The sequence below is a fragment of the Cydia pomonella genome, chromosome 3 (genome assembly GCF_033807575.1).
Source record: "Cydia pomonella isolate Wapato2018A chromosome 3, ilCydPomo1, whole genome shotgun sequence".
Lineage (NCBI taxonomy): Eukaryota > Metazoa > Arthropoda > Insecta > Lepidoptera > Tortricidae > Cydia > Cydia pomonella.
Window position 1 is genome coordinate 31322122 of NC_084705.1, and position 72089 is coordinate 31394210.

The following is a 72089-nucleotide window of genomic DNA, read 5'->3' on the forward strand; positions in this document are numbered from 1 at the left end:
AAATCTTTCTAAGATCGAAGTTTGCTGTTTCCACCTGTCCAATAAGCTGGCACATAAGACTCTGAGAGTTAGATTCCGTGGTACAGCCTTACAACATAACAATTCCCCAAAGTATCTCGGTGTTACACCCGACAGAATCCTGACATACCGATTGCACACAGAGAAGCTGAAAAGAAAATAAGGACCAGGAACAGCATAGTCCAAAAACTTACTGGAACCTCTTGGTGAGCCACTGCGTCCTGTCTGCGTACCACGGCACTGGCCCTGGTTTATTCTACGGCTGAGTACTGTGCTCCAGTATGGATGAACAGCGCACATGCTGGTTCCGTGGATGTCCAGCTGAACGAAACCGTGCGGCTCATTACTGGTCGCCTCAAACCCACCCCAACATTCTGGCTCCCAGCTCTAAGCGCCATAGAGCCACCACACCTGCGGCGAAAAAAGTGTCATCTCCGAGAGGCAATAAAAACCAAATATAAAACAAAGACTTGGCTTAAAGGACTCGCATCCAGGCCATATAAAAAAAAAAAAAAAAAAAAAAAAAAACAACACGCTACCTATTCATAAAGACGATTTGTATTAGTCATAAAGTGATTTCGGAGAGAAACGACTCATGGGATATACGCGACTCATGGATAGCTGAGTGGAATGCCCAACAATAGGGTTGTTTCCATCTACAAATCTTAGGGCAGAATTGTATCTCAATAAATTCTTTCAGATTATAAGAACATGTTAAACTACTTTTAGGGGACCTGTAATGACCATATTTTTGTAAACATTGAATTTAAAATATCTTTTGGCACACGTCACGTGACCAAACTCGAAACGTCTTTGAAGATTCTGATGACGTCACAACTCTCGGATTGACACTGTTGACAGTTAGGCGATAAACTACAAATGACAAATGTCAGTTGACAGCTCATATCTTCTACGTGTGTATGTAGTTATGTGTCAAACCGTAAACTGTGACGTCACACAATTTTCAAAGAGCGTTTTGGGCGCGAAAGCATCCGTCAAAATCTATTTTGTTAATTTAACATATTTAAAGCCGTTTTTAGTATAAAAGTTGAATTTTAGGGTAACTTTTAGTTAATATAGAACGTAATACAAGCGTTTCAAAAAATTGGAAACAACCCTATTGAAGGAAAAACAACTTTTCACACTCGACCCAAATAAACGTCCACCTGGCTTCGACAAACCGCGCCGGGTATGGGGTCAACTGAACCGTATACGAACAGGTGTTGGAAACTGTGCCCACCATTGGCATAAATGGGGCTGGTGTGACTCCCCGCTGGTGTGTGGTGACCCCGAGCAGAGGGTCGAACACATTGTTCTGGAATGCCCTCTCACCAAATTCAAGGGACGGATTGAAGACCTCGCAAACCATAGTGAAAGAACCATCGAGTATCTGAAGAGTGCAAACATTGATCTCTAGATTACTATTTAACTTAAATCCAGTAACTAAAAAATGCCATACGATAAATAACTGTACAGTAAAATTTCATGTCGTCTCCAACACTCCATGAATAAAGACAAAACAGCCGAAAACAGTAAAAAATATTGACATTTTTAATGTCGTTTCTCTACCATATAATAATGACTATACTCGTATATTTTCAGGCATCCAGATTTGCCCACGACAGATCCACTGAAACACATAGGAATACCAGAGATCAGGCACTTTATGTATAAGTGCAAATCTACAGCGCAGCTGTTCACTTCGGACCCTATATCTATAGACAGATTGCAGGTATAACTAACATAACAATAATAACTTTACCGGATAATAATTTTTAAGAAAAAAAAACCGACTTCACCCACCTTGAGACATTTCAGATTTGCCCTATGGTTGACTGGTACATACCTACCGGCAATAGGTAAATTAATTATAAACGGAAGTATGTTTATTTCGGCTGAACTATCAACCACACAAATCGTCTCAAAATACAAAAATAAGTTTTATATCTTATGTATACCACGATGACCTACCGTTCGCGTGATGTAGGATTATTGATAGACGTAATAGTGACATCTACCGGGAAATTGAGTAAACATATCTACTTAGGCGTTTTATACAGTATTCGACTGTATTTAAGATTAATTGTTTCAAACCATGCATGAAATAAAGCACCAGATAATTATTAAAAAAAACTAAATAGGATAGAAATATAAAAATGTGCCTTGAAAACCTAACTGCTTGGCAAAGAGAACAAATTGCCAAACGTGAACTATGCATCATTGAAGAGTTCCGTTCTGTTCATCATCAGCAGTTCCACTTCATCAAATGTCACTTCTACAAATGTAAATACTTGATTTGTTGATGAAAATACTAATCACTATATATATGCCTTTAACATTTGAGGAGTTCCCTCGATTCCTCATGGATCCCATCATCAGAACTGAGTTTTGACGAAAATGGGACCAATCTGTATATATATAAATTCAAACAAAAAAATAATTTTCAAAATCGGTTCAGAAATGACGGAGTTATGGAGTAACAAACATTAAAAAAAAAAAAACAATCGAATTGATAACCTCCTCTTTTGAAATCTTGAAGTCGGTTAACAAAGACAATTTGAAATAGAGGTGGATTGTCAAAAAAAAATTGTAGCCACGTAAATTTACTGCCATCTTTCGATACATGAGTAAAACTTTTAGAACGCCAATTGACTTTGATCCTTATTCTTTCACTGGTATGTGTTAAATTTGTGAAATATCAAAAAGTGGCGCCATCTAATAGATCAAATGCCAAAGTTATGGTTATAACCTTTGGCCTATACCCAGTAAGATGGCGCCACTTTTTGATATTTAACAAATATCAGTGAACGAATAAGGATCCGGAGGTCGCGGGTTCAAACTCCGGCTCGTACCAATGAGTTTATCGGAACTTAGGTATGTACGAAATATCATTTGATATTTACCAGTCGCTTTTCGGTGAAGGAAAACATGGTGAGGTCAAATGGCAGTCGTTTTCGTAAAAACTAGTGCCTACGCCAATTCTCGGGATTAGTTGCAAAGCGGACCCCCAGGCTCTCCAATGAGCCGTGGCAAAAAGGAGGAGGGAGTGAAAGAGTAAGAATCAAAGTCAAATGGCGTTCTAAAAGTTTTAATCATGTCTAAAGATGACAGTAAATTTACTGTGGCTACGAAATTTTGATTGTAAATCCACCCCTTCTCTTCGCTTATAGTTCTATAACTGCGATACACAGACACTATTGTCTGATTCCCATTTGTAATAATTTCATCCCTAAACTTGGTATTACAGGATTACCGAATACGGCATAAAGAGGGCGGTGACGTAGTTAAAGAGAGGAAGCTGACGAAAATGTCCGAGATCGACTACGTGAGGAACTACAGGAAGTTCTGCAGTCAGATACATTGTACATCCACACCTGCCAAGCTGATCTTTAGGTCTAATTCACAAGATACCATACTAGCTTGGGTAAGATTAATAGTAGATTATTGCAGAGGCCGGGAAAGAGCAATTGGTGGATGAGTTTCGATTTTGTCGGACGACGCAAAGCGGAGTTCGACAAAGAAGACGAATTCACGAATTGCTGTTCCCGCCGAGGCATATATCCTCCTAAGACCCTGAGTACAATTTTTTTTACATATTCCAAAATGTATTTTGAACTTTTATTATGTAACTAAGGGTTCCAAATTCGAAAACAAAACAATTTCTTCTGGGTCTCAGGAGGATAAAGTGCTTTTCTTTAAACATGCGAAGAAATCAGGTAAAATAATCATAATTTAAACATGAACCAGCACTCAAATCGAAACTTCACATCAAAAACAATTTCCCTCTTTAATTATTTTTTAAAAGTTAAAGGCACAACTATTCTGCCATTCAGTACCATTCAATATAATTGTGCAATATAAGCTGTATGTGCACGCATGAGATCTTTGTTGTTGTCCTAAAGCACCCCCGAGGTGCAAATGGCCTTCACAAGCTCGCGCCACACCTTCCTATCTTCAGCTCCCCTTCTGGTCTCGCCCCAGCTCCCGCCGGCTCGGCTCCCTCAGGACGGACCGTGGCCGGGAGTGTACAGGGAGCCGGAGCCACGGCTTCCGTCCGGCGGTTTCCAAGCGAAAGCTATGGTAGCATTATTCGTTTCCCCTCTTCGAATAGTATCTCCTATCCATCTCCATTTTCGTGTCGCAATTTCTTCGTCAATGGGTGTTTGCCGGCATATACTCCATAGGTCTTCATTTCGAATGGTTTTTGGCCAGAAAACGCGAAGGATCGACCTGAGGCACTTGTTGACGAAGACCTGAAGTTTATTAGTTAGGCCTTTAGTCACTCTCCACGTTTCGCAGCCAAAAAGCAACACAGATTTCACAATGGATTCGAAGAGGGAAAGTTTAACTCGTCGCGTGAGCACATTCGACTCCCAAACAGCCTTTAACTGAGCGAACGCAGCCTTCGCCTTCTTTATCCTATTGTCGATGTCTTCATCCGCTCCACCTTTACAGGATAGTACGCTCCCCAGGTACACAAACTTTGACACTGAGTCTAGGTTCTCACCCACCCCCAAGCGACAGTGGATCCGTTGTACTTGACTTAACTCGCATACTAACTGTCTTACGTCTGTTGATTCGTAGGCCCATGCATTCTATCAGCCTCTTCTTTAGGACTTTCAAGTTTGGCTTTTAGATGAGCAAGAGTAGGCGAAATCAACACGATGTCGTCCGCGTAGTCCAAGTCCTCTAAAACGTTCGTCTCCCATGGTATACCTCTCGGTGTCGATACCACATTACGCATGACGTCATCCAAGAGAATCACAAATAAAAGCGGTGATAGAAGGCACCCTTGCCTTACCCGGCAGATATCTGTATCGGAGCTCCAAGCTTTCTCATGGACCAACCTGCATGTGCTACCTTCGTATAAAGAGCGTATTATGCGGACGATACAGGTAGGGATACCCCTCCTGCTTAGGCTAGACCACAACGCACTCCATTACACAGTGTCGAAGGCCTTTTCGAAATCAACGAAAGCCAAGAACAGTTCCGATTGCCATTCGACGCACTGTTCTATAAGGATACGTAGGGTGTTGGAAAAGTTATAGTCTTTGATTTTAAGCAGTATTCACACGATCTTACACGACTCTATCCTATAGCTTGAAATGATGCTGACCTGGTCGTGTAGACGTAGCCCGCAGGTATATAAATTGGCTGTATGCGTTTTTCTTAGTGAATACATGTTTTTAAAAAGTAAAAAACAGTAGTAATATCTTTCCTGTCCGCTAAAACACTACAATTTTTTTAAATTTGAATTTGACCATAACGAAGAATTTCCCGTACTATTTTTGATACAATAAGGTAATATTTCCAAGCATATTGGAGAAAAGAATGTTACCTTTTCAGATAACAAACGGCTTCGAACTATACGTGACCTTCGATCCCCTGATGGAAAAAGACCACGCCATTAAAGCAGTGGACCGCCTCCTGCGGTGGATCAAGCGCGAGGAGCAGAGGATATTCATCATGCACGCGCCGACCTTCTAGCAGCCGTTCAGGGTCAGGAACCCCTTCGTGAGGTATAGTGTGGAAGAGAAAACTAATGATGTCCAAGAAACTCTTTAAAGTTGAAAATTATGGTGATATCCGTGTATTTCGTGTGTAAATAAGAAAGACTTTGGGATATATTATTACTTCAGAAACTGTGAAGGAGTGATATAATGATATTTCATGGGTATGCATAAAGGCAACCGGGGTTAACGACCACTCTGGCCTGCCTATGAAGCTGATGGTCCTGGGTTCAAATCCGGGCATTTATTTGTGTGATGAGCACATATATTTGTTCCTGTATCATGGATGTTTTCCATGTCGTATTAGTATGTTATATATATCGTTGTCTGGGTATTCACAACACAAGCCTTCTTGAGCTTACAGTGGGACTTAGTCAATTTGTGTAAGAATGTCCCTATAATAATATTAATATCAATATTGATACAGACGACCGGTCTGGCCTAGTGGGTAGTGACCCTGCCTACGAAGCTGATGGTCCCGGGTTCAAATCCTGGTAAGGGCATGTATTCGTGTGATGAGCATGGATATTTGTTCCTGAGTCATGTGTGTTTTCTATGTATTTAAGTATTTATAAATATTTATATATTACATATATCGTTGTCTAAGCACCCTCAACACAAGCCTTATTGAGCTTACTGTGGGACTTAGTCAATTTGTGTAATGATGTCCTATAATATTTATTTATTGATACAAAAACAAGACAAATCTCTTGAAATTAAGACTTATCATTATATAAATTCTTATTTTAAAGCGACTGGTTGTTTTAGTATGAATATTGATACTTTACTTAATACACATCTAAGGGAGGTCAGACCAATACACCGTCTGGCTTTCATTTGATCCCCTAACGGAAAACACCACGCTATACATATATAAATGTGTAAACCCTGTATAGATCGTGTCATTCACGAAGACTTGTGCCTTGACTCGTATTGTCATATTTTATTTTAAACTAAGTAAAGGTTAGATTTGACAAATTTGCGCGTCATCGCGGATGACACGAACTGTATAATACAAGGTGCCCGTGAGCATTGCGAGAGATTTTAACGGTGCATTCCTGATGGCAACAGAAACAAAAAATGTTATATGACATTTTGTGAAATTCGACAAAAAAAAATTTTTTTTATTTTTTTCCCCCTTTTTTGAACACTCCTGTACATAAAACGTAATTTTTATTGACAAACACATAACCTGAAATTAACTAAAAAGTTTTTTTTTTATTTGGAGGTAGCCTCTCGAATACATTTTTTTAATTTTTCGATGTCAATCAATAGACCAGACTAGACCTCAAAGTGGCAATACCGCAGTCAAAAATGTGTTTTGTACCGACTTATGGCGAAAGAATGATTTCGAAAAACATTTAATTATCTCTGAAACTAGGCCTAATCCAGAAAATATTATATGACATTTTAGTTTCTAAATATTACCAGGAATGCTTAGTTAAAATCTCTCGCAATGCTCACGGGCACCTTGTATAACATTATTTATAATATTCTAAGCATGTAGTTTTATGAAACGATGCTCGATTACTGTACCTTATTAGATATTCTTAATGTGAAAATTGTAAATAAAATGTAAAAATGTAGACAAAAATGGTGTAATTTTAATAGCTTTGATCTATACACGGTGTAACACGAGGTAGCTAAAAGATTTTAATCACGCACGAGGCCAAAAAAAAGTTTATATATAAATTTCGCCAATTTTTTTTAAATTTTTTTTTATTTAGAAAACAAACAGCCTTTTACAAATATTTCTTTTATTCTCTTATATTATTTAATATGTAATTATTGTAATTATTTTTATTTGCTTTTTTGTTTTTTAGAGTGTATTTGTATCTAAAAATCAAATCTAAACCTGTCACTTATAATGATTTTTTACTTTTTCGTATAACCTAGTTTCCGCAAAGTGTTATATGTCACTTTTTTACATCTATCAATAAGGTTACTTAGACTACGCCCCATAATGGCATCATCGTCATTAGTGTTTTGCACTAAGTAACAATTCGAAGTTTTTTTATTTATTGGTTTTAACTTTAAAACTAGGCGAATACCAGAAAAAGAAAAATGACATGTTAGTCTTTAAATGTGATCAGAAATACACTTAAAATCTTTCGGGTTCCTCGTGAAACATCGTGTATATTAGATATACATAATAAAGTTACTTTTAGGTAACGTCACGTTTACGATATTCGAGCACCTGCTAATTAATATTGTAATTTTATAATTGTGTGTGCCAAATTGGTGTTTATATTAGAAGTTTACTTTGCAATGTATTTTTACCCGTATGGTATGTTTTTTCCACATACCTATCTAATTCGCGTAAGAATAGCAAAATATTATAAAATAAAGGTACACATATATTTTATAGTTACTGAATATAGCAATACATTTTAAGACGGAAGAATAGCTTTTTGAATCTAACGAAATAACGCTAATTTTTGTATTAAATTCCATTTCGGGAGAAAACGTTTTCCACTAACTAAATCTTAACAAATCACTTTGATTTTGATGTCGATCGCTTCAGCATAATATATTCTAAGTTTATAGGTTTCGCTTTAAAAAAATAAAAATAAAAGAATAATAAAAAAATATGGGGAAAGGAACATGTTTAGAAGTGGAAAAACGTTCTCCTCCCCTCCTCTCCTCGTTCTCGTTCCCTGCCAGATAAGATGTCAAAACTGACATCTATTTTGTCAATTGAAATGTAAAAACTGAATGACATTATATGTCAAAACCTTACATCTTATTGGCATGAAACCATAGATAAACCATATATTTTACTTACGTAATAAAGTAAGGACGCTAAGCACAAAGAATTTCGTACGTTCACACGTCATTTCCTATCTCTATCGGACACGCATGATTATATTGCTGTCCATCTCGCACAGCGTCATTGACCGCCGGTATCACGGGACAGACATAATTACGCGCGTGCGATAGAGTTAGCGTCCATACCATATATTGCATTTCATTACACTTCGCGGAGTGTAATACACCCATTCGGGGGTAGGCCGAAAAAACATAAGCACATATCATCTTGTATTAATTTTTATTTTAAATAGTAAAAGTATTTTATGTGGTGTAAATCATATATATAATTAATGACTAGGTGATAGCCACTACCTACCAGCAGTTCTCTTCACTTAATTCACTCTTCTTCCTTAATTAACACTGTTTCCTGTTTTGCTGACTGTCACTTCACCACTACACAACAATGGAGGGCATCCAGAAGTCCATAGCAGAGTTAGCGGAGTCTTTCAACACTACAATGGCAGACTTTCAGAGCCAAATTGACAAGGCTACTCCGGAGAGTCCAACAGTGTCATCTGTTGCCACGCAGTTCAGTGCTTTCCGAGCGTTTACACTTAAGGCTATAGAGTCACTGCAGCAACAGGTTGAGCTGCTGGACCAGCATATGGACAGTATGGAGATGCGGTCGAGGCGCAAGATCCTCCTAATTCACGGGGTGGCAGAGGCTACTAATGAAGACACTTCAGCACGGGTTGTGGATTTACTGAAGATGCATCTAAAGGCCGACTTGACCACCGACAAGATTTCCCGCAGCCATCGTATGGGACGCCCGCGCAGCAATAAGACCAGGTGCATTCTCGTTAAATTTAGAGATATATCTGACCGCAATGCTACCTGGTCTGCAAAAACTGCACTGAAAGGGACTGGCGTCATCATCTCAGAGTTCCTGACCAAGCCACGGCACGAGGTATTCATGGCGGCCAGGGAGCGCTTCGGAGTCCGCAACTGCTACACACGAGAAGGCAGTGTATTCGTCTTGGTCAAGGATGGGGATCGTCGCTGCGTAACTTGCCGAGCCGACCTCGATAAGATTCAGGTACCACCGCCTGCGCCTGCGCCTGTCGCTGGTGCTGTCAGTTCGGCTGGAGCGGCAGTTGATCAACAGTTGACCAAAAGGACGAGAAAACAGATAGCTCGTTCTTGATTTGACTTTGAGTTATTTATTTAATACTTAATTTTTGACCTTGTTTGTAACTTCTGCATTTAGCTGTTTAATACGTTGCAATATACCCTCTTTTTTATATAATATAAAGCGTTCTCTTCGGTCGGTTAATATCTACTTAGTTGTAATAAATGTGGGTTGCGATAAAACTGATAAAATATATTCTCAAACTGACAGTCAGTCACTTGACGTCTGTCATTGATGGCACTTTTCAGTGTTGTCAGTATTGCATTTTGCGTTTCGTATTTGCACTCACTAATTTTTATCTGTGATTTGGTACTGCTGGCGGGTAGTCAGAATTTTGTGTTATAGTTATTTTAGTGTTATTTTTATAACTATATATAAATAATTGTTTTCATATATATATATTTATATTTATTTAAAGGCAATGTCTTGTTTAACTAATAGCGATCTAAGCGATCTCAGTGATTTTGTCTCGGCTTCGTCTAATGATAGTTTTCATAGTCTCCCTCTCCCTCTACACGACCAACTTGATCAACACCTCTCTGACTTTCCGAAAAATTTTAATATTATTCACATCAATGCGCAAAGTATTCCCGCACATTACAATGACTTTTTACTGACTTTTGAACAGAGCAAGGTTGATGCTATTCTAGTTTCAGAATCTTGGTTTAAGCCATGTTTACCTTCCACCGCATATTCTTTACCTGGTTTTTGTCTCGTGCGCAATGATCGCTCTCTTAGAGGCGGTGGTGGGGTTGCTATATATTTACGCTCCAATATTCCGTATTCTATTTTAAACATGTCATACCAATCGTCCTCTTCTGATTCTGCAGAATATTTATTTCTTGAGTTAAGCTTATCCCATTCTAAAATTCTTCTCGGTGTTTTTTACTCACCCTCTCTTCAGGTAAACTACTTTGCTTCTTTTGAAAAGCTTCTAGAAGACCTTATGCCATCCTACAATCATCATATTGTCATGGGTGACTTCAACACGTGCTTGCTAAAAAATGATTATCGTTCTAACTCTCTGAAAGCACTGGTTGAAGCCTGTAATATGGTTATTCTACCATCAGGTCCTACGCACCATTTCCCAAATTGCTCTCCTTCACTTTTGGATCTTGCCCTGGTTTCTTCCCCTGGTCATGTTGCTGACTTTTCTCATTTCTCGGCGGATGCCTTTTCTTACCATAGTTTACTGTTCTTGTCTTATAAAATTCGTCCCCCTAAACTTAAGGCGAAAGTTCTTATGCAACGCAATTTTGGCAGAATGAGTGTCGAGAAGCTTCGTGAAGATGCCATGTTAATAGATTGGAGTCCCATCTTGCAGGCCACTAGTGTAGATGATAAAGTGTCGCTATTTAACTCCGCACTAATTCAACTATATGACGTTCACGCTCCAATACGTCCTGTTAAGGTTAAGCATGTTCCTGCTCCGTGGCTTACTGATGACATTAGATCTCTTATCGCAAAGAAAAACTTAGCCAAGTCAAAGTATAAGGTCAACTCGTCTGAGAAAAATAAAGCTAGGTACCATGCTCTCCGCAACCGTTGCAGTACAATTTGCCGTGATGCTCAAAGGCGTCACATTCACAGTGCGGTTGTGAATGGCGAGCCAGCCAAGGTCTGGAAGTTCTTGAAGACATTAGGAGTTGGAAAGTCTACGCAAAACCCAATTAATATAAATGTTGACTTAAACCTACTTAACCAGCACTTCTCAACTTCTACTACTTTTACTGGTCCAATTAAAACTGACACTCTAACTTCTCTTTCCAGGTGTCCAACTCCCGACTTTTCTCCCTTCTTACTTGCTCAGTTGACTGACAGTGATGTAAAAAAGAATGTCCTTGCCATCTCATCCAATGCTGTTGGAGTCGATAGTGTTAGCCGGAAAATGATTCTCCCTCTACTCGATTTACTTGTTCCTGTCATTACTCATATCCTGAATTATTCTATCTCCTCTGGTATTTTCCCTTCCCTCTGGAAAGATGCAGACGTTGTTCCCTTACCCAAAAAGTCAAATCCTACCACTTTTTCCGACTATCGTCCTATTTCTATCCTCCCATTCCTTTCAAAGGTCCTTGAGCGCCTTGTACATCACCAGCTTACATCCTTTTTAAACAGGCATGAGCTCATGAATCCTTTACAATCTGGCTTCCGCTCCGGTCACAGTACGGTTACAGCTTTAGTAAAAATTAGCGATGATGTTCGTGCCGGTATGGATAACCGTAAGCTCACCGTACTGACGTTGTTAGACTTCAGCAATGCATTTAACACTGTAGATTTCGATGTTTTACTCAGTTTAATGCGTGCTATTAACATATCTCCCGTGACAATTGGCTGGTTCCGTAGTTATTTGGAATGTCGTCGGCAGCGAGTAAAGGTAGATTCTTCCATTTCTTCTTGGAGCAGCACCCTGGCCGGCGTTCCGCAAGGCGGTGTGCTGTCTCCTCTATTATTTTCCATCTTCATCAACTCCATTACTACTAATATTTCTTCTTCTTACCACCTCTATGCCGACGACCTCCAAATTTACTCTCAATGCGTAATTAACGATCTACCTAAGAGTATCGGCTCTATAAATCGGGACTTGGAACACATTTCCAGTTGGAGCAAACGCTATGGGCTGAAAGTTAATCCGTGTAAGTCGCAAGCTATAATTTTAGGCAGCTCTCAACTCATTTCTCGGATTGACTTTCTTAACTTACCTTTCATAGTGTTTGATGGTGTCCCGGTTCCATTATTGAGCCAGGTAAAAAATCTTGGAGTTATATTTGATCGCACACTGTCTTGGGTACCACAGATAAGTGAGATCAGTAGGAAGATGTTTGCTTCTCTGGGGTCACTTCGCAGGCTTCGTAGCTTCTTGCCGCTCGCTACCAGAATTGCGCTTGCTCAATCTCTTCTTCTCCCTATATTGGATTATGCCGATATTTGCTATCTTGATCTTACAGAGGACCAGCTAAATAAACTTGAGCGCCTTCAAAACGTCTGTATAAGATTCATATTTGGATTACGCAAATATGACCACGTCTCTGAATTTCGTACCCAGCTCAAGTGGCTCCCTATTCGTCATCGCCGTAACTCTCATATTCTTGTACTTCTTTATAACATTCTTTTCAACCCCTCCACCCCTCTATATCTTAAAAAGCGTTTCAACTATCTTTCCTCGGTCCGCTGTGCGGAGATGCATCTCCTTGCTCCACCACCTTCATCATCAAAATTTTATAGCAACTCTTTTTCTTTTCGTGCTGTTCGGTTGTGGAATGCTTTGCCATTAGACATTAGACGTGCTAAATCCCTTCCCGTTTTCAAAAATCTTTTGAAGACTCACTACCTTTCGCTGCCTTAACTTGCCTTTATTTATGATTGTATAATATATAATGTATGTATGTATATATGTATTTATTTTATTAGTATGTAGGTATGTATTGTTTGCGACTTCATTTTGTTGAATTATATGTATATCGGCACTACCCGTTCAATGTTGTAAGTTCATTGTTTCCTGCTACCCAAAGGTTGTCTGGAAGAGATCGCTTCTTAGCGATAAGACCGCCTGTTGTTACCTAACTTTTACGTGTTTTTTCATTTCCTGTCTATTTTTAAATGTATGGTGCACAATAAAGAATATTTACTTACTTACTTACTTACACCCATTGTATCTGGGTCTCGACAACTCAAATAAAACTTCGATTGATAATAAAGTGAAGTATAATCTTCCAAAAGGTACTGGTTTAGAAGGGTTCTTGCCAAAACGGTTCAATGTAGAAAAGTGGGTGTTGATAGTATGGAGGATGATGAAAGAGTGATTTGCAATATTTGATCAGTACAAAAGCTGGTTTAAATTTAGATGCTTCTAATTGGCCGCGATACAGAATATGTGGAGCGCTCCTATTGGTGCTTTTGAAAAGCCTCCAAATACTAGCCGAGTCCGACGGCTGCGTTTAGCTACTGCATTGATTTTTATACAATGATAAGTTGCATTCGCAACACCCATAAAAAACTATATACAGGAAGTAATACCTAATACAGTGTATACTCGATATAACGATTCACCCCTTATAACGTCGACATTTGTTGGCTATAGTTAGTTTTAGACCCGCGGAGCATATTTCGTCAGTCAGCGCCACCAGGCTGATACTTTGTCAGACGATAGTTTAGATGCTGTTTTAAATTTAAAAAAAACCGTCAGCCAGTTGTACCGCGGTGGAAAGACCGTCAGCTGTAACATGAACATGTAAATAAAATAAATGAATAGTTTAAAAAAACACTCGAAAAACACGCTTTTTAACCTTGAAACTTGATCGTGTTTAAAGCCCATTACGTCACCTTTATCAAAAGTGAAAACACGACTATGATACGATATTCCATCATGGAATGCTAGTGCCTATCTTCCGGGTTCATCATCAGACTTTGAAACCTTATCGTGGTCAAAGTTCATTACAAGACTTCTCTAACAAATCCAAACACAACGATACGATGTTCCATCATGAAGTTCCAGTTTATATCTTCCGGCTCCATCATCAGATCAGTTCGACAGTACCCTATTATTGTATTGTCATCAGAACTACATACAGCTGCCAATTTTCATGACGCTACGATCCTTGGAAGATGGTTAAATTAGTTACCTTAGTACCGAGTTTTCAACCGGGAGGCGATTGGTCATCGAAATCTGTTCCTGGCTCGCGGTCTATTTACGTTTGTAACCCAATATAAACCTTCGTGCATTCCGACAAGGTTCAAAATGACGCACCGCAGACCACAAGCGTGGCCAATGGAGCGACACTCCTCCTTTCGGGCATTCTCGGCTCCGTTCGGCTCAGTATTGCTCCGAGCAATTATTAAGGTTGGCACAACTTGACGTCCCTATGCGTGCACGACCACAGATAATGACTTGAATTTTGACAACCCTAAATAGCCGAAATGGATAGTGCCATACATTAGAAAGGGACAGCATGATTCGTCCCTGAATCGCTGTCAAACTTCAGTTTCGTAGGAAGTGTCATTTCTATACGATAGTACTATTATTTATTCTGTGGTGTAGCGTTTAAAGGGTTGCCATTCTAAAAAAAATTGCGAATATAAAAGGGACCTTTGAATCTCATATAGCATGTATAGTTTCAGTTTGTTCCCACTTGTTACAGTCTCCGTTTTTTAAGGGGCTCCCTGGCGTCAATGATTCGATCTGAATTCCTTAGTTTTCTAATTTTTTTTGTAGCTTATCCCATATTTACTGCAAAGTTCATTGTCCTCGAGATATTCGGCATCAAATTTGAACAATTTTAGGACAAAAAACAGATTTTCTGGCCATAACTTTTGTGTTAATTAGTTTATAGTTAAAATCTCTGACCAGTTAAAGAGACGTAAAAGACTAACCCAAATATGTAGATTTCGTATATGTAAGATCCTTCATAGCAATCGAGTAACGAAATACGTGTTTTTTTAAACAATGTTTAAAAAAATCATAAAAAAATAAGTATTCATTTCTTTTAAAATCTAGCAGACCAGAATTGAGATAAAAGATTGAAGAACCGATAGCCATTTGTCTTATAATTCTATCTGTAATGCAAATGAAGGAGTAACGACTCAAAACTTGTCAAAAATCGAGCCATAGTAAATGTATGGCTAACTTGATCTTAGAAATCGAACAGGCTATACCAGCGGCAGTAAGATTATGGTAACAGTTAGGAACAACGGGAGTCTTTTGTTGGCATTTTTTTAAATCTACGGAACCCTTTATTTTTGGTTACGAATCTGACACGCATTTGGTCGATATTCAACTTATTTCGAACGACTATACTTGCCGCAGAACTGGCGACTAAGATCATAATGCTATCTCCTTTACCCTTGTTAAAACCAACTAAGAGTGAAAGAGATGGCATTATGGCCTGACTCGCCACTTTTTGCGGCAAGTATAGTTGAAAAGGTTTATTTTGTGGTTAGGACATGCATTTATCAATTTGTAAATATATATAAAAATATAAATGTGATGATAAATTATAAGAATAATTGATGAATTTTATGAATTCAGTATTGAAATTGTCTATGAAATTATGTAAAATGTTATATTTTGTTATAATTTATAATAAAGTTGTAGCTTATAAAATAAATTATTAAAGTATTTTTTTTTTTTCAATTGTAAAAAATTGTTACTAGAGTCAGACCAAGCTAAGTTGGCAACGATTTTGACAAACAGGCAGTGCAAGTGTTATTTTAAATGTCAAACATCTATGAAATTATGACGTTTTACTTATCTCTTGCACAGGCTGGGCTATCAAATTCGCTGCAAACTTAGCTTGGTTTGCCTCTATTATTTCAGATGTAATCATGTGATAAGTGCATCTGCTCTAGAAATTAATGGGTAGAGGCATTTGTAACCATGCGTCAAGTAACCTGTTACTGTCTTTTAGGTGCATTTGCCTTAGGGTTTTAATCATCCAACCTAAAATTATTATTTTCTCCTTAATATATATCTAAAACAGTATCCCCTTATTCATAAACGTGTACTAAAGTTACGATGCCGCTGATCATCGTTTGTCCCTTTTCAACGTATTGGTATGATGGAAAGGGACAAACGATGATCAGCGGCATCGTAACTTTAGGACACGTTTATGAATAAGAAGGTATATGTATACCAATACCAATAAACGATAGACAACACAAAAAACGCTCGCGGACGTTGTCCGCATTTTAACCGACTTCAATTTCATAGAAGGAGGAGGTTCTGTATTCGGTTGTTCTTTTTTTTATAGATGGCTATGCTTTTTAAAACTGTCTGTCTTCTTCTTTCTCCGTGCCTTTTCCCATTTCATTTGGGGTCGTCCCTCCGAATATTTTTTCGCCATTCGGCTCTTATTACCTTGGTCTATTGGATTTTTTTCTGAGTTCTGACGACCGGTCTGGCCTAGTGGGTAGTGACCCTGCCTACGAAGCTGGTGGTCCCGGGTTCAAATCCTGTTAAGGGCATTTATTCGTGTGATGAGCATGGATATTTGTTCCTGAGTCATGGATGTTTTCTATGTATTTAAGTATTTATAAATATTTATATATTATATATATCGTTGTCTAAGTACCCTCAACACAAGCCTTAATGAGCTTACTGTGGGACTTAGTCAATTTGTGTAATAATGTCCTATAATATTTATTTATTATTTATTTATTTATTTATTATTTATTTATTTATTTGAAGGTTTCTCCACCAGGTTGCTTTTGGGCGTCCTTCAGGCGTGACAAATGAGTCTGTTCTAAGGCACAGCTCCATAGTATCACAGCCATACTAAAGAAGAGACGACTGAGGTGGCTTGGGCATGTGTATCGAATGGAAGACTCATTAAGATTATTATAATGTAATATTTACCCAGGTATTGGCTGTTGTATTTATAAATGTTGTTATGTATTTTTCATGTCACTATATGATGTTACTATAAATGTTGTATTGACTTGTAAAAGAGCCCTTGAGGCCTACTTGCCGAATAATTTTTTGAATTTAGAATTTTGTTTACCACTTCAAATCCTAGGGGAGGTTGTTGAGGCAAAAAGACTGGTCGGGTGGCCAATGCTACGCTTCAAAGATTGCGTCAAGCATGATATGGTTTCTTTTAATTTCTCATGTAACCAATGGCAAAAACTGGCCCATTTGGAGTCGTGTTATTCTGCTTTTTTTTTATCATGGCTTACACTGTTAGGCCTCACCTGGGGCCAGTTACAGCTTGAGGTGTGAATGGGGTGAGTAGGAAAAAAAACCGCCGCCTGGTTTACCTCTTTAAAAGAGAAACGTATGAGGCGCCACGAGCAGCCCCCTTCCCCCCCCCCCCCCCCTCACCCCTGCCTGTACCTGCCTAGGCCAATGGGCCCACCTGAGCATTTTCATCTCAGTCGAGTGAAGTTTGGCTTGTGACTGAGATGAAACTGTCTGTAGTTCAAATATAATCGTTGTCAATACAGTGTACAATGCTATTGGCCAGGTTTTGGCGGTCTTCTTTTTCCAAATTCTTGATTTCGTAGGCATCCGCTATGTCGACTATTTTATATTTGTTTACGTCAGCACATATCCACTGTAAAGAGAAAAAGGGAATATAAAAAGTGTATTATCTTGAAAAAACTTGACATTAGACGTTACGTTTTGGACACGAAATTACGCCCGAGGTCCCGGACAAAGACACCGGAGGTTAATTAAAATTTATTATGTGAAATATTGTGATTTGTGACCGCTACTTGTACCATCGCCAACACTGTTAACCGTTCATCGGTGGACCTTATTACAAAAGGCATAAGGTCCACCGATAGGCAGTTAAGAGTGTTGCTGTTTGTACCGTCAGCCGTAAAAGTGCATGGCGATTGGCGACTTTGCCCATCAATTCATTCATAATTTCTCCACGCAATTTCGCAGCTCACTGTACACGTAAAAGAAGTTCTATTTTAATGTCTGGAACTATTAATTTTTACTCATTTTCCACGACGATGGCATAGAGTCTAAACAAACGAAAATTATACAGTTTCTACAAAAATATATAAAAATAGAACACCATTAATAATTTAGGTACAGAACCCCTAGTGTAAATTTATTCGATAGCGTGACGTGACGTACGCGTTTGCGTTAAGACTCATTTTGTATGGGATTTAGAAACAGTGCGCCAAGCGGGAAGTTTTGGAAACTCAAAATCCCATACGAATTGAGACTTAACGCAAACGCGTACGTCGCGTTCCGATCTAGAATAAATTTACACTAGGGGTACAGATCTTTAATCTCTTATTTTCTAATTCACTTACTTCATCACACACTTTATTCGTTATATCAGCATACGTCAGCTTAGTACACGCCGCCTCAAAGCTGAATGCGAGACCAAAATACGAATATTTCTTCACATCTTCCATAAAAATATCAAATGTATATACATCAGGTTCACCATTGAGTTCTTTTATCCTTATGGCCAAATTTCCGTGATAATACTTCAAAAGTCCTTCGTAATCTTTTAATAATGCTTCATTACTATAAATTACACTTGATACATCTAGTACTGGACTAGCACATCTAACTTGTTGAAAATCCACCATTTTAACATCAACTGGTATTTCATTGATATATTTAAATAAATAGTTATTAGATCTGCAATCTCCATGCAAAATAACGTTATTTTGTTTAACTGCTTTTGTCAAATCTTTAAAACGTTTCGGTACAGCGAATTCTCTTATTTTATTTACATAAATGCTATTTGGATATTCGTTTTCAATAGCATTTATAGCTACAACGCATATTTGACTCCATAATTTCTTGTACCAACTCCAAAATCTTTCATCATAGTATGTTTCAGTAATTTCTTTAGTTATCGTCTTATATTTCACAGGATTTTCAGTTTTAAACGCAAATGAAAGGGCATGGAATCTCGCTAATGTTTTTAAAATTAATTTCCCATGTTCTATATCTATTATTTCGTTGATTTTAAATCCTTCAGTTCTAACGTCTTGTAGACATATCATGTCATTCTTTCCATCACAGTGGGTGAAACATAGTTTGACATGGTTGTCGTATTTTCCAGAAATTTCTTTCGAATTCTGGAACTCTAGAAGTTCAGTTAGAAGTTTTTCATAGAAATTAATTTCGTTTTTAAAGAAATCTGCGCTTCTGAAGCTCAGGCCTCTGGTTTTATTTCTGGGGTGGTGTTTAAGCATGAGTTCTGCATATGTGTGTTGGTTTTCTTCGAACTGTGTGTTGACTTTCCATTGGACCACTTCGCTGGTGAAAGATGTTGATAGGTCGTCGAGGTACTACGGATGAGAAAAAAATAGTACAGTCGAGGTCGGTAGCAATGAAAATGGGTAAATTGGGTAATATTATTATTTTATTTGATACACTAGCTGCGTGTACGTATATATCGCAGCACTTGTATTTATTTTGCACTTTTTAAAGTTCTAAGATCTAGTCTATTTTTGAAAGAGATCACTGACGGTGCACTAACAACCGTTTCAGTTCAAAAAATCTTTAACCTTTTTAACGCCAAAAACACCTAAAGTCGACGTAACTAGTCGTGCCCACCGCGCCATGGACAACTGTAGGTGTTATGGCTTATGGCGGACGCTGACAAAGTAACCTTCACACTTTTAAGTAGGGTTTAGATTAGGTTGCTCGCGCCCAGTACCCCTAGTGTAAATAAATTCGATTTCGAAACGTGACGTACGCGTTTGCGTTAAGTCTCATTTTGTATAGGATTTTGAGGTTCCAAAACGTCCCGCTTGGTGCGCTCTTTCGAAATCCAATACAAAATGAGACTAAACGCAAACGCGTACGTCACGTTTGGAAATCGAATTTATTTACACTAGGGGTACAGGATCTTGGCGTATCAGTGACGTTTCTGTTTATAACGTAAAACGTTCAAAGGGTTTGAAATATAAAGGTTGATTTAGCCCCGCTACCCCGCAGCCAGACTTACGGTGAGTTAGGGTATGATAGGAGAAGAATCAGGCAAATTTTCAGCTTGCCTCAAATGTCTACCAGCTCTCGGACCTCGATTGATATTTTGTGTGATAACCTTATATAAATAAATAAATAAATAAATAAATATTATAGGACATTATTACACAAATTGACTAAGTCCCACAGTAAGCTCAATAAGGCTTGTGTTGAGGGTACTTAGACAACGATTTATATAATATATAAATATTTATAAATACTTAAATACATAGAAAACACCCATGACTCAGGAACAAATATCCATGCTCATCACACGAATAAATGCCCTTACCAGGATTTGAACCCGGGACCATCAGCTTCGTAGGCAGGGTCACTACCCACTAGGCTAAACCGGTCGTCGAATTTATATATACCTAATACTTACGAAACAATGTGCGTAGTGTGCCGGCTGTCCATACCACTTGGTGAGTGCATCGCAAAGGAACTCGTGACTGAGAACTGGCTCATACTCCGGACTTTTACTGGTGAATACGCCCATCTGGAAAGCGATAAAAGCCAATAGAATGACAGAGATGGAGATAATGCCCCATGTTCCTATTGCTTTGGCATATATGTACTTATTCTTTTTTTTTTATACTACGTCGGTGGCAAACAAGCATACGGCCCGCCTGATGGTAAGCAGTCTCCGTAGCCTATATACGCCTGCAACTCCAGAGGAGTTACATGCGCGTTGCCGACCCTAACACCGCTCCCTCCCCTCGTTGAGCTCTGGCAACCAATGCTTATATGCCAATGCTTATTCAAACAATGCTTATAATTGCTCTTTACGATGGCCCGGGGCTGGACCAGTGAGATGGCCATGAGATGCTTGTGGCTCCTCTACGCGATGGCCCAGCGCTGGACCAGTGAGTGACAGAGAAAAATGTCCACAATAGACGAACTTCGATTTTCGCAACTATAGCCGTACCTAGGTACTTCTGAAAACATCGACACGATCGAAGTGCCAAAAAAATGTATACACGACTTTATGGCCCATCCCTATTATAAGGGTAGTGTATACATATTTTTGGCACTTTGTCCGTATCGATATTTTCAGACGTGACCGTACTAGGTATCAAAGCGACTGAATAGGTAAGTAATTAAAATTTTATAAAGTGTAATACACTTTGAATTTATCGAAATACAAAACCACCTTTTCCTGTTGTAGGGAAAATCCCACTAGACTCACACCTGCATATTATTAACTATTGCGACATACTTAAATTATTGTAATAATGTTCGCACCTTTATTTCGACTATACTTAATTTACTTACTTATCAAAAATAAAAACAAATAAAATATTTCACTTTATCAATTACCATCACGATAACACAACACGTTTTACAAAATTAATTAATTACCTTTAGTATTTTCACTTTGACCCACCTAAAACCAAGAAAATGTTACAATAGATGTATTTGTTATCGTAAAAGTTTTGTAAAGTTATCAAAAAGTCACGCTTCTGTAGCTTATGCTGTAGACTATGTCACACTAAACTATAATTATAAAACATATTCAAAACACAATACTTTACTCAGTCGGTTTCGAACAAGATCTTGTATCCCTTTCTAGCAATAGTAAGTTTACTTAGGTGCGAGTGAGGTGCCGGTTTACCAAGGTGATTAACCTGCAAAATAGAGACTACCACATTTTGAAGACATGTTCGTTTCGCTGTATGGTGTTTTTAAAATTGTTGGCTATTGTACTTTTGTTTTGTTTACGTCATGTTTCATACAGGGTGACATTAGAAAAGTGATTAATTTAATTTTTGATGATGTAATGTATTCTAAATTTAATTTTTATTTTAATCGTATGTTATAAAATAGCTTCTAAACTAAAGAGTGAAGCGCATCTAGCAAGCTGCAAATTTATGCCGTCCATTTACGTACTTAAACAACAAATACAAATACAAATAGTTTATTTCCAAAAAAAATATTAGAGCAAGTTACAATTTATTCTGACCCCCACACTAGGCAAAGCCTGTCCCGTGAGGGAAATTATACGATTTACTTAAATATATTACATAAGCGGCTATTGGCAACCATGTTGAACAGAGAAAGAATAAAACCGGCCAAGAGCATGTCGGGCCACGCTCAGTGTAGGGTTCCGTAGTTACTCTTCCGTCACAATAAGCTAAACTGGAGCTTAAAGTATAGTAAATTGTTAACCAAGGGATGAAACGGTACCTTTCACCTGAGTTAAACAAATAGGCAAATTTTCATAATCAGTACCTAATTAAAATAGGTCTTTTTACTATGAAGGGAAAACTTTTTGCGATAACTCAAGAACAGCTAAACTGATCATGTCCGCTATAGTTTTCATTTAATGTCTTTCTTAAGCTCTACTTCCACGATTTTTTTCATATTTTTTGGACCTATGGTTCAAAAGTTAGAGGGGGGGGGACACATTTATTTTTTCTTTCGGAGCGATTATCTCCGAATATATTCACTTTATCAAAAAATGTTTCTTGAAAACCCCTATTAGTTTTGAAAGACCTTTCCAACAATACCCCACACTCTAGGGTTGAAGCAAAAAAAAAATTTCACCCCCACTTTACGTGTAGGGGAGGTACCCTAAAAAAAATTATTTTTTTAGATTTTATTGTACGACTTTGTCGGCTTTATTGATTTATGTATCCATGCGAAATTTCAGCTTTCTAGCACTAACGACCACGGAGCAAAGCCTCGGACAGACAGACAGACAGACAGACAGACAGACAGACAGACAGACAGACAGACAGACAGACAGACAGACAGACAGACGGACATAGCGAAACTATAAGGGTTCCGTTTTATGCCATTTGGCTACGGAACCCTAAAAAGTAGGATAAGGAAATTAAAATTAATAAAGCTTAGTAATAGATAATACAAGCAGATAACTTATAAGAGAAGCTTATAAAGCCTAATTCTTATTTAGTGTCAGCACAGTGTGTGTGTGTGTGTGTGTGTGTGTGTGTGTTTGTGTGTGTGAGAGAGAGAGATTGTGTTGGGGGGGGGAGGAGGTATGTGTGTGTTATGTTAGGATGTTATCTTAATAATGTTTTCTGTGTCTAAAAACGATAAATTCATCATATTAATTGTTAAGAGCTTTTTAGGGTTCCGTAGCCAAATGGCATAAAACGGAACCCTTATAGTTTCGCCATGTCCGTCTGTCTGTCTGTCTGTCTGTCTGTCTGTCTGTCTGTCTGTCCGAGGCTTTGCTCCGTGGTCGTTAGTGCTAGAAAGCTGAAATTTGGCATGGATATATAAATCAATAAAGCCGACAAAGTCGTACAATAAAATCTAAAAATTTAATTTTTTTTTGGGTACCTCCCCTACACGTAAAGTGGGGGTGAATTTTTTTTTTCGCTTTAACCCTAGAGTGTGGGGTATCGTTGGAAAGGTCTTTCAAAACTAATAGGGGTTTTCAAGAAACATTTTTTGATAAAGTGAATATATTCGGAGATAATCGCTCCGAAAGAAAAAAAAAATGTGTCCCCCCCCCTCTAACTTTTGAACCATAGGTCCAAAAAATATGAAAAAAATCGTGGAAGTAGAGCTTAAGAAAGACATTAAATGAAAACTATAGCGGACATGATCAGTTTAGCTGTTTTTGAGTTATCGCAAAAAGTTTTCCCTTCATAGTAAAAAGACTTACTTTAATTAGGTACTGATTATGCAAATTTGCCTATTTGTTTAACTCGGGTGAAAGGTACCATTTACTACACTTTAAGCTCCAGTTTAGCTTATTGTGACGGGAGAGTAACTACGGAACCCTACACTGAGCGTGGCCCGACATGCTCTTGGCCGGTTTTTATTTACTTCTACGACCGAATATTCTTTAAAATTGTACAAATTAACTAGACGATTATAGATTCGGGGGTGCAGAAAGACTGAAAAACGATGTGCAAATGTGGTTTTGACGGCATTCGTAGGAATTTTAAATATTCGATTTTTGAGTAATCTATTGTAGTTAGATGAGTTGAGAACCATTTTGTGTACCGACAATACAACAAATTAACACCACGTCTACTTGACACGAGATGGCAAGTGCCGCGACTGACGAAAAGTGTATTGTTCAACAATTTGTGTGGTTTGGCAGAAGTATATTGTAAATATTATAAGGCATGAAATGTGAATAAACGTTTTTTTTTTATTTACAACTAATATTGCAAGCAGGAGTTGATAAATACCGGTTTATCCGGTTGTAATATTAGCTGGAAATTGTTGAGCATTAGACTTTTCGTTCGTCGCGACATCTATTATCAACTAGCAGTACTGATAAATCCGCTCGCTACTTGACAAAAATGATAAACGTTTTTGTAAGAAAACTGATGTATGGAGTAAGCACTCTATGCTTACTTATTTTTCTATGGCTTGGTCTAACTCTACTATAACCGGTCAGTACAGTGTATTTAACCAAAACATTGACTTATGGTGTTATTCATAAACGCGTTACTGGCCTAAATTAGCTACGAATCGTTTGTCTTTATCTGTCATTTGACTTATGTATTTGTAAGAAAGGGATAAAACATAATGTAACTAAATCAGGCCCGTAAAGTTTTATGAATAAGGGGGTTAAAGTTACCTTGGTAGTCGTACAGGTTTAAGACGTTATTGAAAAACGCACTACAAGTCTCAATTAGCTAATAATCGTTTGTCTTTTTCTGTCATTTGGAGTTATGTATTTGTAAGAAATGGATAAAACATAAATTAAGTGATTGAGCCTTGTAAAGTTTTATTAATAAGGGGGAATACTATTTTTATTTTCAGTAAACCAAAAAGATTAATATTTATATATTTTATTCATTGAAATCATGGTTCCTCTACATATTTTTATGAAATAAATCTATACTTATATTTTAGTCCAATACTCTATTACCCTAAATACTGCTTAGGTAAAGTCTAAAATGAGGTATTAGGTATGAGTTGAGGTGATGCGTTCTTGTGGACATCATAAAATAAACGCACTTTAAATCCTAAATTTCTTACTTTAACCATATAGACATTTTCTTAAAAGTTGTATGACAACAGTCTCACAAAAATGTATTAAAGATAATGATAGTTTATTTTCTAAGGAGGCATATGCGCTAATGAACGTCAAATAAAGCTACGCCGGCTCTAACCCTACACCTCTGACCCGAGAAGATTTAAATCCCTCCTAAACTGTAGGTGGGTATCCTAAAATGGGACCGGCAAGAAACTCTACAACCAGATCATAATTTTTTGTAATTTCGAAACCTCAATTTAAACGGTTAATTAATTTGCATGCAATATTAAATACATTGCTAACTGCAGGGTATAATAAATTCAGTCGATCGACCAAATACCGCAATCAATGCCGGATTTAGAGGTCTGGAGGCCTCGGGCAATAAAGGAGTGGAGGCCCCCTGGCCCCAAATTTTTCCAAAATTGAAAATGGTAAATTTTCCGAATTCTCTATTGTGGAGGCCCCTCTTTTGATAGATAGATAAATCATTTATTTGGCAGCTGCAAAAACACACAATATATAGTTTAAATCATCATAAAGAACACAAATTATTACAGGAACAAAATAAAAATAGCACAAAAGAAAATTGAGACAACAAAATAGGCATAATTAATAAACAATAAAATAAAATAAAAGTACCTACCTACATACTGTGTGCGTTGCAGCAGGACAAAAGGGTCACGGCTCAGTGATACTCTTCACTCTTTCACTCTTTTTTCGTTTTGTGGAGGCCCGGGGCAGTAGCCCCGGTTGCCCTCCCCTAAATCCGGCCCTGACCGCAATTTAACGAAAATAGCATGCAAGTTCTTGAACCGTCTACAAGTATGGGGCTTAAAGAAGAGACGTCGATTTTCCCGAAGGTTTTTGACCCATTCAGGAGCCCTGTGGGATCCCCTCTATTTTCCAGTTTATATGTATCCGTGGTCGACGCAGTGCTTCACGTTGTTGGCCTCTCTCTGGCGCCCCTCCTTGGTCTTGAATGGGGTCATCGGCCAAATTTCGTCGATATTGCGCTTTCTGTCACCCTGGAAAACAAAATAAGTTTATTTCTGTATTCCTATTTAGTTTGAAATAGTATAGTTACGTCCTCTGTTCTGTTTAAACCCCATTTAGACCATTCAATAATTTACAAGCAATATTCAATACATTGCTACGGAGTACAATTAATTCAGGACGATCAACCAATTAAATGGGGCTTTAACCTGATGGTTGACTATTAGAGAATGCCATTAGGCATTAAGTTCGTTTGACGACCGGTTTGGCCTAGTGGGTAGTGACCCTGCCTACGAAGCTGATGGTCCCGGGCTCAAATCCTGGTAACGGCATTTATTCGTGTGATGAGCATGGATATTTGTTCCTGAGTCTTGGGTGTTTTCTATGTATTTAAGTATTTATAAATATCTATATATTATATATATCGTTGTCTAAGTACCCTCAACACAAGCCTTATTGAGCTTACTGTGGGACTTAGTCAATTTATGTAATAATGTCCTATAATATTTTTTTTTTTTTTGTATTTTCTTCAATAAAATTTAAATTGCTGTTGACCATAAAAATGTCATGAATTTTAATTGATGTTGTGACAATATGAAACGATCTCTTTACGTTTGCCATTAAATGCATCTGTTTAGAAAAGAAATTAAATAACAATTGATGAAACATCCATATATGAATACTCTCACATATTATGACAGATCTTTATAGTAAAAGTTTTTGTATTATTATAGTAATTATTAGATACTAATTGGACGAGCAGTTTTCCAAAATGCGCTTTTTTATGATATAGGAGGCAAACGACCAGACGAACCGCCCTAATGATAAGCAATCACCGTCGCCGATGGACACTTGCAACACCACAAACGTTGCAAGTACGTTGCCATCCTAAGATCTCCCATCTTATTACGCTCTTTCTTGAAGGCCGTATCGGTCCGAAAATACCGCAAGAGACAGTTGATTCCACAGTTTAGCCTGTCGAGGCAGGAAGTTTTGGACAAACATACAGTTGAAGGACTGACAATTATCTAAGAAAATTATTTACCTCCATGTTCATATCACAAGCTTCTTCGGGCGGCAGTACAATATGTGGTGTCGATTCAATACTAAACGCCAGACCAAAGAACGAATACTTCCGCACTTCCCTCCCTAAATGTCGCCTTTGAATAAACCTTATCGGGATCACTTCCATACGCCCCTAATCTGTCTAGAAAGGACCTCATAATAATACTCCAATAGTTCATCATAATGTTTCTTCCCGCATATCTTCTGTAGTACACCCGTATATGACAAAAGATGTGTCCAACACAGGAGAAGCGCATCTAGTGAGCTGGAAATCTATCATCATAGCGTCACGGGCCGCCCGTTCATATATTTGTATAAGAAATTATTTGTCCAGGAATCACCGTGAACGGATGACTCCATTTTTTGCGATCTTGGACTGCTTTTATCATCTCTTTATACCGCTCTGGAACAGCGAATTCCTTTACCTTTTCAACATATTTGGAGTTAGGATATTCCTTTTTCTACAGCGTCAATAGCTATGCCACATAGACGTTTCCAGAAAGTCTCGTACCAATCCCAGAGACGCTCATCAAATAAGTCTCAAATATTAAATTGCTTATTCTGTTAAATTCTTCAGGCTCCTGATCTTTCATTGCGAAAGATAACGCATGGAATTTAGCCATAGTTTTGTATGTCTGTTTGCAATGTGCGTAGTCTATTCCTTCTTGCCTGACAGGGTATGGTGCGAAGTTGTAAATAGAAACATCTTCGAGACAAAACGATGTCGTTTTCTCCATCACAATACGTTATGAAGACTTTGGGACAGTTATCGAATGGTTCCGATATGTTTTTAGTCAATTGGAATTTTAACATTGCTGGTAGGACTTCGGTGTAGAATATAATCCTCGTTTTTAAAGAACTCGTTACTCCTGAAGGTAAGACGACGGGAGAGGCTTCTGGGGATACTCTTAAGAATGACTTTGATACTTTTGGGGTCACCGTAGTCTGTTTTGCCGAAGACATTGATACGCATCAGTTCGCTTAAGTAGGAATCGCCTTTGCCTGTTTCGCCGACGTACTGAAAAATAACAAATAGATTTCTATAGATTAGATTTAAATGTACGGGCTTTTGACGACCAGTCTGGCCTAGTGGGTAGTGACACTGCCTATGAAGCCGACAGTCCTGGGTCCGAATCCCGGTAAGGGAATTCATTTGTGTGATGAGCACAGATATTCGTTCCAGAGTCATGGATGTCTTACAGATATTATTATTATTTTTTCCTTTATTTATCTTTTTCTCTCAGATTAGGCTTTTTACAATATGTATATAAAAGTAAAATATAAAAACACTTACAAAACAATACAAAAGATATAAACACATTATAAAAAACCTAACCTAGGGTGCCGCCAGCAGCGGGGCAGGGCCCAAGCTGCCGGTGGTCAGGGCTGCAGGGAGAGGAACCGCCGGACTATCCGCGCCGTGTCCAAGATCACCCGCCTTCTGCATCTGACCCTTGATCCAACCACCTAGCGAGAGTCTCTCAAGGTGTTGGTCGAGACTCTTCGCTATGAGACCGTTCGCTGAAACGACTATCGGGACAATGATCGTTGAATCAACATCCCACATGGCGGTTATCTCGTGAGCCAAGTCTAGGTACTTACTGGACTTGTCCTTCTCGGCTTTCACGAGATTCTCATCATGGGGGATGGAGGCTTATTGGCTACAATAGTCCTGTCAGTGATAATAGATCGATCCCAATAGAGCGTGGCACGACCATTTTCGAGAACTGGAGCAGGTGAGTACTTGTAGTACGGTACTTCGCGGTCCACAAGGCGGTATAGAAGAGCAAGTTGCTGGTGAATAATTCTGGCTACGAGATTATGTCTGTGCAAGTACTCGCCGTTAGCAAGATGAGAACAACCGGAAATGATATGCCTGAGTGACTCTCCGGGACGGCGGCATGCCCGACAAATGTCGACCGTACCGTCCTTCAGGATATATTTCCGATAGTTGTTCGTCATCATAACTTCGTCCGCAATTGCACAGGCAAAACCCTCGGTTTCTCCGAAGAGGTCCCCGAATCGTAACCAGTTCACCGACGCGAGCAGGTCCACGTCAGGTCCCGTGAGGGCCTTGTAGAACCGCCCGTGTAGCACCCTTACTCTCCCATGCCGCTTTGCGATCCGCAGTACTTAGTACCACAGGTTTGCGCCAGTTCTCGTTTGCCAAGGAGAGCGGCGTGAGGTTCCTGTCTACTGCCACCACGTCACGATGCATCCCACACTCGTTGTTAAGGAAATAATTCCTGAGATTGCAACACCTCGCGGTTGTGGAGATCTTTGGCGTTTAGGAAGCCTCGACCTCCACACTTCCGTGGGATGTACAATCTCATAACAGACGAGCGTGGCTGTAGCATACGGTGTGTGGTGAGCAGTAGTCGGACCCTCCGATCCAGGGCGTCCAGCTCGGTCTGAGTGTTATTATTATTATTATTTATTTATTTCCAAAATAGTTGTACAGCATAACAGTATATACTAAATCACTGCAAAACTACAAACAGATATTTGTTCCTGGGTCATGGATGTTTTCTATGTATTTAAGTATTTGATTGAGTACCCACAACACAAGCCTTCGTAGCTTACCGTGGGACTTAGTCAATTTATGTAAGAATGTCCCCATAATATTTATTTATTTATCTTAACTAAACCCATAGGAAATCTTAAGACATTTTCACAAAGTGACAAACAACTGTTTTTACAGTACATATGGTGCTACTTTACCGCACTAGTGCGAAAATTAGCATATTACGTTACTGTGTCGAACATTTAAAGGGCCATATGTACTGTAAAACGTTGTACGATACATGTGCGAATAGGTAATTCGCAGCTCGTGTCGATTTAAAACACTCCCTTCGGTCGTGTTTTAATTTATCGCCACTCGTTTCGAATTTCCTATTTTTCGCACTTGTATCGTAATGTACTATTAAACACTTCATTTATCATAAATCATATGACATGCTTATCAATCATAATTGCATATGGACAAGGTTACGTTATCATTATAAAATAACTGCCATAACTACCTGTAAAGTGGCTGTATATCTCAGTAATTTAATTGCAGTTGTTAAGTATTTGTTATTTACATAACGATAAAAAGCCTTATCAAAGCCTTGTAAAATATAGCAAATAAAATAATCCGTAAACAATTTACATAAACCTACAAGAAACATACGAAACAGTTTTCCCTAGGATCAACATTAAAAAAAGACTTTACAAATTATTTACGAAAAATTAAAGAAAAGGAACCTTAGAATTGATTTTAATTCATTTTCCTGCTTTAATATCTTTTTAAATATTGATCCTTGTAAAAAGTGTACTGAATCTGTTTTGTAGAAAATTTTGTGTAGATTATTTACGTTTAACAACATTTTTTGCTATTGACCACCGTTTACGTGTTATTTACGAAAATATAGAAAATGGACCATGATATGATTTTAATTACTTTTCCGCTTTAATATCTTTTTAAATGTCGATCCTAGCGAAAAAGTGTACGGAATTTTTCTTGTAGGCAATTTTATATTGATTATAAGATTTTTTTTACTATGGACCACCGTTTACGAGTTATTTACGAAAAGCTAAAAATGGGACTTTAAATTTTTTTGGTCATCCAGTATACATACCTCCATTTGAGTAAAGGTCAAAGAGAGCCTTGCTGTCTCTCGTCAGTGAGCTAGGGGTACACGCCACTCAGGGTACAGGAGGCCTACCGCGAAAATCGAAGTTCGTCAATTGCGGGCATTTTTCTCTGTCACTCTAATTATGTCTTAGTGAGAGTAAAAGAGAAAGATCCCCGCAATTTGCGAATTTCGGTTTTCGCGGTAGGCCCCCTGAAGTTGGCCCCAATTTTAAATTATACTGTATACATACCTCCCATCGAGTAAAGGTGACGTTCTCCTTGAACCAGTCGGAGAGAGCCTTGCTGAGTCTCGTCAGTGAGCAAGGGCTACACGCCACTCAGGGTACCGAAGTTGGCCCCAATTTATAATTGTCCTGTTATACATACCTCCCACCGAGTAAAGGTGACCTTCTCCTTGAACCAGTCGGAGAGAGCCTTGCTGAGTCTCGTCAGTGAGCACGGGGTACACGCCACTCAGGGTACCGAAGTTGGCCCCAATTTATAATTGTCCTGTATATATACCTCCCACCGAGTAAAGGTGACGTTCTCCTTGAACCAGTCGGAGAGAGCCTTGCTGAGTCTCTCATCAGTGAGCACGGGGTACACGCCACTCAGGGTACCGAAGTTGGCCCCAATTTATAATTGTCCTGTATACATACCTCCCACCGAGTAAAGGTGACCTTCTCCTTGAACCAGTCGGAGAGAGCCTTGCTGAGTCCTCGTCAGTGAGCACGGGGTACACGCAGGGACCGGACCCGCTTACCCTAACCCGTTCAAAAACCCGGGTTATTGTAAAGCTGTGTTCCAAAAACCGCTTCATTTCGGTAAGCTTTTGATTGGCTTACCGGTTAAGAAACTAATCCTTTTATTTGAATTAATTCAGGTTAGCGCTTACCGATATTAAAAACCCGGGAAAGGGTTACCGCTTCAAGCGCTGATTAAATACGAACAAGCTGTTTTAACTTTTACGTGAACTGCATATGGTCTATTAACGTAGCGCCCGACGCGAAACACGGCGGTTCCATTCCCTACGTGCACGTGCGAGTGCGCGGCGCGGCGCGGCGGCAGTCGGTATTTGTCAAAGGCTTTGTAATTTGCCGACCTAATATTGCTAATTCAAGCAAAAGTGTACGTTAAGTCACGTAGCGCACAACGTAGATTTCAAACACATGCTAAAGTTTAAGGCAAATTACCTAATATGGTAAGGCGTTGCATTGATTTTGGTATATTTTTGTTTAGTACCTATTACTCCTATTATAGTCACTTTCTTTATCGTTAGCTGTCTGTGCACATCTCCTGTGTCAGTGGAACTCATCAATGGCTTCTAATAATTTTATCGAGTTTGGGCTCATTTTAAAGGTCTTGACGAGTTCTTTACGATACACATGGTGGAGAGGGTCTGATGGTGGAATCGGAAGGTGTCGATGGAACTGATCGATAACTACTAATAATGCTATCGAGTTAGGGCTCATTTTAAATACATTGACGAGTTCTTTACGATACACATGGTGGCGAGGGTCTGATGGTAGAATCGGAAGGTGTCAGTGGAACTCATCGATAACTACTAGTAATGCTATCGAGTTTGGGCTCATTTTAAAGGTCTGGACGAGTTCTTTACGATACACATGGTGGCGAGGGTCTGATGGTGGAATCGGAAGGTGTTGATGGAACTCATCGATAACTATTAGTAATGCTATCGAGTTTGGGCTCTTTTTAAATATCTTGACGAGTTTTTTTACGATACACATGGTGGCGAGGGTCTGATGGTGGAATCGAAAGGTGTTGATGGAACTCATCGATAACTACAAGTAATGCTTATCGAGTTTGGGCTCATTTTAAAGGTCGTCATGAGTTCTTTACGATACACATGGTGGCGAGGGTCTGATGGTGGAATTGGAAGGTGTTGATGGAACTCATCGATAACTACTAGTAATGCTATCGGAGTTTGGGCTCATTTTAAATATCTTGACGAGTTCTTTACGATACACATGGTGGCGAGGGTCTGATGGTAGAATCGGAAGGTGTCAGTGGAACTCATCGATAACTACTAGTAATGCTATCGACTTTGGGCTCATTTTAAAGGTCTTGACGAGTTCTTTACGATACACATGGTGGCGAGGGTCTGATGGTGGAATCGGAAGGTGTTGATGGAACTCATCGATAACTACTAGTAATGCTATCGAGTTTGGGCTCATTTTAAATATCTTGACGAGTTCTTTACGATACACATGGTGGCGAAGGTCTGATGGTGGAATCGAAAGGTGTTGATGGAACTCATCGATAACTACAAGTAATGCTATCGAGTTTGGGCTCATTTTAAAGGTCTTTATGAGTTCTTTACGATACACATGGTGGCGAGGGTCTGATGGTGGAATCGGAAGGTGTTGATGGAACTCATCGATAACTACTAGTAATGCTATTGAGTTTGGGCTCATTTAAAATGTCTTGAAGAGTTCTTTACGATACACATGGTGACGAAGGTCTGATAGTTAAATCGGAAGTTGTCAATGGAACTCATCGATGACTTCCCATAATGCTATCGAGTTTAAGCTCATTTTAAATGTCATGACGAGTTCTTTACGATACACATGGTTGAGGTTCATCATTTTTGAAAACCACATTCCCTAATACCTATAAAACGACATCCATGACAACTTTTATGACAAATTGCATGGCCGCCATCTTGGATTCCAAAATAGTCATGACTTTCGAAATCCGCACTCCCTTAAACCTATAGAACGACATCCATGACGACTTTTATGACAAATTGCATGGTCGCCATCTTTGATTCCAAAAAAGTCATGATTTTCGAAATCCGCACTCCGTAAAACCTATACAACGACACCCATGACTATTTTTCTGACATATTTCATGGTCGGCATCATGAATTCCAAAATGATCATCTTTTTCAAAATCCGCACTCTCTAAAACCTATAAAACGACATCCATGATGACTTTTATTAAATAGTACGTGGCCGTCATCTTGGAATTCCAAAATAGTCATCATTTTCAAAACCCGCACTCCCTAAAACTTATAAAACGATATCCATGACGACTATTATGACAAAAAACAAGGCCGCCATCTTGGATTCCAAAATAGTCATGATTTTCGAAATCCGCACTCCCTAAAACCTAAAAAATGACTTCCATGATGACTTTTATGACAAAATGTGTGGCCGCCACCTTTGATTTCTAAATGGTCATCATTTTCGAAATCCGCACTCCCTAAAACCTATTAAACGATATCTATGACGACTTTTATGACAAATTGCATGGCCTCCACCTTGGATTCGAAAATAGTCATCATTTTCGAAATCTGCACTCCCTAAAACCTATATAATGACATCCATGACGATTTTTATGACATTGTACATGGTCACCATCTTGGACTCCATCCATGACGACTTTTATGACAAATTGCATGGCCGCCATCTTGGATTCCAAAATAGTCATGATTTTCAAAATCTGCACTCCCTAAAACGTATATAACGACATCCATGACGATTTTATGACATTGTACATGGTCATCATCTTGGACTCCAAAATGGTCATCTTTTTCGGAATCTGCACTCCCTAAAACGTATAAAACTACTTTTATGACAAACATGACAACTTTTATGACAAATTGCATGGCCGCCATCTTGGATTGCAAAATAGTCATGATTTTTCGAAATCCGCATTCCCTAAAACGTATAAAACGACATCCATGACGACTTTTATGACAAATTGCATGGCCGCCATCTTGGATTCCAAAATAGTCATGATTTTCGAAATCCGCACTCCCTAAAACCTATAAAACGACATCCATGACGATTTTTATGACGTAGTACATGATCACCATCTTGGACTCCATCCATGACGACTTTTATGACAAATTGCATGGCCGCCATCTTGGATTCCAAAATAGTCATGATTTTCAAAATCTGCACTCCCTAAAACTTATATAACGACATCCATGACGATTTCTATGACATTGTACATGGTCATCATCTTGGACTCCAAAATGGTCATCTTTTTCGGAATCTGCACTCCCTAAAACGTATGAAACGACATCCATGACGACTTTTATGACAAATTGCATGGCCACCATCTTGGATTCCAAAATAGTCATGATTTTCGAAATCCGCACCCCCTAAAACCTATAAAACGACATCCATGAAGACTTTTATGACAAATTGCATGGCCGCCATCTTGGACTCCAAAATGGTCATCATTTTCGAAATCCGCACTCCCTAAAACGTATAAAAACGACATCCATGACGACTTTTATGAAAAATTGCATGGCTGCCATCTTGGATTCCAAAATAGTCATGATTTTCGAAATCCGCACTCCCTAAAACCTATAAAACGACATCCATGACGATTTTTATGACATAGTACATGGTCACCATCTTGGACTCCATCCATGACGACTTTTATGACAAATTGCATGGCCGCCATCTTGGATTCCAAAATAGTCACGATTTTCGAAATCTGCACTCCCTAAAACCTATATAACAACATCCATGACGATTTTTATGACATAGTACATGGTCACCATCTTGGACTCCAAAATGGTCATCTTTTTCTAAATCTGCACTCCCATAAACCTAAAAACCGATTTACATGACGACTTTTATGACTTACTGCCTGGCCGCCATCTTGGATTCCAAAATCGTCATCATTTTCGAAATCGGAACTCCCTAAAACCTAAAAATGATGATTTTTATGACAAAGTGTGTGGCCGCCATCTTACTAAAACCGGATACAAATAAGCATCTATATAGTAAGTCAACATTAACGAAAAGTACTTTTACGTCGGTAGTTACAATATAACTATCGAATCAATTACGTAATGCCCATCTCTGCCGCGGTGCCGCAGCGGTGGAGGAAAGGCGCGGGAGAGGGGTAAGGCTTACCCTAAACCGAAAGGTTACCGGTTAGTACACGCAAAACACAAACCGAATCAGCTCCTGTAAGCGGTAACCACTTGTTACGATTAGGTTAATCTGAATAATACGGGTTAATCATTATTGTTGGGTAACCGGTTGAACGGGTTACCCAAACGATTAGCTTATCATATGAAGGGGTTACCCATTCCAACGGGTAAGCCAAATGAACGGGTTTTCCGGTCCCTGGGTACCCACCCAATTTATAATTGTCCTGTATATATACCTCCCACCGAGTAAAGGTGACGTTCTCCTTGAACCAGTCGGAGAGAGCCTTGCTGAGTCTCTCGTCAGTAAGCACGGGGTACACGCTACTCAGGGTACTGAAGTCCTCGGAAGACATGGTGCTCTGAAACATCAGAGAAAAGTAAGTAATTTTATAATCCTTTTAATAAGAAGCTATTGCCCTAATCCAAGTTAGTGTATTAGTCTACGTCCTGTCTGGTCTATTTGGTAGTGACTTTGGTTATAAAGCCTATGGTCTGCATTTATTTGTGTGATGAGCATGGATACTTCTTGTTCCTGAGTCTTGGGTATTTTCTATGTATGTATCTATATTCCTATATTGTTGTCTAAATACCCACAAGCCTTATTGAGCCTACTATTTTTTTTTTTTTCTATAATATTTATTTATTATCAGTGGTGGGGCATCTATAGGACTTGCTTCCCGATGGATCGCCAAGGGTGCCATACAGGTTTCAAAGGAAAAGCAAGCCAGATTAGCCTCGTTTTGTTCTATGTGTAAGACTGATCCACCACTGTGGTGTAAGCACTAGATTTTGAACTTAAAAAGCATTAGAATATATTATAAGATTAGAATTATTTGTGTTGTCATTAACTAATACCTAATTATTAAAGATAGGCCTGTAGGGCTAATATGGTCGGCTCTTTATCATTTGTCATCATACCTGTCCCGTTCTAATAAGTATGTAAGTGCGAAAGTGACGGGCATAGTGACAAGTGATAAAAATGGAACCATGATGCCGCCGCTGTTCTTATAATTTCGACTGAACATTCTCGTTTGGTGTGCCTCGGTGGAATACTACAACGCGATTGGTTGATGAGTTCGCATCACGCGCGTGATTGGTCGCAACTGGGTGAACTGGGACTCCCTCTGGTCGCATAACAACTTTTGTCATATTTTTAATTGTCATAACACTTTATGCATTAAATTGTAAGTCATAAAAATCTTTAGTCAGAATTTTTCCTGAGCATAATTGGGTTTTTGTCATAAATGAGTTATGTCATAATTTTTATAGTAATAAATTTAATTCGCATAAAATTTAACGGTTGGTTCTTTAGGTATGCACAAAAAATATGTGACAACTGCTGTGTATGTCATCAAATATTATGGCTAAAAATGTATGACACAATATAATATGACTTTTCATTTGTATGCACAATGATGATTATGACACAAGTTGTTATGCATATCAAAGATATGACTTATTTAACAACTAGTTTAGTTGGATTGCACACTGTGCACGCTTGGCTCGCATAACTCAGTAACGTCAGTACCACCGCTCCATCTCCGTTTGGGCCTGCCACCTCCTCTCCCATCTTAAGGAACCCTTACTGTGGCTATTTTGGCCCACCTCTGTGGGTGCAAGCAGCAGACATGGTTGGCCCAGTCCCATCAAGATAAAAGAGATTAAAGATAGATAGTATGAGCACTCAGATTAACAAAGTGAGTGTATGGACATGCTTTATCTATTATCTGTCCACTTTAGTTAATGAAACTTGAAAAAGTGAACAACCGTAATGGTTAAACCATGTTATTTAATCAGTTTTATTAGGTATCTATGCAAAGTATTAACCCTTATACCACCGGGGGTCTAAATAATCAAGGCATAATAGAGAGCCTTGAAATATAAAATATTTAAATTTAGGACTTAATTTTGGTTTCTTCAAGTCTCATCAACAAGGAACCAATACATTTTGTATATTTGCTGGGAAGCAATGAGTACAGTCACATTTAAAAATATTGATATGGTCTAAGTGCCAAAAATATGGATACACTACCTTAATAGTGTATACTTACATATTTTTGGCACTTTGTCCGTACTTTTTTTGATGTGACTGTAAGTAAGTACCTACATAAATAACATGAGAAAGTTTAACTATTGATGTTTCTTATTCAAAAAGTAGGTTAAGTACATTAAAGCATTTTTTTACAAATGTTTAGGCTAAACAATAATTTTCTCCAAGTTTGAATAAAAATTTTTTTGGTACTTTTGGCTAGCGCTAAGTTAACCTTTCAATTTCTAGGGTTACATAATTTATGGCATGGTAAGCATTTATTTTCATTACCTAAGTTAAGATTGATAATAAAGTGTTAAAAAAATATATATATTATTAACTCACCCCGTTAAATATACTTCAAATTGTTTCACTTTTGTCACAGAAAACATTTATTTTATTTTTGTGTTTCACTTTTTAACCGTAATAACACGGGATCAGATAAGCTTGTAAATAATTGGCAAATAGTAAGGTTTTGTAAATAAAGTAATTTTAGAACATTTTAATTTTATTATCAGTTTGTCACCAAAATATTTTTTGAAGAAATAATCGTAAATTATACTTCGACTAACAATTTAACACTAACTATTTTAATAGTAGGTAAATAAGTGAAATTAACATAAGTAGTATATTTTCTTGTACAATTATCACACATTATTGTTTAGACTCAACAATATAAAATTAATAGAATAATTATTCAATAAAAACAATTTCAAAACTTACCGTAAACGCGCGTATCTTTAAATTACTTGCACTCAACTTTGTGTCCGTCAAACAATGAATTGTACTGTATGTCAATACCGGCTCATCTTTTATATTATGTTATACCGAAATTCGTCACCAATGTTATTATCTCTCTTTCACACTATTGTAAAATAAACGCTATAAGAAGAGACAGAAGTATAACAAAACTACGAGAAACTAATAATATTGACTTGATAAGAAGTAGGAAGTGTGCTGTTGTTTGGTAATCCGACCAAATACAGTGCTCTTATATTTCACATTTTGTTGGGACACAGTTTGCGTTTTGAAATCAGTCGTATTTTCGTAAAATGTCAAACGCTGATTTTGAAGGAATGACGTTATCAGGGATGACGTGGCAGGGTTGCTAGAGAGTGGCAGATTTATTTGGGTAAAAATAAATAACATTTTTAAAAGATATAATGAATCTCTTAACGATATAGATATTTTTGTTCATAGTTTGTCCGTGTTCAAGAACAAAGTTCGGCAAATTTTGTTTTCTAGATATTGATCAATTTGGTTCCAGTCATATTTTTCAGTTTTGTATGTTTTATTACCTTACTAGCATGTAGTATGCAACTAAACCGGTAATTTATAATTGCGTAATTTACAATTCTATGTAATAGTTTTCTTTGTAACGTAGGAAACTTTAGGCCTATTTTTACTTCATTTACTTTAGATATATTTGTAAAAGGCTGTTTGTTTCCTAAATAAATTTGTTTTGGGGGCTGAGTCACCCACGTCCGTAGGAGGATACCCTGTAATACGAATCCCTACACGTGGTCCCCGGGTGGTGCTAATCAGGTGACAATTAATGGTGGTAGGCTTCGGCCGAGGCTTATGACCACCCACCGATCTAAGCCGTGTCGCCAAATGGCCTAGCCGTGTTCCGGCACGAAGGTCGGTGTTGCCACAAGTGAGGACGGGTCGAATTGGTTGCTTGTAGCTTGCAAGCCGGTCTGACGTACACTGTTTTCCCCGCACTGGGCTGCTAGCCGCGGAGGGTAGCGGGATCCGAGGCACGGTTCACCGCTGGCCGACCGCAGTTAGTAGGGGGCCCAAGTACCAAGCTAGCCCCTTGGGAAAGGCTGCCCCGCCAACTAGCGAAAAATCCCGGGTTGCGCCATAGTGCCGGTTGGCGACCGGACGAGAGGGCCCTATGGACAACTTTGGGGGGGCTCGGGCGTCCCCGCAGTCTCCAGGCTAGTACGCCTCTGGTGTGGTCACGCAGTGTACGTCTTAAGGGTTAGCAGCTCATAGCCTAAATTCACTACCGTCTTCCTCCATACCTATTCCTACTTAAAATAAAATATGGCAAAGAGAAACGGTAAACAGCGGCTGCACTCCCTCTCACTAAAAGTGCACCTCTCAAACATTCGAGGATTGCACTCAAATCTCAATGCAGTCCACCACCACCTTGAGACTGAAAAACCCGCACTCTTATTTCTCTCGGAGACGCAGATAAGATGTCCGGCTGACGTGGCGTACCTTTGCTACCCAGGGTACTCTCTGGAGCACAATTTTAAGCCCCGTGCTGGTGTGTGCGTGTACGCCCGCGACGACATTTGCTGTCGGCGTCTCCGATGCTTTGAAGACCCCAACTTTTCCACCCTATGGGTACTGGTGGATACAGGCGTAGAGAAGATTCTCTATGGCTGTATTTATCGGTCGCACAGCGGAGATCGGGAGACCACCAGGCTCACAGAGTATTTAAGTGAGGCGGCGGAAGCCGCTCAGCATAAATACCCAACTGCCCAACTAGTGTTGCTGGGGGATTTTAATGCACACCACCAAGAGTGGCTATTCCCATACCAGCACACTGACCATGCTGGGAGAGAGATGCGAAAACTCGCTCTGACATTAAACCTCACTCAGCTGGTCCAAGGGGCAACGAGGGTTCCCGATGTTGACGGCCAAACAGCCAATTGCCTGGACCTTCTGCTGACTACCGACCCGGATCACTACGCAGTGTCAGTGTCGTCACCTTTAGGTAGCTCTGACCACTGTCTAGTGAAGTCTGTGTCGGTATACTCCCCACCCGACCTTAGCCCAACAGGCACTAGGCGGATATGGCGATATAAGTCGGCAGACTGGGATGGGATGCGCTCGTTTTTTGCATCCTATCCATGGCAGCCCTTGTGCTTCTCTTCGGGTGATCCCTCAGCATGCGCGGATGCTATAACAGATGTGCTGCGCCAAGGTATGGAATTCTTTATTCCTTTTTCCGATGCAAGCACATCTAGCAAAGCACAACCCTGGTTTGGAGCCGAGTGTCGACGTGCTGAAGCACGGAAACACGAGGCCTTCCTTGCCTGGGCTGATGCTCGAAACCGCAAAGCTAGTGACATACCAGATAAGAAGAGAGCCTATAATAGGGCAACCAAGTCCAGTAAAAAGGCTCTACGGAAGGCTCGATTTGACCATATACGCCGGACAGGAAACAAACTAGCTGCACACCCTACAGGTAGTAAAGCGTTTTGGACCCTAGCGAAATCAATCGAATCGAACTTCTGCCGCCCCTCACTACCCCCACTGCTGAAACCAGATGGGTCACTTGCCCACACAGCTGAAGAGAAAGCGAATTTATTTGCTTCCATCTTCGCTGAATCTTCACGTCTAGATGCAACTGGCGCAAAAACTCCTAGTCCACTAGTTTGCGAGACCTCTATGTCGAACATACGCATACGCCAAACGGAGGTTCGCAAAGTGTTGCAAAACCTGGACGTGAACAAAGCAAGTGGTCCTGACGGTATTTCAGCCATAGTACTTAAAACCTGTGCACCTGAGCTATGTCCCATATTGACGCGCCTCTTCCGTCTCTCAATGGCTACCGGTCAGGTTCCGAAGTCTTGGAAGCTTGCTAATGTGCAACCAGTACCGAAAAAAGGTAGCCGGGCTGACCCTGCCAACTATAGACCGATTTCGGTCACTTCCATACTCTGTAAGAGTATGGAACGTGTACTTAATAATCGACTCCTGGCATACCTAGAAGCGAACGACCTGCTCAGTGACCGGCAGTACGGGTTCCGCCGAGGCCGGTCTACCGGAGATCTTTTAGCGTATGCCACGCACATCTGGAGTGAGGCCATCGAGAAGAATGGAGAGGCTTTAGCTGTCTCTCTAGATATATCGAAGGCTTTCGACAGGGTCTGGCACGAGGGCCTTATTAGCAAGCTACCGTCCTTCGGTCTACCCCCTAGTCTTTGTGACTGGGTATCAGACTTTCTGAGGGATCGATCGATTCGGGTTGTCATTAATGGCTGCTCGTCCGATCAATTGGCAATCAATGCCGGAGTCCCTCAAGGGTCCGTGCTTTCAGCGACCCTTTTCCTGCTCCACATAAACGACCTGCTGAAACCAGGTACGTTCGGATTAGTGTTGAGTTGCTCACTCGTGAGGCACCTCATTTGTACCACTCATTTAGTTAAATTGTCGCAGAACTTCACACCGCATAAATGTCATACATCACTCCTCAATTAATTTTACTCATTTACTCGCGCGCATCACACACAGCTCTTACCACTCAAACCATTCAAACACTTCAAATTTAAAAAAAAACTCTCAGCCTTTCAAACTCACTCGCGTTCCTCACAACTCGCAAGAGAGTCGCGAGGCGCTCGGTGCTCGCCGACATTCAAATGAAGAAATGAGTCATTGACGTCATCGCATTCATCGCTCACACTAACAACTGCCCAACTACAAACCTTATTGCAAGGACAAAAGGTCCACCGAGAAATGCGTTGTGTTTGTACCATTCACTCGCCTCACTGTGACATCTCCTCAAAAATCCTTTCAAAATGAAACAATGAATTAGATTTACCGAAAGAGGGAGTGAGACAGACACGCGCCGTGCTTCAATAACACCTCATCGAAAATACGTTAAAAATGAAACACGAAAGGAAACAAGCGTAAGCGTCCGCAAGCCTACATACATATTACGCCATTTTGATCCTAGCATTGCTAAGTTACTTGTCAAAACCGAAAAATCTAAGTCATCAAAGAACCTACCGAAGAAAGTTTTTTTCTCTCTGTCGCACTTGTAATTTCATACGTAAGTGCGACAGCAAAGCAAAACTTCGTGGTTCGCGGTAGGCCTCCATATTTGTTAGCTATTGTTGTACTAACGCGCATACCAGTATAACCTGACCTCAAGACTCATATTGCTGGTGTCATGTATAATCTGAATCAATTAGACTGGACAGTGAAATGGTTACTTGATAAGCGATTGAAATGCCAACCAAGTCTCACTGGGCATTTACGAAGCTAGCTTGGAAACAGTTATCGTTTAAGAGACCAAAATATTATTTAAATTATTGAAATATAATATAGTGACGTACACAAAATATGATATTTTACATTAGTTTATTAATAAAAAAGTAAATATAATTTGTATAGGTGAAATAAACATGTACATTTTAACGATTTGAATTTGTAATACTTTTTGTTAACGTGCTTCGTATAGTATTTCGATCATTTATGATTTTGACATATTTATAGTACGAGAAACTCGAAAAAGTTGTTCGTAATCTTTAGTTGTGTTTTATAAATAGTGATCAGTGACCATTCTTATAATTATACCAAAATAACAATATATTAACATTGTTTTCGCGATAAAATATACCTGTGGGTCTTTCTTTGTGTCTTTTGCATACAAAAATCAAGTGTATATTACACGCCGGTGGCATTACCGCGCGAACGTTATTGAGGCTTTCGTTTGTTATCATATTACAATGCTGTTATTACTGATAAATTATGAGGTGGTAAGTTAGTAATTTCTATATAATAATGGTACAAAAAATATTGGATTTGTTCTCCTTAGTTTGTTAATTGTTTGTTTGGTAGTTTATGGTTAGTATTTATTTCAATATATGAATGTTAAACTTAAAATGATATCAAGTAGCAAGGATTGATACTGAACAATCTAACAATAAAAATAATAAACTGCTAAATTAGAACAAGTTTCATAAAAGCATCAAATTAAGTTGCAATAGGATGTATGTACTTTAACTCCTTAGTTTGATTCTTAAATGTATGTCTTCTGTTGTTAAAGTTCTGTTTTAAACCTCCAGAATTGCACTCCAAGTAAATATTTAAAAGGAAGTTTAGCAATGCCTAAATATGTATTTACATTAAATATTGTTTGCTGCCGTTGGAGTTGATGGAATAGTCGATGCTGCAAAAGTGCTAGTACCTCTCCTCATTTGAAGTAAGACATTGTAACACCTCATTTTAGAGAATGAGGTACTCATACAAACTCATTTTAAATTGATGTCCTACCCATCACTAGTTCGGATATGCAGATGATACTACGGTTGTTGAAAGCTACATACCCAATTCACGAGCTAGTGGAGCCCAAATACAGACACTCAGAGAGGCTATGGTCGAACGCATGAACGTGTCACTGAAGGCAGTGTCCGATTGGGGTGAAGCCAATTTGGTCTCGTTCAATGCTAGTAAGACCCAGGCGTGTCTTATCTCCGCTAAACGGAGTCCATTCCATCTGACTCCTACTTTCCGAAATGTATCCCTTCCGATAACCGACCATCTTGAGCTTCTCGGAATCTCGCTGACTTCGAAACTCAACTTCGGCCCGCACATCGAGTCGAAAGCACAATTAGCAGCAAAAAAGCTGGGCATCCTCAACAAGGTGAGGCAGTATTTTACACCTAGGCAGCTGCTCGACCTTTACCAAGCACAAGTCCGATCGTGTGTGGAATACTGTTCACATCTGTGGGATGGTTCAGCCAAATACCAGCTTGAGGCGCTCGAGTCAGTCGAGAGGAGGGCCAAGAGAATTATTAATGACGACGATTTGACGAATGCTCGACTTCAAAGTCTGGAGCATCGACGCAAGGTTGCCAGCCTAACGATCTTTTATAGGATACATTTCGGAGAGTGTGCTGAGGAATTGCACAACCTTATTCCTCCGTCCCCATTTCACCATCGGACTACCAGACAATCGGCACTTCGGCATCGCTTCATGGTAGGTATTCCACAAATACGCACGAAGCGTTTCGCTTCAACATTCCTTATGCGAACTGCCAAGGAGTGGAATGCCCTGCCCGAGTCTGTGTTTATGTTTGTTAAAAAGGACGATTTGGTATTATCCCAGTTCTGAAAATCCGATCAATACCATGAGAAGTAGTTAAATATAAGTTGCTATAAATAAATAATTAAAGCAGGTAAAGGTATGATAATCAATCAAATTATACATGTCCAGATGTCTAACTCTTCCTGATTTAAATTAATGACTCAAATCATGTAATATCGAAAGTTAATTACCCGTCTAAATAAAGTATGTAATAAATAAGTAATTCCTCGGCTGCTATCAGCAAAATATCCAAAGCTCTGTATTTCGGATACTACTGGCAACATTGCTATTAAAGCGTTTAGATATTGCACATATTACACAAAATGGGATTTGAATACATAATTTATTTAGAAAGGACATATAAATGTTAACAATAACTTTGACTATCACGTTATAATACTGATATTTAAAAAAGTTGTATTTATGTGGTTCCCTCCAAGAATCATCTTTTGCTTCATATAAAGGTGGTAATAGACGTGTCTATAAAATGCAGGATTAAAACGCACCGGAAACGCGAATATCAACTGAGATCGATCATCCAATCAGCGTTCGACAGCGAAAATTGCCGCGTTTATCATTATACCGTGGAATTTTGATATTAATATCTTGTTTTTGCAAAATGTTAATAAATAAGATGTTTAGATATTATAATGGGCACGCGTTTCCGGTCGGTTATTATGACTACCTATTTATGTAAATATTTACCTATCTGTATGTCACAATTTAAAAGTTTGATATTGTTGTCCCTTCGTCCTCTCCGGTGTCGTGAGAGAGCGTTTATTGGAATTTTGATGAATATTTGCCTCAAATAGCCCATCTGATGACTCCTTCCTGTGGTGACGTCACTTTCCCTGCAACAAATTTCACAGCGGGCGCCAACTAACCGGTTCTTTTACCCCCATTCAACAGGGCTCGGTTTGATTTCGAGCGATTATTCGTCATTGCGTTTTGGATTTTTGGTGAGGCAGGTTGTGCCTCAAAGTAGATTGAGTGAAGTTTAGCAATGCCTAAATATGTATTTACATTAAATATTGTTTGCTGCCGTTGGAGTTGATGGAATAGTCGATGCTGCAAAAGTGCTAGTACCTCTCCTCATTTGAAGTAAGACATTGTAACACCTCATTTTAGAGAATGAGGTACTCATACAAACTCATTTTAAATTGATGTCCTACCCATCACTAGTTCGGATATGCAGATGATACTACGGTTGTTGAAAGCTACATACCCAATTCACGAGCTAGTGGAGCCCAAATACAGACACTCAGAGAGGCTATGGTCGAACGCATGAACGTGTCACTGAAGGCAGTGTCCGATTGGGGTGAAGCCAATTTGGTCTCGTTCAATGCTAGTAAGACCCAGGCGTGTCTTATCTCCGCTAAACGGAGTCCATTCCATCTGACTCCTACTTTCCGAAATGTATCCCTTCCGATAACCGACCATCTTGAGCTTCTCGGAATCTCGCTGACTTCGAAACTCAACTTCGGCCCGCACATCGAGTCGAAAGCACAATTAGCAGCAAAAAAGCTGGGCATCCTCAACAAGGTGAGGCAGTATTTTACACCTAGGCAGCTGCTCGACCTTTACCAAGCACAAGTCCGATCGTGTGTGGAATACTGTTCACATCTGTGGGATGGTTCAGCCAAATACCAGCTTGAGGCGCTCGAGTCAGTCGAGAGGAGGGCCAAGAGAATTATTAATGACGACGATTTGACGAATGCTCGACTTCAAAGTCTGGAGCATCGACGCAAGGTTGCCAGCCTAACGATCTTTTATAGGATACATTTCGGAGAGTGTGCTGAGGAATTGCACAACCTTATTCCTCCGTCCCCATTTCACCATCGGACTACCAGACAATCGGCACTTCGGCATCGCTTCATGGTAGGTATTCCACAAATACGCACGAAGCGTTTCGCTTCAACATTCCTTATGCGAACTGCCAAGGAGTGGAATGCCCTGCCCGAGTCTGTGTTTATGTTTGTTAAAAAGGACGATTTGGTATTATCCCAGTTCTGAAAATCCGATCAATACCATGAGAAGTAGTTAAATATAAGTTGCTATAAATAAATAATTAAAGCAGGTAAAGGTATGATAATCAATCAAATTATACATGTCCAGATGTCTAACTCTTCCTGATTTAAATTAATGACTCAAATCATGTAATATCGAAAGTTAATTACCCGTCTAAATAAAGTATGTAATAAATAAGTAATTCCTCGGCTGCTATCAGCAAAATATCCAAAGCTCTGTATTTCGGATACTACTGGCAACATTGCTATTAAAGCGTTTAGATATTGCACATATTACACAAAATGGGATTTGAATACATAATTTATTTAGAAAGGACATATAAATGTTAACAATAACTTTGACTATCACGTTATAATACTGATATTTAAAAAAGTTGTATTTATGTGGTTCCCTCCAAGAATCATCTTTTGCTTCATATAAAGGTGGTAATAGACGTGTCTATAAAATGCAGGATTAAAACGCACCGGAAACGCGAATATCAACTGAGATCGATCATCCAATCAGCGTTCGACAGCGAAAATTGCCGCGTTTATCATTATACCGTGGAATTTTGATATTAATATCTTGTTTTTGCAAAATGTTAATAAATAAGATGTTTAGATATTATAATGGGCACGCGTTTCCGGTCGGTTATTATGACTACCTATTTATGTAAATATTTACCTATCTGTATGTCACAATTTAAAAGTTTGATATTGTTGTCCCTTCGTCCTCTCCGGTGTCGTGAGAGAGCGTTTATTGGAATTTTGATGAATATTTGCCTCAAATAGCCCATCTGATGACTCCTTCCTGTGGTGACGTCACTTTCCCTGCAACAAATTTCACAGCGGGCGCCAACTAACCGGTTCTTTTACCCCCATTCAACAGGGCTCGGTTTGATTTCGAGCGATTATTCGTCATTGCGTTTTGGATTTTTGGTGAGGCAGGTTGTGCCTCAAAGTAGATTGAGTGTAGTTAATATTCGTAAACCCTATACCTATTTATGTAAATATTTACCTATCTGTGTAACAATTTAAAAGTTTGAAATTATATAGGAATAAGTTATTACGAACTTATATTTAATCACGCCGCACAACCAGGATTTAGGTTCCAGGGCGGGTACCGGAAAAATCGAAATTCGTCAATTGCGGGCATTTTTCTCTGACACTCTAATTACGTGTTAGTGAGAGTAACAGAGAAAGATCCCCGCAATTTGCGAATTTCGGTTTTCGCGGTAGGCCCCCAGGGTCTAAGGCACGCACGGCGCCGCTGTTGTCCGAAAAAGTTTCATTCAATACAAGCTTTTATTTAGTTTCTCCTGTCCCGTTGTCTGTCGGTCTGTAATCAAATCTTGCAATTTAAATTTGATCCACTTCCCGGTTTCCGATTGAGCTGAAATTTTGCATGCATATGTAAGTCGGGTGACAATGCAATATTATGGTACCTTCCATCGAGCTGATGGAACTCTGTGATAAAACAACGCAACATAATTGTGTTTGGGGTTTTCAGAATTAGCTCGATGAGTATTAGTCGCCTGTCTAAAAGAAGTACAGTCAGCGATAAAAGCTTGTAATAAAAATTAAATTTTTGCCAAAAACTTATTTTTATAAGTAACTAAACTAAGAGCTAGCTCTAGAGATTAGTAGATTTCTTATGATGTAAACCTATAGTTTCCCTCAAAAATTTAATGACTCGAATACAGAAATAGCATCGCACGAAGCCTTTAATATTATAAAGTCCGTCTAAGTTAATTTTACACCTTGAACTGAACAAAGTCTGGTCGTAACATTATAAATATGACATTCATGACACTGCCACACTATGTAAATGCCAGCTTGGTCCTACTCCGTAACAAAGTAGACACAGTGGTAAACCGCTCATCTCATCTGTTTGTTGATATTTATGAAACAATGTGGCAGCGAATGAATTAGCGAGCTATTATCGCTATTTACAGTACATATGGTGCTACTTATTTACCGCACTAGTGCAAGAATTAGCATATTACGTTACTGTCTCGAACATTTAAAGGGCCATATGTACTGTAAAACGTTGTACGATACATGTGCGAATAGGTAATTCGCAACTCGTGTCGATTTAAAAACACTCCTTTCGGTCGTGTTTTCATTTATCGCCACTCGTTTCGAATTTCCTATTTTTCGCACTTTTATCGTAATGTACTATTACCTGTTTATACATAATTAAATAATTAGTACATTTACAGGAAAGAATAGCTTTTTGAATCTAATGAAGTAACGGTACTTTAATTTAATTTATTTATTGAGAAGTTCTACAGCGTTTACAATGAATAATATACAAAAAACATGAGTACTTATAAGCATAGCCAATAACAGAACTCCCTGGAATTTACACAAAATAAAATATCATCTGTGGGTAGACTTGTGACTTGTGCTGTACAAGAATTGTAAATATATATTGATTTGTAGATCTTTAAGATACAAAGAAAAAGAGAAGAAGATACTTTATTTATGAAATTCCATTTCGGGAAAACGTTTTCGAGGCCAACGTCACCTTTAAGCAAAGATATTATATCTTGCGGACCGAGAATACAAGGCAAAATGGCCCTCATAATAAAGTTGAATATGGCTGAAATAGATTAACAAACGAACTGATTCGGAGTCGACATTCTGAGGGCCACGAAAAACAGAAATTGAAATTCCGTTATCTGCGTCTCTATCGCTCTTGCATATTCGATCGATAGAGACACAGATAAAGAAGTTTCTAGAATTATATGGATCGTATCGTGTTGCTTTAGTAGCTCAATTACGACAAAATGCATAAGTGTGCGGTCCAGATTTCAGCCTAAAGTACCCACGTTAATCTAAAGAAAACAGTGGAAACAACTTTAAAGCTACATCTAAATGTGAACCTTACAGGTATAGAAATAGAGTCCAATTTCGAAAGGGATTCGTGGAAAATTAAAAGGCTCACACCTGCAAAATCAAAACGCTATCAAAGGTAACGATACAGCTCTGTAGTGCATTGGTGTGCGTACTCGGATAGCTGAGGGCCCACCGCGATCCGCGTTATATTAAACGTGTTACCTCTCTGTCGCACTTGTGAATTCGTACGTAAGTGTGACAGGGAGACAACACGTCGAACGTGGTTCGCGGGAGGCCCTCTGTAGTAAAATGAAAATAATTTATTTTTCACCACACCAGCACGAAAAGGGATTCCTTATACTTCGAAAGAAAGGTGCATTTTCTCCACAGTGTTAAAGTAAGTTGTTGCTAATTTTGAGTTGTTTTCATGTTGGATTAGTTGGCTAACAGAATTGACTTTAGTGATGATTTGAAATGATAAATGGATATTTTTTACTAACGTCCATTTGGATTTATTTGTAATGTTTTGCAATTAGTATTTTCTCGCATTGGTGTGGTGAAAAATGTTGTTCCATTTGGTAGCAATAAAGTTAGTTTAACTCTCGTAAATATCATGAAGCCCTCGCGATGCTCAAATTTATATTGTGTTAATATCTAGAGAGGAAAATGGGGACTACTATTATCGTTTTAAGCACTAGCGATCCTACCATAGATATTTTGTCACCAAACGTTTCGCATTAAAAAATTCATACCCACCCCAGCCGCAGCACGCAGCCAATATAACATGCATAATTTAAGTAGCCCCAAATTCCAAGTTCAGTCAAAGTCGAAATGGTCATTTACAATTTAGTAGCATTATAGACGTATTCTCGGCGGGTAATACTGTTCGTGAGTGAACTGGTGAATTATAAATGAACGAATGGAAATGGGAAATGTCAACGTTCGCTGCAGGTACTTCAGTGAAGTGCGAGGTGCGAGGTATGGGAGTTTTTCTAAAGCGGGAATATTTAATTTGGTACTTGTATTTCATTTCAGTGTATGTATTCTTAAGTATATGGTGCACAATAAAGAATAATAAAAAAATATCTGACACAGAATATTCGCTTTGGGGGCGTCCATAAATTACGTGAGATGATTAAAGGGGGGAGGGGGTCGAGTCAAATCTCATCTAATCTCCCGTTGGGGAGAGGGGGGGTCTCGACAAATATCACGCAATTTATTCTCTGATTGAAACAAAAAAAAAATTATACTATTTTGGTCCATTTAATCCAAATTGTATGTACATGCTTAAACTAGTCGTAAATAAAAGCACGAACCAAATTTTTTTTTCTTTTTACAATAAACAATCCAACGCGTTTACGTAATAAACCCACATTCTGAAAAATCTCCCGTGAGTTTGGGGGCCGGGGGAGGGGGTTGAATAAAATCTCACGACATCTCACCAAGGGGGGAGGGAGGGTAAGAAAATTAAAAAAAAAAAACACCTCACGTAATTTATGGACGCCCCCTTTCTAAGTCACCTAAAATACCCTTACAGTTTCGCCATATCCGTCTGTCCTGTCCGCGGCTTTGCTCCGTGATCGTTAGTACTAGAAAGCTGCAATTTGGCGTAGATACGTATAATACATTATGCATGGCGACAGAGAGGTAAAATAAAAACTACAAAAAAAAAAAAAATTTTTGGGTACCTCCCATAAAAAAGATATTTCTTGATTTTTAGTGTTCCGTACAAAACTTTGTTCACGGAACACTTGTGGAATCACGTCGGTCTTGCAAATTGGTTACGTAAATTCCGTTTTTTTTTGCTTTGACCCAATAGTGTGATCTATCGTTGGATAGGTCATCGAAACAAATAAGGGTCTCCAAAAACCATTTTTTTGACAAATTTCATGTTTTCGGATATAGTCGCTTCGAAAAAAAAAGTGCCCCCCCACCCCTCTAATCTAACTTTTGAACGCCTAGCGCCTGATTTTGTTGCACGAGCAACATTTTTTTCCCGAGTTTCTGCTCATTCACCCAAATAAAGCGATTTTTTTTAATACTACGTCGGTGGCAAATAAGCATACGGCCCGCCTGATGGTAAGCAGTCTCCGTAGCCTATGTACGTCCGCTACTCCAGAGGAGTCACATGCGCGTTGCCGACCCTAGCATTTCCTCCCCCTTGTTGAGCTCTGGCAACCTTACTCACCGGCAGGAACACAACACTATGAGTAGGGTCTAGTGTTATTTGGCTGCGGTTTTCTGTAAGGTGAAGGTACTTCCCCAGTTGGGCTCCGTTCTAGATCTGGAATGATATCCGCTGTGCTGTGCCCTACCACACTTAGGAATAAGTACTTAATTTATTAGAGTAATTAATTCAGGCATTATTGTAGCCGGCCTTTGTTTAAAAGTAATCACTGGGTTGAATCTAAATTCCTATTCTGTACGATAGTAGGTATCAACGTCGTGGTCACGATGGTTGCAACCAAGCGAACAGCAGACCTTACTTAGACATATCACCATAACTTAGCATCATAACTTCATCATTGTTACAAACGCGTTACTGACCTTTTATATAAGGTCGATGTGGAGAAGACCGTCTATAAGGTAAGACCGTCTACAAACTCTTTCGGCCAGGGATCGAAACCGGTTTTTTGCAAAAACATCGAAATAACCATATATTTCGGTTTATTTTATACTCTAAATGTAGGACTCAGTTGTGTTTTCAGATAACGACTTCGTATTATTAGATTGCCTAATTAGAAATGAAGTAATTAACAAAGAACGAAAAAAACGTTTTCGTTCCCATACAAAAAATACCGGTTTCCGATCCCTGCTTTCGGCGCTTCTAACTCTTGTGTTTGTAGTTGTACACATCTACATTTACTCGGTAGAGTAGGAGCGAAGCAAGTATACAGATATGAAAGTTATTTATGGTCCTATGATGGTCTTCCCAACTGAAAATTGCCGGTCTTCCTCACAATAATCTCATATACGAAAGAGTCCTGTAGACTAGGGACAATTGTCCCACGACGTCGGGCAAAGTGCCGCGACGTTGCCGAATTTCGCAAGACATGTCGGGCGGAAATTGTGCCTAGTCTATCCGTGGTTTTAGAGTAACACGTAGTCACATAGCGATCTACCTTGAGAAATCACAGTAATAATTATATCTTAATACTTCGGAGGAACATTCAGATGAAGAAACAAGATTGATATGATTTTACTCTATACGCAGCAAGCTGCCATCATATTACCATGCATATCAAATCAGTAACAAATTTTAAGAATTTGAATGGCGCTATGCGCTTTATTTGATAAATTTAGCAAACAAAACGCGTTATCTAAAATAATGCATGTCTCAGTTTCTGTTACACTTGCCAATTGGTGAGAACCAGGTAAGCCGACTCATTGGATTATTAGTTGAAATACTAGCATTTGAATTTTCTTAAAGTTATTGCCTGAAGGTTAAGTTAAGCAATTATCTGAAAATCTGCCTGATAAAAGTTACAGCTTAGCTGTGTATATAAATAAATCTTAGGCTTCGTGCCAAATTCCAGCTTTCTAGGACATCGAGAAGTACCCTAGGGGTTTGTGTCAGTGAATGACCAACTACTTTATAAAATAAAAACTGGATTTTCTAAGGTGATTATATTACTCCCTTCACAAATTATTAAGAAGATACCTGTCCTTTAACCCCCGGTTTCAGAGCAACATGTCTTCCGAGGACTTCAGTACCCTGAGTAGCGTGTACCCCGTGCTCACTGACGAGAGACTCAGCAAGGCTCTCTCTGACTGGTTCAAGGAGAACGTCACCTTTACTCGATGGGAGGTAGGTTAATACAACTCTGTATTAAGAAATATTTCTGAACATTGTTTTAAAAACGGGGCTGGTATTGGTTATTCAAGTGCCGTTTGTTGAGTTGACCACTATATAGGTTGTTCTAGAGCCAGCAAGGCCTAACTGCCTATCTCTCTGACTGGTTCGGGGAGATCATCACCTTTACTCTATGGGAGGTAGGTTAATGCAAAAATTTAAGGACTTGACGCTTTTCTAGAAGCTGTTTTTCTCCAAAACCCACCCGAAATCTGATATCAGATCGGACAATGTGAAAATGACTTGAGTGAAAGGCATTATTTCATCCCTTGGTTTACAATCTACTAATACAAAACGTAAATAATGAGGTTTTTAATACAATAATGGTATGATTGAGTCACAAGACAAATTATCACATAGCAACTGCAAATATTTGCATGCATCTCGTGCGTATATTATCATATAAATTTATTATCGTGACACTGAAAAGCATATTTGCATTGAATATTTATATAATGATACCCTAATAATCCTGAATATATTAACTTTCCAACACAATGTTCAAATTCAGTGATTGGCGATTCGGTTGCTACTAGGTGTTGACAAAAGACATGTTTATCTAATTCAATGTTTTTAGTAGGTAATTGCGTTTCAATATTATCTCCTTAGACAGCGTTTTTGTAAACAATTTAATAGTTGTTCCGGGTTTGCTGGAGTATCCATACAAACATTTCCACTAGATCCCATGACGCGGCTACCGAATCTCTGATCACTGAATATGTTTCATCTGATATCTTCCAAATATATCTTTTCGTTTACAGCACGTCGGCAAAACGGGTAAGGGCGACTCCTGCTTAAGTGAAGTGATTCGCATCAAAATCTTTGGGAAAACAGACCCAAGAGATCTCAAATATATACAAATCGTTCTCAAAAGCATCCCTAAAAGTGTCTCCCGTCGTCTCACCTTCAGGTGTGACGAGTTCTTCAAAAACGAAATACTTTTCTACACAGAAGTCCTACCAGCTATGCTTAAATTTCAATCCACCAAAAATATATCAGATCCTTTCGATAACCATGCAAAAGTCTTTCTAACGCATTGTGATGGAGAAAACGATATAATTTGTCTCGAAGATGTTTCCATATACAAGTTCAAACCATACCCTGTGAGACAGGAAGGAATAGAATACGAACATTGTAAAGTCACCTTTAATGCTATGGCTAAATTCCACGCGCTTTCCTTTGCTATGAGAGACCAAAAACCAGAAGAGTTTAACGGAATAAGCAATTTAATATTTGAAAATTACTATGATGAGCGCATCTGGGATTGGTTTAAAGATTACTGGACACGTATATTTAGTATCGCTATTGACGCAGTTGAACAAGAATATCCTAATTCCAAATATGTCGAAAAGGTAAAAGAATTCGCTGGTACAGAGACATATAAAAAGATGATAAAGGCAGTCCAAGACCGTAAGTACGGAGTGATTTCTCACGGTGATGCTTGGACGAACAATTTCCTGTATAAATATGTAAACGGACAGCCCAATGATGCTATAATGATAGATTTCCAGCTTGCTAGATGCGCGTCACCAGTTTTAGATATCAGTTTTGTCATATACGCTTGTACTACAGAAGATATGCGGGAAAAATATTATGATGAACTATTGAAGTATTATTATGAAGTCCTTTCGAGACAAATACGGGCGTATGGAAGTTATCCTAATGAGGTTTATTCGTGGGAGGCCTTTATGGCGGAAGTGAATAAGTATTCGTTCTTTGGTCTAGCGTTTAGTTTTTCGTCTACGCCGCATATAGTGTTACCTCCTGAAGAAGCTTTTGACATGGATTTGAAGGTAAATTTTAATATAAATTATTCAATATTGCAGGCTTAGTAGCAGGGCCCGTACTTTTCATGCCGTTGACAGAAAAATGACGTCACACTACATAGAGTATGATTCCAATTAGTATTTTCGTAATAATTATCTAATCATTTATCAACCTCTTTAGGTAATTTATACATATACTTGACAATCAGTACAGAAACATCTAACTGACTTTCATCTTATTGTCACTCAAATAAATAATAGATTATTAATTTATTAAATAATACATGTTTTTGATTTTTAACAGCGTAACAAGCTTTTATTCTCGTAACAAGTATTTATTTTGATACCCGTCAATAAGTAAATTATCTAAATTTGTAGTATTGTAAAACAACTCCCTGTATGTTAAATTACGCCATTTTTGCGTCAACGGCATGAAAAGTACGGGCCCCTACACAGTAGACTCAGAAACAGCAGCTTAAGATTAAGACGCAACCGGGATAAATGCTAAGATGGTAAGATGACTCACATGGTAGGACACAATTAATGAATGCTTAAAACTCTTTATACAAGATATGACCAACAAAATACAAAAATGTAGGCTACTATTTGTCTACCTACCCTCCTTCTTGACCTTTTAATCGAAAAGTAATTTTGGGGAATTCTGAATATCTACTATGTATCCCATATACATCGACGACATTCGGGAGATGTTATATTTCTGATATCCAAGTATATCATTATGTCATGTAGTTTGTTTTTGTGTCTACTGCTCAGTTGCTGATCTCAAACTATAGATTGACGACTTTTACTTATTTTTCTTATTTAATATTATACCTAATAAAATTCCTACGAAATTCCCTCATAAAGTAACAAACAGGAAACTTAATTATATGTTATGCATACATCTGCGAAGAAATTCAAAGGTATATGTGAAGTCCCCAATTCGCATTGGGCTAGCGTGGGGACTATAGCCCGAGCCCTCTCGCGCATGAGAGGAGGCCTGTGCCCAGCAGTTTGACGTATACAGCCTGAATTATTATTTTTATTATATGTTACAGGGTCATAAAAAGCACAACATAGCCGACATCTGGACGTTAACTCCGTTCAAGACTAAAGAGGGACGCCAGAGGGAGGCCAACAATGTGAAGCACTGTGTTGACCACGGTTACATATAAATTGATATTGTTTGCCCAATGAGCCATAATAACCCTAATGTCTGCATTGAGGACCTCAGTGGATAGATTTAGCGCAGATCTATCCTGGTACTACCTCCCTGTGTAGAAACGGACTATACGGATGTATGGATATGATATTTAATAATAAAATGTAGAATAAAAGACGACTCACGATGAACTTGCAACTCGGTCCGAACTCGGATATTTCAATTATAAACATTGCAGTAAGTTACTGTGTGTATAGGGATAGTAGGGATGTCCAAGTCAATCTTGCAATAAAGTATTAAAACGAATAATCAGAATAAATAAATTAACAAGTATCATATCTGTCTTTATTACGGTAAAATAGGCCAAATCCCTCTGTGGGAATTTTCGTATTTTTTTCGAACGGTCAGTTAAAGCGTGTTTGACTGCTAGAACTAAAAGCAATCACTACTCGCGGTGAAGTTGACACGTATTTTGTTTTCAGAAATACGGCGCTCGTGTACGAAATTACCCATAGACGGATTTGACCGCATTGATCATTACTCATGTACAGGTACAAAATATGCGTCAGAACACCAACCACCAACATATGAAAGTATCAATTAAATCATAATTTTGATTCATTCTGAACACGACTTCGACTGCGACCTCAAAATTTAATTAACAAGGAAACCTTTTACAAGGGTAAAATAATTTTTGAGGAAAAAAGCTCAAGTTCTTTTCAGAAAGTGTTTTTAAATCAACTTATTGACCTTTGGCCAATTCGACCTTTGACCTTTGAAATAATATAAAACAAATTACTGACCAAAAAATGTTTCTTGTTTGTTTAACATACCTACTTATCTGTTGTTGACGGTATTCTCTGTAAAAGCGAATCTATCAGTTTTACAGACTAATTCGAACGTACACTAATATTAAAATGATATTTGAATCATTATTTGGTCTATCTCTACCGTGATAGACCTTAATTAAATATCATACTGTACCCCTAGTGTAAATTTATTCGATAGCCAGACGTGACGTACGCGTTTGCGTTCAATGTCATTTTGTATGGGATTTTGAGTTTCCAAAACGTGCCGCTTGGCGCGCTGTTTCTAAATCCCATACAAAATGAGACTTAACGCAAACGCGGACGTCACGTTTCGCTATCGAATAAATTGAGTTATTAAATACTTATTGTTGGAGAGATCTAAGTTCACACATTTGACACATGTCAATGCACGTAGAACGTAAACGCGCATGACCCATTGAAATAATAAATAAAATCCCTTATTGCTGTATTTAAAATAAATTATTTCACACTATGCACGAAATAAAGCACCATAACATTAATAGAGAAACGTAGACAGCAGTTATTTTTAGAAACTATTTAATTAATTTATTTCTAACTAAAGAATTTTAGTATTTTATGGTTTTATTTTTTTATCATAGTTTTTTTTTTTGTGTAATTTGACATTTAGAGACAGTATACATCTCTAATAAAGTATTTATTATTTCATAGATTCGATATTTGTATTGTTTTTTTTTTTAATTTATTGTTTGTAAAAATGGACATGTAAAAGTGCCCCTGTGGCCTATTTGCTGAATAAATGTTTGATATTTGATATTTCTATTTTATGATTCGTATAGAACTATAAAAAGTAGGCATTTTGACCGTGATGTCATTTGCTAGTGTTTATAAACTCCATAGTAGCAAATCGTTTTAACAGGATTTGACTAGTAGTCTGCAAATACCCTATATTAGGGTTATTCAAGTATTTAAAAACAATATTTCGCTTTTTTGAAACACATCTTATGTTAAATTTATTTTTTAGTTTTAGGTATTGAATAATTCAGGTACGATTTTAATTTATCACGCAAACAGTTACCTATTATGTATTTTCTTTTTTTTAAACAGTGTCGTGGGCGAGTCTGTCGTTTCGATTCATATGGCATTCCCGTAAGTTTATAAACATCGATTATATAATAATAAACGATACATTTAAAACAAACAAAAAAACAAGAAAATTAATTACGATGTATCTTATCTTACCTTAGGATATATCCTTGAGAATAAACTTCGACCCATAGGGACCTTTTGTGTAGTTGCCCCCTTAGAAAATATTCGTCAGTTATTCCAGAGCTTTTTTGACCATCTCCAGGTTCCGGATGATGGTGCTGGTGGGTAGCATTTTGAATTCCTTTGGTTTGAAGTCCTTCATTATTTGAGTGGCGCGGGCGTAATTCACACATTAGGTGTATTACTGTTTCGTCCTCTTCGCCACACATTCGACAATCGGTGTTGTTGGAGTATCCCATCCTGGCCAAAACTCCTTTGACCCCGTAATGGCCCGTAAATTACGATGTAAAAAAACAATATAAACGAAACAACACAAACATGCAAAAATCGGCTGTAAAATCGATTCGACTAATTCGTTTATAATCGAATTGAAATCGACGTCTTAGCCTCATCACTACAAACTGTCAAATTTGTGAACTTAGATCTATGGAGTGTGGAATTAAAAGGAGTGAAATCTCTTATGGTAGAACTGGCGCAAAAGTGTCCAGCTGTCAGTTATAAATAATAGTTCCAAATCTCTCCAGAGTAGCGCTAGAGTAGCTTAGAACCTAGGCGTTATTGACGGAGTTAAGAGCGCTGTCTATGATTTGATTTTTTTTCAAGTATTCTAGGTATTGTAGCGCCACCTATTTAAGGTTTTTTGATGACACTTTTTGGTACATGGATATTCCATCCCTTACCTCCACCTTCCATACTTAGATCTCTAGTGATAATGATAAACCAACACACATACCTACCCACGATACGACGTTGTCTCACGTTAAGGCGTCGTGCAACATTACGGCGTTGTATCGCGGGACCAACACACACCCACACATACCCACGTATCGTATCCATGATACGATGAAGCGCTGGTGGCCTAGCGGTAAGAGCGTGCGACTTTCAATCCGGAGGTCGCGGGTTCAACCCCGGTTGGTACCAATGACTTTTTAGGAATCTCGCGTTGTCCCGGTATTTTTGCCATGGCTCATGGGAGCCTGGGGTCCGCTTGACAATTAATCTCCAGAATTGGCGTAGGCACTAGTTTTTATGAAAGCGACTGCCATCTGACCTTCTAACCTAGAGGGTAAACTAGGCCTTATTGGGAGTAGTCCGGTTTCCTCACAATGTTTTCCTTGACCGGGAAGCGACTGGTAAATATCAAATGATAATTCGTACAGTCAGCATCAAACAAGGTGTCAAAAGTATCTACCATTCTGTAGCAGCTTAACATACAAGGATGGTTCTATATGTAGAACAATGAAGACTGTAAATGATATACTTTTGAATGTACATTTTAGAGATATATCTATATTTGGAAAAGTTATCCGGGATGTCAGATACTTTTGGCGCGTTGCTTCATCCGCTACTATTGATGCTGACTGTACATACATAGTTTTTAGGAACTAATGTACGAAACATCATTTGATATTTACCAGTCGCTTTTCGGCATGACGTCGTATCGTGGGTATGTGTGTTGGCCCTAAGGCATTGGTCCTAAAGGTGCTAATGGGGTTGCCTAGATTCTGTAGCGCGTCAGGGATGTTCGCGGAAGCGCGGGTAGACTGCTTTTACACCACGATGCGCAAGCGAGCCACATCCCTGGTGCGCAGAGTACGGGCCAGCTCCAACAGCATCCTGACCATGCTTGCGGACAGGGTTGATGGCCTATATTTAAGTAACTGCTGCATGACTCATGTGCGCAGGAATAAGTGAGTACCTAGGCGGATTTTCTTGAATCCGCTTATTTATTTATTTATAAGAAGCTCAAATATAGTATATAGTTTGCTATAATTAAATACATATGTATATATTAACATTAGCATTAAGATAAAAATTGTCACTAACACAAAATGATCCAAGTTGGTCGTGAATAAATAATTTATTATTATTATTATTGGGGTAAGTTCTACAATGGGGTAATTTTGAAAATCGCTAATACTATATCCTAAAGCACTTGTGATTATGGTTTACGGAGGTATATTTTTAACAAGATCCTAAAGAATTACGTGATGAAACAAACGTTAATTTTGTTAAGAAAGTTTCTAAACGGGTAATATTTTTAAGGCAATAATAAACTCGATTTTCCTTAAAGTTCTCAAATGGGTGTTTTTAAGACAGATGCGATGTTCCTCGGACATTGACTTGGAAGTTAAACGTCGAGAGAAGACAGACTCGGGAATTTGTTTAGGTATTTAAATTTTGATGTACTTATTACTAGACAAGTTGGCGCTTTAAATATATTTATATCGGGTCTATCGCGAATTTATTTTATTAACTTTATTTTCGACTTTTCGATGCAGGTTATATTGATCGTGGTCGCGGATCAAACTATTTTTTATGTTTTAGGGTTTTGTACCTCAAAAGGAAAAAAACGGAACCTTTATAAGATCACTTTGTTTATAAGTCACATTATAATACTTTTTACATGGGTTTGGTTTCCGTGCACATTAATAATATAAGTAGGTATCTAAAAACATACAGTGTCCGCAGAATTAATAACGCCAAAATGAAAATGCTGCATAAATAAAATAAATAAATAAATATTATAGGACATTATTACACAAATTGACTAAGTCCCACAGTAAGCTCAATAAGGCTTGTGTTGAGGGTAGGTACTTAGACAACGATATATATTATATATAAATATTTATAAATACTTAAATACATAGAAAACACCCATGACTCAGGAACAAATATCCATGCTCATCACACAAATAAATGCCCTTACCAGGATTTGAACCCGGGACCATCAGCTTCGTAGGCAGGGTCAATACCCACTACCTAGGCCAAACCGGTCGTCAAAATAAATTTGCTATATTATGGCAATGCCACAAATCCACGGTCTTTGCAAAGAATTAAGCCCGTCACAGAGTGAGCGACAATATACCGTCAGATACCGTAAGATACGGCATCTGACGATAATTTTACGTATTTAACAGAGCCCACACACGAACCTGTAATATATATTTTGGTATCTTACCATATCTTATCGCAAGTCATTTTAGGATACCTAGCGATTTGCGATATATCGCTCGGTATATTACGATTTGATAACGATATATTTTGGCATCGTTGGCGTGTGTGGTGCTTAGCGATACTCTAAGGTATATTACGGTATGATAATATATCTTGTCGCTCCGTCTGTGACGGGCTTTACACGCTTAACTAGAAATAGGCCAAAGTTATTTAATAAATTGCGGATGCAATTGTGTATATTGTCCTGGAAAATGAGGATGAATTTCTCTCGCCCGAACTATTCTTTTGTGAAAATGGTTGCAGTAAAGAGTTGTCGAATATATATGTGTAGAAAACATGTGTAATGGGCACTTATCGTTGTGTAGAGCGAATAATATTCCACTAGCAAAATTGCCGTCTGTCCTGTTCGCCCTATCAAAAAAGGCTTTTTTGTAGAATGCCCCAAAAGTCCTGCCTGCAAATTTCGTCTGATTATCAAATTTCTCAATTAGGGCATCACGGTCTTATTATTATGTTTGTCAAATCTGTCACTGGATTTAATTCGTGTAGCTACCGCTGACCTGGCGCTAGTTGCGCACGCTTAATGCCGCACCACGATACGATCCGACCGGACCGGTACAGACTGGACGTTCGTTTCGTCCGTGCAATTTTATTTAGTGTTAAGTATGTTCCTTCCTTTTTTCTGTTACCTTCCGTGATTACTTCGCACTCGATGGTCTCATCGGAAGATCAGCGCTGGAAGTCGCCAGCAACATGCTGAGATGAGGCCATTTCGTGACACTTTACTCTCACTATGTTCTCTTTTATGTCTGTCTATTTCTGTTTGTGTGTTCATGAATAAAACAAATTCTATTTCTATTTCTATTTCTCTTCTGCCAGAGGAGCGCGGGCCGTTTCTCTAGGCATGCAGCCCTTAACGATACAATCCGTCGGTCTTTTGCTTCGATCATTGTGCCTTTTCGGAGCCCACTAGCATATCGAGGAGCGACGGCAAGAGGCCTGATGGGATATCTTTGATCCCATGGAGTATAGGGCGGGTGTTAGTGTGGGATACACCCTGTGTAGATACGCTGGCCCCGTCACATCTCCACAGTTCTCCCGTGAGGGCGGCAGCTGCGGTGGAGGCGGCCGAAAATGCCAAGATGGGGAAGTGAATTGATCTCGGTTTTGTGCAGCGTCGATACCCTGGGTTCCTGGGGCCCTGGAGCATTGTGTCTTTTGGGAGACCTATCAAAGAGATTCAGGGACGCAACTGGGGACCGAGAGCTGGCAGTGCTCAACGCATTAGTCTTGCAGTTCAGGGGGGTAATGTAGCCAGACTAACCAGCATCTTAGAAACCTTGCCACTGGGGCTTTTTAAGATTTAGTTAAATTTAACTTGTATTTAGGATAATGTAATTTTTTACGTATTGTTTCTGAGGTGTGTTAGTTTTTCATTTATAGGAATAAAATATTTTAATGTGTAAATGTAAATAAATAAATATTATAGGACGTTACTACAAAAATTGACTAAGTCCCACAGTAAGCTCAATAAGGCTTGTGTTGATGGTACTTAGACAATGATATATATAATATATAAATACTTAAATACATAGAAAACACCCATGACTCAGGAACAAATATCCGTGCTCATCACACGAATAAATGCCCTTACCAGGATTTGAACCCGGGACCATCAGCTTCGTAGGCAGGGCTTATGTAAAAAGTGTAAATGGCGGTAATTATGCATACTAACGTCAGTGTCTATTGTAAACTTATTTTTGAATTAATTGTAGACTAACACGTGAAAACAACACTCTGTTAGGTTTGTGTCGGTCTTGCGTGAGCTTTTATTTTTGCAGTTCCATTGAGCCCGTTCCATTTGTAGCTTTGCCCGGCGGTGCGGAAGCGAAATATTGCCTCGTCGGGAAACAAGGCAGAAACCGCATTCACACGAAAAATAAAAATTGTGACAATTGCGTTTTCATCAGTACTGGAAACGTGAAATTTTTAAAATGAAATTTAACCACTGTGGAAAAACTGGCTAGGAGCATGTCGAGCCATGCCTTAGTAAATAGCTGGTCGTCTTTAGAGCAAAATAATCAAACGGCTATATTTTCTCGGCACTAAGAATGAAAAAAAAAATACATATGTGATATGTCATTATACAATCAATTTTTTAGGGTTCCGTAGCCAAATGGCATAAAACGGAACCCTTATAGTTTCGCCATGTCCGTCTGTCTGTCTGTCTGTCCGAGGCTTTGCTCCGTGGTCGTTAGTGCTAGAAAGCTGAAATTTGGCATGGATATATAAATCAATAAAGCCGACAAAGTCGTACAATAAAATCTTAAAATTAATTTTTTTTTAGGGTATCTCCCCTACACGTAAAGTGGGGGGAATTTTTTTTTTTCGCTTTAACCCTAGAGTGTGGGCTATCGTTGGAAAGGTCTTTCAAAACTAATAGGGGTTTTCAAAAATTTTTTTTGATAAAGTGAATAAATTCGGAGATAATTGCTACGAAAGAAAAAAAAATGTGTCCTTCCCCCTCTAACTTTTGAACCATAGGTCCAAAAAATATGAAAAAAATCGTGGAAGTAGAGCTTAAGAAAGACATTAAATGAAAACTATAGCAGACATGATCAGTTTAGCTGTTTTTGAGTTATCGCAAAAAGTTTTCCCTTCATAGTAAAAAGACTTACTTTAATTAGGTACTGATTATGTAAATCTGCCTATTTGTTTAACTCGGGTGAAAGGTACCGTTTCATCCCTTGGTTAACAATTTACTATACTTTAAGCTCCAGTTTAGCTTATTGTGACGGAAGAATAACTACGGAACCCTACACTGAGCGTGGCCCGACATGCTCTTGGCCGGTTATCAATAGATACATTTAGAATATTGTAGATTAACACGTGAAAATAACAATCGTTTAGGTTTGTTTCGCGTTGCGTGTTATTTTTTGCAGTTCCATTGAGCCCGTTCCATTTGTAGCATTGCCCGGCGGTGCGGAAGCGAAATATTGCCTCGTCGGGAAATAAGTCAGAAACCGCATTCAGAAGAAAAATAAAAATTGTGACAAATGCGTTATCATCGGTACTGTAAATGGGGCATGACTGAAACAAAATATGACAACTTTGGGAACAAATCAAATTATATTATGAAATATTGTGATTTGTGTTTTTAAGTAGTCACACTACTAGGTATATATTAATGACATGACGGGGTCGCCTAGCTAGAGGTCCAGAGCGTTTAGCCGAGACAATTGAAGACTCCGGTTCGAACCCCGCCTTCGCCACTCGAGAGCTATGTATATATTTTTTATTACTATACGACATATATTTAAGTTCATAATTCGAAATGTAACAGTTGTGTAAAAACCGGCCAGCAGCATGTAAGGTCTTGCTTTAGGCCGATCGTAAAATCAGGCAGATCATGAAATTCCTAGGCATATCGTAGAACGCGAAAATCTTTGTCTCCTTGCCAGAGTCGACGGCTCCTATTTCTGGACAATTTTCCCTTCGCGCATCTGAAGCAACCTAGGAACCCAAAGAACCTGTGCTCGGTCTAAACCAGTGATCCATCTATTGATTTAAGGTGACTGCCGTGCCGATGCCATAAAAAACATCACATATACGATTTGCCTGATTTTACGATCGGCCGCCGACCGTAACATTTTGTGTAATCGCGTTTTTAAACTTTAAAACGATGTTAAAAATTTATTTTAGTTAAAAATGTTATAAATTTACGTTAATTCCGTGACCAGATTTTTTATAAGTAAAATAAAAGCTGTGTTTACATATTATAATAGCGGTAATAGAAGATATAAGTTCATTGAGAGTGCCTTTTGAGATTTTAATCTTATTTTCCGAAAAAAGTGACTAGAAATGTTCTTTCCGTGTACCCTTCATATTATAATCGGCCTGCACAAACAAAAGAATTGTTTCTAAAAGCCGTATAAAGCAAAAACATAGGCCGATTACAGTTTGTTAGAGCTTGGCGATATTTCTGTGTCGCTGTCAGCGGTTTTATTGGTTTCCGGCACAAAAAGGTTAGTTGGCGTCGTTCACGAGCGGCACCATGTTAGGTTTCTTTCACCACTTTTTTTTTAATTTCTTTAAAAAATACACAGCAATATTCATTATACATATTTTTCACACTTGGCGGTACTATAGCGGTGAAATGACGTCACTAGAACGTTATCTATGTCATAGAGAAATAAGAAGTAATAGAGTGCTCACTCTATTACATCAGTTTTGGTACCAAAATGATTATTATATTCGCAGTCGACATCTAGCATCAAGTAGCGGAACTCTCAGTACTGCTACTCGACAATAGATATCGCGGCAAACAAAAAGTCTAATGCTCAACGATTTTCAGCTAATATTATAACCAGAGTAAGTGTAGAAGTTGAAAATAGAGTTCCGGTTACTCTGGTTATAATATTAGCGGAAAATCGTTGAGCATTAGATGTAAACAAAATGGCGCGGTTTCCTAGAGGGCGGATTGAAATAAACGTATTTGTATTTTGTATTTAATAACGACCAAAGCCTTGTTTTACTCTTATTTTAAAAAACAGGATGTCTTGTGAAAAATACAGGTACAAGTTTTCTTAAAGGATACAATAGATACAGTTAACGATTACCAAACACCCCGTTTTTACGTTGTGCTATTCACGTAACGTTCAAAACGCTTTTTTCCCCTATTTTCTTTTAATCAGTATATATAAATACGATATATTACATTTTATTTTATTGTTTATATAATTTTACGAGCAAATAACGAATACTTTTCGAATATTTTCTTCAATTGTGGTGTCCTTAAAATATGATCCCCTAATAACATACCATATTTCATTACCATATTTCAGATAGGCCTAGTCTAATACCACAAAAAAATCTTATTATCACATCTATACTCCTTAAATTGTAACGAACAATGTAATAAAATCCTGCAACTCGATTTTAACCTATGTACTTCTAATACCGTTTTTTTTTTAATACAAGTACCTACAGACGGAATAATTAAGTGTGTTTCAAATTTGAAATTTTGGCTGCTTTTTATTTAAATGCCTAGTTATTTCAAGTCATCACGTCAATGTCCCAAAAAGGCCAGAATATATCAGGATACCTAGTTTAAGTGAAGCTCGCTCCCGGGATAGCCCAAATAGCTCGGAGCTCGGTAATGAACGCTGCAGCGAAACTGCACTGTCGGACTCCGTGTGGAGATTGCGGAAAGGAGATTGCGATAGCGATCACTTAATGGTAAATTTAGGATGTATAGTAATTAATGACCGCCAGAATCGCCGGAATCACTGACATAATATGTTTATGAGTATAATTTCAAAGAGAATCATTGGTTTATTTCATTAGCCTCCGCTTTGGAAGCAAGCTCGTAAGCTTAATAATGCAACTACCAATACCAGTGCTTAGGTACACAATACACATACATTACAAATTCTGCTTTTTTTAAGAAAATTACTGGGGACTTAACACCAGACCAGTAAAGGTAATGGACTAATAGATCATCATCTTCCTCGCTCTAACCCTGCAGTTTGCCACGCCACGACTCATTGGGGTCCGCTTGGCAACTAATCCCAAGAATTGGCTTACGAAAGTTACTTTAATCCCGGTTTTCTCAGGATGTTTTCCTTCAATGAAAAACGGCTGGTAAATACCTAAATTTCGAAAACTTATTGGTACGAGCCGAGGTTCGAACACGCGTTCTCCGAAGCTCTTGACGCGCTTCAAGCATACGTCATGAATACTGAATCGAAATTATATAGCACTGAAATTAGTCATAGCAATTGATAAAGTTCAATGATCAATGGCTATCACACTTAATAACGCCAAATAGGCATCTCTTCACAAGTTTGACGTCAAATTGGCAGCGTCACTGTGGGAACGTCAAGTGTCTTTCCATCTAAACAGACTTGACGAGCTTAATTAAAGAGCGAGATACCCATACTCCAATCCCCAAGCTAGAGCGAGACGGAGGATATCGGTAGCTTTCAATTCCCTATTCAGTAATTCGCGTCTGTTTTCGAGAGGGCTCCAGTTTGATGGATGGATTATACTTATTGAAAGGTCGTATACGCCATACTATCCAATGGGGTTTAAGACGTTGCTAAAGATATGGTACAAACTTAATTGGTTGGGTGGCTAAATTTTGAAACGTCGGTTATAAAGTGCCTTAGAGTTTATAGTTGACAATGACGCGGCGGATATGGGGGTAAGTTGGTATGTTGCGTATGGTGTTAGGTGTCAAGGTTACAATGGAAATGTGATACCTGTTGAAAGTGTTAGTGGTGCTCCCAAATGGAGGGGGGGGGGGGGGGAGTTGATTTAAATCTTCTCGAGGTCGAGGTGTAGAGCCGGCGTAGCTTTATTTGACGTTCACAAGCGCATTGTAATATGACTAGGGGAGGAGGGGATAATACCGGATAGTTAAGGAAAAAAAAACATAGTTAATTATTAAACACATATATATTTGAATAATATCTATAATCAAAATCAACAATTAATCAACTACCATTGGGCACAAACTTACAGAGATCAAGTTATTAATTCAGGAGATCGATCAACATTTTCTTCAATCCGATTTCATCCCTTATATGTGGGTTAAACCAGATACCGCAATTTTAATTGTGGGGTGAATACGGACACCAGTTATTTGCAGTCATCGCATACAAAAAACAACAATTCATGTGCAGTGCATTCAAGCCGGACACTGAATCCAGGCATCTTTAGATTTCGTAGAAGTATACTTTTCATTGCAAATGAGACACTCAGCATCATCCTCTTTCTATGTTTTCTTTACTTTTCTTATTTTGAGTACTTTTTCTCCCAGCTTTTGTTTTTTTTCTATCCCTTTGCTTTTAACTTTGCTCTGGTGTTTTATTTTGAACCAATTGGTTTGGTGGTGATGGTGGGTGGTTTGGCGGATACCCGGTTTTACCCCGTCTGCTTCTACCCAAACGCTTTGATGTTGCAATTGAAAATATTTACGCGTTTGCGTTAAGTCTCATTTTGTATGGGATTTTGAGTTTCCAAAACGTCCCTCTTGGCGCGCTGTTTCTATATCCCATACAAAATTAGACTTAACGCAAACGCGTACGTCACGTCACACTTTCGAAAAAATTTACATTAGGTGTTCAGATTTTATGTCGAATGTCTCAATAATTCGCTAAACAAACATTTTTGCAAGTGTTATCAAATAAACGAAATTGTACAGATAGCCGAACGTGACAAATACAAGCACGGCTGTCCTAACTTTGACCCTGGAGGGTTTAACTTTTGGTCTAGCTAACAAGTTTGTTCAGTCGTGAATAAATTGTAATTTATTCTTCCTTTCCTTTAGCTTTCTGTTACAACAAGAATAGGAAGAATACTTTAGATTCCCCTAAAACCAAAATAATGTATGCCAAAATTTTTTTAGACTGCCAGACCAAATTTGCTCAGCCCTACATGTGACGCTCCTATCCTTGCCCTACATTCGGCGTTAGACAGAAAGAGGTGACGGCAATTGGAAAAAAGAAGCTGTTCCCCAGAAGTGGCCACCATCCTCAGTGATGAGGAAACCGATGCAAGGAGAAGGCCAAAGTTTACTTTTAAAATTATTGCTCCCTCGCTTACGGACATGTCACATTTGTGAATGTAAGAATAGTACATTTCGATGCTAGTGCGGAAAGTATGTCATTACTTCACGAGTACCGAGATATCTTGCCACGAGCCGTAGGCGAGTAGGAAGACTCGGGACGAGTGAAGAATGACATTTCCGCACGTGTATCGAACGACGTTTTTCAATACAGTTGCGAAAAAATAAAAAAAACAACAAGTACTTTTTTATGCATGTTCTATAAGACAGAAACAATGGTAAATATAAAATATTATACTATTATTACCTAAGTAGCGTTACTTACGATTATTTGTGTATTTTATATTTAAATTATATGAAAACAATATCGAATGTTGGCTTTGGAAACTTAAAACATTCTTGCAGTAAGAAAAACGCCTCTTCTTTGACAGGCGTTTCGGCAGCTATTCCGTTCCATCCAGACAACTTATTAAGAACGGTTGTTCAATATTAAAAAATAAACGTGTTACAATGATGAAGAGGTAAGTAATAAAATATGAAATATGCTTATATTTATTATTTTTACATTAACAATAGGTTTTTATGTTGATTACGACTTTTAAAGGAAACTAACATTAACACTCATCAATAAGTAGTCATGAATTGGAACAAGTGGAAAAGTAAAAAGCACTAGTTCGCGAAATCCAACTTTCCGCACGCTAAACAACTACGTAAAGTAGCACTTTTTGAGCAACTGTATTAAAAAGAGTATTTATAGTACATATTTCAATATTTTATTGTACCTTTTATCGTGTAACCACACGACGTAGTCATAACTAAGAATAAGTTTATCGATCGTGTCATTCACGAAGATGCGTGTTTTGACTTCTATTGTCATGTTATTAAAGGTTAGATTTGACATATCTGCGCGTCGTCGTGGATGACACGAACTATAATAGTTCAATATTTTTTTATGACGCGGATATCTAGTTGCTGTGTAAATCGCGTCGTCACACCACCACATACTTAGTGGCAAATATTTAGTTTTTAATTGTATCTTACTCTTGTATCTAGTTTTTGTATTGTATTCACATTTTGGACCCGGGTACGTCCTTAAACTACGTCCAAAAGAGAGGTATGGGCATTGTGAATGTCATCTCGCTTTGTGTGGTAGGGCACAGCACAGCGGATGTCATTCCAGATCTAGAGCAGAGCCCAACTGGGGAAGTACCTCCACCTTACGGAAAACCGCAGCCAAATAACACTAGACCCTACTCATAGTGTTGTGTTCCTGCCGGTGAGTAAGGTTGCCAGAGCTCAACGAGGGGGAGGGGGGTTTAGGGTCGGCAACGCGCATGTGACTCCTCTGGAGTTGCAGGCGTACATAGGCTACGGAAACTGCTTACCATCAGGCGGGCCGTATGCTTGTTTGCCACCGACGTAGTATAAAAAGAAACTACAAATAAATCACGTATACACAATGATTTTGTGTTTTGTAGATTTTAAGAATTTTAATAGAAAAAATTTATTGTCACATATGTATAAAAGAAATGGTACGAGTTACAAAATATATAAAAATAATATAAACAACAAACAAAGAAACGAGCTCTAACCAACCATACATAAGCTAAACCAGTTTATTAAACTTATTTCACGAGAAATAAAAACAAATACTTCAATGTTACTAAAAGACAAACGTCCCAACGCTAAATGACTACCCTACTCAATTAAACCCTCTGATTAAACTATGTATCAATGTCTAGCCCTATCTATACTCTTCAAACCAAAAGCAACCCTATATTCTTGTAACTAGAGTAAGTTTTAAATTGTAAGTAAGTAAAGAGCAATTTGAATACAGAATACACAAATTGAGATGGTTTTATAGTAGTTGCACGGGTATTGCAGTGATCCAAGATCTGATAGTTTACAGGTAAGTTGTGCCTTAAATGGTGCGGTCTTGAGACCAAAAGGTAGTCAGTAATATTGGTAAGTACCTTAATGGTAGTAAATGTTATTTTGCGAACAGTCACAATATATATTATGTATGTACTACATAATACGTATTAAAAGATTATTGCCGGAAACATACAACGTCAGAAACTGTGATTGTCAGAAGCAATTAAATTAATGAACAGGAAATTTATGAATTTATTACTAGGCTTAAGCTAGTCTTAAGTTATAATTGTATTGTTATTTTTTATGTTATTATTGTTTGTACTGACATGATTAATTTTGGAATAAAAACAATTGATTTATGAATAATCAGAACAATAATGTCGTATTATTTGTTTTATTCTAATGACAAGTATAAAATTTTGGTATGAGATCACTCATTCAGAACAATTATTACGCACGACATTTGGTCGGAACGACGTTTCTGTCCAATTAATAAATTTAAAATTTGATATAACCGATATCCAAAAATGAATATCTGTATCCTTATAGAGAAATTTGAATTGCGGTAAGGTAGTTTGTAAGAAGAGCGCCGTCAGATTGCAAAGTTACTCGGGGCCGAGGGAATACCCGCTCGGTATTTGGTGTCAGAGTTGTATACGGGGCGACCACTTGACTTAAGACTTAAGCGTTTTTCAATATTTTTCTTATTATGTGCATTTTGAATTCATAAAAGATATTTGCGAGAGGAGTTGTTATATTGTAAAGTTATTTCAAGTCAAGGGTAATATCTGCGTGTGGAAGTTGGTGTCAGATTTGTTTGTCTTGAGAATTGATGAGCAATTTCTGTATTTATTTTCATAGTCATAGTCATAGTTTTTATTTGCTAGAATTTATAGTAGTTACAGTGTAGATGATGGTTAGTTTACTTACTCGGGGGCGATGGAATACTCGCTCAGTATTTGATGTCAGAGTTGTATACCAGGCGCCCACTGAACTTAAGACTTAAGTGTTTTCGAAAGAAAAAAAACGGAACCCTTATAGGATCACTTTGTTGTCCGTCCGTCCGTCTGTCTGTCTGCCAAAACCCTTTTTCTCAGGAACGCGTGGAGGTATCAAGCTGGAATTTATATCAAATACTCAGGTCTACTGTCTCTTGGAGCTGTGAAAAAATCAAACTTCTAAGTCAACGCAATCAAAAGATACAGCCGTTTATGCCGCAAATTTTCGCCACTCGCAAGGGAATCAAAACCTACAGGGTACTTCCCGTGAACTCAGAATCTTGAAATTTGGAACGAAGCAACGTCTTATAGCATAGATAAAGGAAAAATTGTGAATACCGTATATTTTTAGTTACATTATATAATAATATAAACCTACAGCTTTGTTCGGAACCCTCGGTATGCGAGTCAGACTCGCACTTGGCCGATTGTTTTAACTATTTTGGTATTTAGATACAATAAAATTAAGTAACATAGTAAATGCTATGGAATCGGGCTAATTGGTAAATCCGATCAGACCAGGTAAACGAGAAAACTAGGCACTGAGTCGAAATGAGGTTAAAAATGCAGAAGTAAAAAGTGGCGGGATAATTTTTACCAAACGGATTGGCCAGCCTAGATTTAAAAGGCTAGAGAAAGGCAATCACACCGCCTAGGCAACTTATGTATAAT

General features: G+C 38.5%; 4 protein-coding genes and 1 pseudogene across 6 annotated transcripts in view; 3 read left to right on the top strand and 2 right to left on the bottom strand.

Moving 5' to 3' along the window:
• The window catches only part of LOC133516555 (protein SAND), a 15672-nt gene extending 8665 nt beyond the window's left edge, over nt 1–7007 (top strand). The window contains exons 7-9 of the mRNA XM_061849546.1: nt 1621–1750; nt 3266–3442; nt 5365–7007. Coding sequence (XP_061705530.1) covers nt 1621–1750; nt 3266–3442; nt 5365–5505 — 448 coding nt within the window. The 3' untranslated portion in view covers nt 5506–7007. The remainder of the gene's footprint in view (nt 1–1620; nt 1751–3265; nt 3443–5364) is intronic.
• A 759-nt stretch (nt 7008–7766) lies between these two features.
• Nucleotides 7767–9991, top strand: LOC133516556 (uncharacterized). The gene has a single exon (XM_061849547.1). It carries the CDS (start codon nt 8743–8745, stop codon nt 9481–9483), a length of 741 nt encoding a protein of 246 aa, XP_061705531.1. The 5' UTR covers nt 7767–8742; the 3' UTR covers nt 9484–9991.
• A 7311-nt stretch (nt 9992–17302) lies between these two features.
• LOC133516559 (uncharacterized) lies at nt 17303–38768 on the bottom strand. Of its 3 annotated transcripts, none has more exons than XM_061849549.1 (4): nt 38223–38768; nt 20295–20408; nt 18232–19227; nt 17303–17516 (listed from the first exon to the last, which is right to left on the bottom strand). In XM_061849549.1, exons 2-4 carry the CDS (start codon nt 20406–20408, stop codon nt 17382–17384), a joined length of 1245 nt encoding a protein of 414 aa, XP_061705533.1. In that variant the 5' UTR covers nt 38223–38768; the 3' UTR covers nt 17303–17381. The 3 variants fall into 3 exon arrangements, with proteins under 3 accessions (XP_061705533.1, XP_061705535.1, XP_061705532.1); XM_061849551.1 differs by lacking the exon at nt 38223–38768 and adding an exon at nt 25522–25650 and having other exon boundaries at nt 17346–17516; XM_061849548.1 differs by lacking the exon at nt 38223–38768 and adding an exon at nt 21272–21965 and having other exon boundaries at nt 17346–17516.
• Nucleotides 24675–38072, bottom strand: LOC133516558 (uncharacterized; annotated as a pseudogene).
• A 13769-nt stretch (nt 38769–52537) lies between the features above and the next one.
• LOC133516560 (uncharacterized) lies at nt 52538–56295 on the top strand. Its single transcript, XM_061849552.1, has 4 exons — nt 52538–52552; nt 52864–52986; nt 53793–54824; nt 55856–56295. The coding sequence occupies exons 2-4, from the start codon at nt 52870–52872 to the stop codon at nt 55970–55972; spliced, it is 1266 nt and encodes a 421-aa protein (XP_061705536.1). The 5' UTR covers nt 52538–52552; nt 52864–52869; the 3' UTR covers nt 55973–56295.
• Nucleotides 56296–72089: the final 15794 nt, after the last annotated feature.

What these genes read in the sequence shown, in the direction of transcription:
- LOC133516556 (XM_061849547.1), top strand. Translation starts at nt 8,743, where the DNA reads ATGGAGGGCATCCAGAAGTCCATAGCAGAGTTAGCGGAGTCTTTCAAC.
- LOC133516559 (XM_061849549.1), bottom strand. Translation starts at nt 20,408, where the DNA reads ATGGGCGTATTCACCAGTAAAAGTCCGGAGTATGAGCCAGTTCTCAGT. An exon ending in CACACTACGCACATTGTTTC is followed by an intron (nt 19,228 to 20,294) that starts GTAAGTATTAGG and finishes TCTCATCCGTAG; the next exon opens with TACCTCGACGACCTATCAAC. An exon ending in CGAATAAAGTGTGTGATGAA is followed by an intron (nt 17,517 to 18,231) that starts GTAAGTGAATTA and finishes TTCTCTTTACAG; the next exon opens with TGGATATGTGCTGACGTAAA.
- LOC133516560 (XM_061849552.1), top strand. Translation starts at nt 52,870, where the DNA reads ATGTCTTCCGAGGACTTCAGTACCCTGAGTAGCGTGTACCCCGTGCTC. An exon ending in TCACCTTTACTCGATGGGAG is followed by an intron (nt 52,987 to 53,792) that starts GTAGGTTAATAC and finishes TTTCGTTTACAG; the next exon opens with CACGTCGGCAAAACGGGTAA. An exon ending in CTTTTGACATGGATTTGAAG is followed by an intron (nt 54,825 to 55,855) that starts GTAAATTTTAAT and finishes TATATGTTACAG; the next exon opens with GGTCATAAAAAGCACAACAT.